This window comes from Glycine max, chromosome 13 (assembly GCF_000004515.6).
Source record: "Glycine max cultivar Williams 82 chromosome 13, Glycine_max_v4.0, whole genome shotgun sequence".
Classification (NCBI taxonomy): domain Eukaryota; kingdom Viridiplantae; phylum Streptophyta; class Magnoliopsida; order Fabales; family Fabaceae; genus Glycine; species Glycine max.
In genome coordinates, this window is record NC_038249.2 from 4,684,554 (window position 1) to 4,756,642 (window position 72,089).

Below are 72,089 nucleotides of genomic sequence, written 5' to 3' on the forward strand. Positions count from 1 at the left end.
ATTCAAAATTGAATTTGACCTAGTGGAGCTAAAATTTCACTAATTATGATTAGTGAATTTTAGTTATGGTTCAGTCCACTAATCCAAGATCAAGTCCAAGATTCTCCATTAAGTGTGCTTAGGTGTCATGAAGCATGTAAAGCATGAAGGACATGCACAAAGTGTGACTATATGATGAGGCAATGGGGTGCAGCAAGCAAATGCTCACCTCCCCCTTAAGATGGTCCAAAATTTAATTGGATTGGGCTTCTCCCAATTCAATTAAATTTATCTCCCAACATACACACATCAAATAGTGCACTTACTTTATGTGAAATTACAAAAATACCCCTAATACAAAAACTAGTCTAGGTGCCCTAAAATACAAGGGCTGAAAAATCCTACATTACTAGGATACCCTCCTATACTATGTGGACCTAAATACAAGTTCCAAAGATAATGAAACCTTAATCTAATATGTACAAAGATAAATGGGTTCATACTTAGCCCATGAGCCCAAAATCTACCCTAAGGCTCCTGAGAACCCTAGGGCCTTCTACTGCATCTCTGGTTCAATCTTCTTGGAGTCTTCTATCCAATGCCCTTGAGGGGTAGGATTGCATCATGGGGCCTTTCCGAATTGTATCCTTGATTCTCATCATAAGTGTCAGACCCTAATTTTGTTTCGGGACTATTGTTTGTTGATATTTTGATTCTTGCTAGTCGAATTATGATATTGGGCACCAGTTACAGTGCAAAGCAAGGAATCACTCAGTGTTTTGATAAAAACAAAAACAAAAAGATACCGAGGAAGGGGGTAACAGGGGCACTACCGAGGAAAGGGAAACGAAACCGAGGCGCTATCGAATTGCGACCGTGATCATTCACTACGTCGCTTTCTTGTTCTATGTTCTTCATGTGACAGTCGATTAGTTTTGTTTTTTAAGGATTGAATATGATCTATGTACCCTTAAAAGGCTACCCCTTTTGTTATTATGTGCATATTTGTCTTCTCCATCTATCATTGGTAATCTCGTTAATGTTGGTGATTTTGCCACTTCGTTAATGTGTTTGAAGGTCGAATCGAGACCCAAAAGTTGTCTTAATGGCTTCAATGACATGAAAACATTATTTTAACCAAAATAGTTGATACATATAACAATCTAAGTGCCAAAAGTTTTCCTAATGGAATGAAATCTTGATGTTTTTGTAATTTTTTCTTGTTTTTTCCCTTATTCTCGACCTCATTCCATATGTCTATCACACAAACCCTAACCCTAGTATATTAACTGAACCGTGGACATTAACCATAACCCTAAGCCTAGGTTAAAGACACTTTTGCTTTTTTTCAATGTGTCAAAGACACATTTTCTTTTTGTCAGTGCGTCAGAGACACTTTTTCTTTTTGCTAGTGCGTTTGAGACACTTTTGCTTTAAAACAGTGCATCAGAGACACTTTTCTTTTTGCCTATGTGTCAGAGACACTTTTGCTTTACACCAGGGAATCCAATGCTTCAAACCTTAACCCTAGGTCATAAACCCTTAACATTGACCCGGACCCTATACCTGCACCAAAAAACCTAACCCTAATATAATAACTAAACCCTATTGTTAAAAGGAGAGATGACTTCTTTTTTCTGATCTTTCTTTTTCAGAATTATTTTTAAGACAATTCAAAAGATGTTGATGATTTAAGGAGTCTAATCCATGCATTAAATTGATCACTACATAGACAAGAGCAAGAAAGACAAGAAATGAGGCAAGAGCTAACTCAAACTAAAGAACAACTTCAACAAGTAACAGATGTACTGCTAAACTTGGGTTATCATTGCTCTTCTTCTCATCCTCCTCCATCTCCTAAAACTGAAGACAATAAGGATGATGAAGACAATGATAATATCAGATTGAATGGTATATGATATCTTGCTTAATTATTGGAAAGAGGTGTGTTGCCTTAACATATGTTAGTTTTTATTATTTAGGTTCCAAATTAATAATAAATGGTTATTCATTTTTTGCTTTATTATGATGTAGGAGTCTTTACTGAAGAACAAAGTTTTGCTTTCAGGGCATGGTTGAAATTTTTTGATTTTTTCGATAACCTAGGTTGTATTAGAATTTTGAATTAAGTACTAATAAAAAAATTGTTATAATATTTTATTCTAAATCCGTTGCTATCCGACATTTAATTTGAAATACTTGGGTTGTCATACAAGCCATTTTCTGACTTGATGGTTAACTGCCTAATTGATGATGAGAAATTATACTTTTGGTATCTTGCTTGATTCTGGTTGCTTTTAAGGAATTGGTTGTCACTGCAATTCAGTCCCATTTTAACTTGATATTTAGGTATGTAGTGGTACTGGCATACTAGGTAAGAAAAGCTAGTTGGCATAGGAAAGAAAGTATATATTATTAATAAAACTTGTGTGTTAGCTGCCTAATTGAGAGTTGGTGTAGTTTTAATTTTAGAGTGGGACTTGGACATTTTCCTTTTTCTACTTGATCACTAGTGAGGAACATTTATAACTAAAGTATCTTTGCTTAAACTAAGAATAAGATAAACATGTAATGTGTGTTTTATGAAAGATGGTATATGAACCTTTTCTTTAGGTAACTGTTAGACAACAACTATGTTTGCTTGCTGAAAATTTTATTTTTAACTACTGTAATGGTGGTAATCAAATTAGGCATTTATATTTAACAAATGGGATTGTATGCTTAAACCGCATTTCACATTATTTGGTTGGAATTGGATTGTGCACTTGAGATTTTTCAGGGTAAGGCCTCCGGTTCCTTGTTTAATTAAGTGACTTTTTGTGTTTATTATACTTGTTGTGGCCATTTCATTCAGATTTGATCCCATCACACTCATAGTTATAAACCTATATAAGAGTCTATGCATGTATGACCTTAATTTAATCCTCAATTTCATGTTGTATGTATTGTATTGTATTATCAACATTAGTAATAGAATTTCTTCAAATTTTATAGCCTGCTTTGGTGGTGGTGGGGTGGGGATTAGATTCCAATTTTCTCTGCTATAAAGATATATATTTGCTAATAATATATACGGAAAATTAAGGTAAGGCTAAGTTATTCTATTTCTTTCTTTCTAGAAAGATAGATATAGAATAATAAATTAAAAATGTATGAATTGCATTGCTTCATAGTGTGATGAAAGGAGTTGCAATAACTTGTATTAAGTATTAACTAGTAGTAGTAGTTGCAGTTAAAACAATATTAGCAGTACAATAAAATAAAATAACTGGATCAGATGTACTACAAATGTTAAAATAATTTCTGCATTTTTAACTTGGCTTACTTATTTTATAATCAGAGATTTCTTGCTTAATCAGGATGTAACATAAATTGTTGTTGTAGGCATTTAATTCAAGGAAAATAGCGTGAAAAAATATTTATTATTCCTATAGTTTTTCATTAATTTTAGCCTATGAGATTATATCAAGTAATGCATATAGAATACTAAAAAAGAATTAATAACTCAAATTAAACTCTTGCATTAGAGATATTTTTCTACTTTTTAATATTTTAAATAATACTTATTTTTTTCAATTATAAATATCAATTTTTCATTTTGTTAATATTCTAAAAATAAAATTTTCAATATTTTAAAAATATATTCAATAAATTTAGATATATTTTAAATTAAAATATCATTTTAAATCATTAATTAAATATATATATATATATATATATATATATATATTAAAATCACAATAAATCACCTGCAGATTTTATTCTGCAAGAAAATTCGAAGAAAATTTCATGTGGATATAAAATTCGTATGAAATCCTGCGGATTTTCCTGCAACTTTTAAATCCGCAAGAAATTTTCTACAAAATAAATCCGCTACAAAGCATTAGCTACGAATATTTTTTCGCGGGAAAAATTCAGGAAATTTCTTGTGACTTTATAATTGGAATAAACCAATCATCTATGAAGGTTTTTGATAGAGCAGCAGCCACAAGACCAAAGAGAACCGCGAAGAGGCCCCTGAGTTGGGAAGAATACATTCACTAAGCTTCTTCAGCAGTAAGTAAAAGTAACAGAGGGACAATTTAGGAAACTTACCTTTGAGTGCTGCTTGCCTTCCTCATCGTGCGCGTCCTCATCATGCGTGCGGTTTGCACCATCGTTTTGCTTGTCCCCCTGCATGCTGGCGAGACCGTTAGGATTAGTGTTTATCCTTTCCATTTCAATACTATAAATATATATAATGAATCAAGAGGAAGGCAAAGAAAAATTCAGATATTCTAGCTTCTTGTATTTGTTTTCTAGAGGGTGATTCATGGCCTCTAACTCAGGAATATTCCCTTGCTTACCACTTAGTGCTTTCATTGATCCCTCCCATGGCCGACAACACTCGTGCTCATATCCTTTCCTTTCCTGTTTGGAGGAAGCCGTGACCCTTTTGACCCAAAACCACAACACCCTCACCACCACCCAAACCTCCCTGCACTCCCGGCTAGACGAGGTCATTTCCCACCTTCAAGCACTCGAAGCCTCTTCCCCTTCCCACTCACCCAGACCTTCCCCTCCTTGTATGAACTTAGACATTCCCAGTTTTGATGGCACCAATGCACTGACTTGGAAAATTCCACAGCTAATAAGAAAAATAAAATTCGAGTAGTGATTTTATATGTATGTAACTTTTATAAAATACTATTAATAATAATTGTAATTACTATCACTGTCATGAAAATTCTCAAATTATTTTTTTTTTTAGATTTAACTATGTTGCAAGGTAGTGATAGAATAAATTAAGAGTGAGTGAGATGTTGGAATGGCATGTTTATTAAACTTTAATGGAAAAAATTGTAAAATAATAATTAACAAATTATTAGAGTTTAAAATTGTAAAATAATAATTAACAAATTATTAGAGAAGGATATAAATATAAAATTTATCTTTGGCCTCAAAAACAAATTATTAACGATGATGTTTTTTTTAAAAGGAATGAAAAATCAGTTACGTCGTGGATGTATGCATTGATTTTCATATTATTATGTTAAGAGAAAAAAGTTATACATTGAAACTGTAAAAGGTTTTATATAATCATTCTATTATTACATATTATATATGGTAAGTTTGCTTTTAAAATAAATTCAAATAATTATTTAAGATTGAATTATAGTGTAAAATTATTTTATATTATTAATAGATAAGGATTAAACTCATTAATTAATCAAAAGTTTCTCTAAGATTTAGTGATATTGTACCTGAGACATACTTTGACTTTGTTTCTTTCACAAAGATACTTGAAGGAGTTGACAAATGTTTTCTTTTGGTACCGTAAGAAGTTTCTTAGTTTCATTTATATTTTTTTTTGTTAGAAGCTTGATTTATAATTATTAGTATGTGACTTTCTTATTTATATTCATACTAGACTCAACACCCGTTGGTATGTAATTGGATTTTAGATTATTTTTGTAGAAACTTTTGATAAATAATTTCAATGTATTTTTTCTTTAATTTTAAAAGTTTTATCCGGTCAATTTTTTTAAAAAACAGTATCTCTTTAATTTATCCGTACATAATAAATAAAATATTTAATATTAATATATTTAAATTTAAATTTATTGTATAAAATTTTTATATGAATGATTTTTATATTTATATTTGTATCAAAATATTTTTCATTTTTAATTTTAAAATATAAAAAAAATTATATTTCTAAAAATTGTATATTTTATTTATATGGTGCTATAATATATATATATATATATATATATATATATATATATATATATATATATATATATATATATATATATAGCACTAGTATCCATATTTGGATAAATTTATTTGGGTGTTTTTTTATATGATCATTATTTTTTCAATGTCAAAAGACTCTTAAATATTTATATTTTATTTTAATATATACAACTTTTATTTGAATGATATGATGTTTAAATTTTTTTTTCATATAAAAAATTCCTTCGTATTTTTTATTTTAAAAGTATAAAATAAATTTAAACTAAGTCTAGATCATATTTATGGTCATCTACATGTAATCATACTAGGACAATTATATTGAGATGATTAATTTTTTTCTTCTAATCATTAGTTTTTTATGTTAAGAGTTTTTAGATATTTATATGAATGATGTTTGTTTTTATATCAAGATATCCTTTTTTAAAAATTTGAAAGTATGAAAATTATATTTTTAAATTATTATATATTTTATTTATATTAAGCTAACTCATATATATAGGCTGCACAAGTATCCATACTAGGGTATGTGCATTTGACAAATTTGTTTTGTTTTATAATCTTTGGTTTTGTATGTCAAGGACTCTTAGAGATTTATATTTATATATAAAGTATACAACTTTTATACAAATGATGTTTTAAATTTGTTTTTATATCAAAATATTTTTCATTTTTTTTTACTTTGAAAGTATAAAAATTATATTTTATAAATTATTATATATGTCAAGACACTCTTAGATATTTGTATTTAAATTTAATGTATAAAAATTTTATATGAATGATGATTAAATTTCATTTCATACAAAACATTCTTTTTTTATTTAACAGTATAACAATAATATTTTTAAACTATTGCATATTCTATTTATATTGCGATAATTCATATTTATACATGTGAATTGCACAAATACCCATACTAAGATTAGTCGATTTTGGTAATCATTCTTTTTTATAATCGTAGATTTCTAGAAGTTAATAAAGTATTTCATAATATCCATATATGAAAAAAAAACGTATCCTACATAATTTGTTAGCTAAATTAAATTCCATAGCCTAAAAAGTAATATTTTTTATTTGTAAAAGTGGTAGTTGTAAGACTAATTATAAGACAAATATATTTAAATACATTTGTTTTATTGATCTAAAATTTCAAATATGCTCATAAAAAATATGACAACTTTATAGTAACATATATCATATTTGCTTCATGAGTTTTTGCTTACAAGCATATAAATCTTGACATTCAATCATTGCCATGAAAAAAAAATAATTAAAGAAGTAATTTTTTTTCAAAACTCTTATGAGTTAAAATTCATAAAAAAGTGAATTTTGATATAAATGTTAATCATTTTTAAAAAATATATAATTAATATTTATTTTAGAAATATTAAAAATTTAATATTACTACATTTATTCCTATATATAAAAGCAAATGGTAATATTTTTTCCCAATTACAGAAAAACATATGATCATTAACAAATGTATTGGTTCTAATTTCTTTTAATACCCTTAATTTATAGTAAAGTTTATTAATGAGATATTTCCTTTGGACTCATATATAAGGAAAAAGTAGTCTTGTATGTTAGACTTAAATATAAACAAATCTAATTAATTTTGTCATATTTAATGCTATCATTCCTAAAATGTCATTTATTTAATTCTAATTCTATTTTCAATGACTCTTTTTTTATTCATGATAGTAAGTTCCAATGAAGAGTATCTTAGAAATAACCTTATTTTTTTACTTGAAATTAGCAAAATTAATTGATGTCAACTAACTTTCTTAATTGTATAAAATTAGTTATTTTTCTTATATACATGAGTCCCGGGGGAGTATCATCATTTCTCATTAAAGTGAATGGCTTTATAAAGTTAGTAACAATATAACTACTCATTGGTTGAAAAAAATTATTAGTATCATTATATCTAACCATTATTTAACTACTTTTATTGGTCTTGATAAATTAAGTATTTGTTTCTTATATATAGAAATGAGAATAGTATTGTTAATTATTAATATAAATAATATTTAATTTAATCATTATAATAATATTATTTGTCACATTGTTGGTAGATCACATCGGATACTAAAACAATTCCCAATAAAGATATTCACATACTTCATTTACCACATGTTATTATATTAGAGAGATTTCTTATAATTCATTTTGTTACAATTTTTGGCTATTGTCTATGCCAATTTTTATATTTAGGAAAATCATACTTGGTAGCATGATTTAAATATAACAGTTCAGTTTTATTATGTATTAATCCTAATGTGGTTTTGCATAATTTATACATGTTTACTAAATTATTTATTTCTATTAAAGTGTCATTTGGTTTCTCCATAGATCCTTGTCTGTCTCTCCCTCTCTCATTGATTACAACCACTGTATTTTCTTTCTTCCTACTTGCTTTGGTTCCTCTCCTCCATCTAAAGCCATTACCCTTCTTGTCACCATGTCCAGTTGTAGCATGTTTTCTCTGCAGCATTTCAAAGTTCAAATCTTTCCCACACACTCATTCATCTCCAACCTCCACACCCACTTGGGTCACTTCTATATCTATCTGCCAACCCTTTTGGCTGAAAACAGGTAAAAAAATAATGGGAAGCAGATGGAGAAAATTGAAGCTAGCTCTTGGTTTGGATTCTTGTGTTCACATTCCTAGAGCCTGTGATGATTCCTCCACCGCCACAACAAGGTTTCCCGGCGACGTCTCACCCACCGTTGTTTCGCCAGCCGGCGACACCTCTGGCTACCGTCCTTTTACTCCCACACCATCGTCTTTCGGCCTCTGGTTACCCAAATCCCCTAAGGTTAGCATTATTATTACCCTTTGAACCTTTGCTTATAAAATTTCCATTTTTTATCTTTTATTTTATTTTGGTTAATTTCTAAAGTTTCCCTTTTGCTTCACCTTCACCATTGAATCTCCATGGTAGATTCTGGTTTCCACTATTTGTATAATGTGAAATGATGGAGTTAGCTAGGGTTTGTTGATTTTGAAGTCATAGATGGACGGGTAGATACGAGGCTCCCATGTGGGATAATAGTAGTAGAAGAGAGGGGCAAACTTGCAAAGGAAAACAAGGTGAGATTAAATTTATTAATTTTCTGGTACATTGCCAAGATTTTTTGTTCAATCCTCTCTCTATATATTTTATTTTATTTTAAAAGATCTGAGATTCATTAGTATTAACTTGAATTAAACTTTTTGTGGTGTCCCATATCTCTTCAATGGGGTATCACCATCAACACTTTCGTTTTTGCAATTTACTTGGGTGAGTACAAAAAAGTGGCATATTTTGTATGTTTAATTAATTAATAATAGTAATGTATAGTATAGTTCTTTTTTGTTTTGATAATCACAAATAGGTTTTTATATATTTTTGTTTTGTTTTGGGACAACTTTTTTCCATACAAAAGAATATTAAAATGCATTTAGGGAATGGATAGTTAAATAAAACAGATAATATGATTCTACTATTTTCATTCACATTGTGAATGTACGTATAATAAAAAAATAGAAACATTTTTTTTCCACACAATGTTAACATCATGTGATTTTTAGTTGATCTTCACAAATACAATTTCTTGTATATTTGCAGGAGGTTATGATAAAGAAGAAAAATCAGCTAGAGTATATGATTTGATAGCATTGAAATACTAGGGAACGACGACAACAAATTTTCTTGTAAATTCTATGTTCTCTCTTTCATGCTTTATCATCAGTGAATCAAGTATTGCATAGCATAATTCCAATATATTGGCATTAATTAGAAATAACAAGCAACAATATGCCAAGAGAAGCCTACATCTAAGTAGTCTATTTGCAAATCACATTTATTGTATACATTATGATTATGATTAGTTTTGATGAATTTAATTCTTTAAAATTCATGTGCTTGTATTTCAATAGTTCGTTAAATTTTTAATAATTACTAGTACTTATTAACTCTGTAGTTTGCCACCTTAAACTCACACACCCATTTTTAGCCCATTGCATGTTTATTTCATCCATGTGCTAAATAAAAGTTTTCTCATTCATGGGTTGTGTTTGTTCATAAAAGAAACAAGTAATTTATTATTTGTCTTATAAATATACAAATTAAAATATGTATGTGATTACTTAATATCTGGTGCTTTTAACATTATGGATACTTTGTGCTTCATCAATAATCAATGAATTATATCCACTATGAAAAAGAATTAGAAGAAATGAAGAGCATGAACGGTTGCAGTTGAAGTACCTTAGCTTTCTGTTACTCATAACAATAGCAGTGTTGCTTCATACAAAACCTCCAAATCCTACATTTCCCACAAAAAGCCTAGGATTGAAGTCCTAAATGATGATGATGATGAGTATTTTACTCCACCTGGTCTTGGCTAAGTATGTGGCTAAGTACGATGCTTAATCCTGAGTTTACTACCTATGACTTCTACATGGCTTATAAGATTTATTAGTGGAATAATTTGTAAATCAAAAGTTCTTACATTCGAAAGGATGTTGCTTCGTGCTACAAGAGGCAATATGCTTTTCAATCATGCACCTGCTGATGAACAAATCATGGATCCTATTTCAACTAAGATGGTTTTCTTCCTTCTTATCAATTTAAAGAATATCGATAATTTGGTTGTACCTTTGTTAATTTGTATTTAATTTGTTATTACTTTGATGTGAAGATTCACAATGAAGTATTTAACTTTATACGAGAGATTGTATTTGGATTGGTGTAATGAAACTACACATATATGTATTTGATTCGAATATATTTTTTGCCACTTTAATTTTTTCTATTATGGTTTTGATCCCTATACTTTTAAAGTTTGGATTTTAGGGTCATAGCTTTATTTATTTTAAACAGTTATATATTACTAGATTTTAATTATGCGGGTTTAAAACTTGGTATAATCTAGTCTTAGACCTATATGTAAAAAAATAAAAAAATTTAAAAATACATTGATTTGCAAAAATTGACTTAGAAAGAGTACTTTCTAAGACAGTTTATGAGAAAACGTCTTAAAATCATCAATTTCTTAATATTTTTAAAACCAAAAAAACACATTCTAAGACAGTTTCTGAGAGAACCGATATAGAATTTGAGATTCTAAGATGGTTTAAAAACAGTCATAGAAAGTATTGACTTTCCATGACGACAAATTCAAAGACGATTAAAAAACATTGTGAAAAGCCACAAATAACTATCTTTGAAAGCATTTTTGCAATAGTGGTACAATAAAAAATTGAAGTATTATTTGTCCCACTTTTTGACAATTGTCTATATGTCTATTTTCACACTTGGGCAAATCACATTAGGTGAATAATATGGGCTAAATACTATACTCAATATATTAATTATGTTGTGATTTTGCATATTTTAAACATATTCTTAATAAATATTGTTCAATAGTTCATTTTCATTAAATAAAGACAATCACATTTAAAATAAAATTGTTACATTAACTGAATAAAATATTCAACTTCAAGTAAAATTTGTCACACTCTTTGACAATTATTTATATCTATTTTCACACTTAGAAGCAATCACATGGAATAAATAATAACATAGGTCAAATACACAATTCAATTTTAGTATGTATGCATATGCACAAATTAAATACAACATTTACCGTATTTTCTTAATAAACAATTTTATAGTGATTTTACACATTTTAAATATTATTTTTTAAATATTGTTCAATTGTCACTACTAAAAAATAGGGTTTCAACATTGGTTATTAAGGACTTTCAACATCGGTTATTAATCGATGTTGAAAATATTATCGTTAACATTGGTTTTTCAAAAATGATGTTAATATAAAATTACAACATCAGTTATTTAAATAATCGATGATGTTATATAATAAGAATTATAAAAAAAAGTTATATATCTTTATATCAACATCGGTTTTAACCAAAATTGATGTTAATATATGAAGACAACATCGATTTTTAGTAAAAATCGATATTGTATGTCTATATTAACATCAGTTTTGGTAAAAATTGATGTTGCTGGTAATAAAACAACATCGGTTTTTAAAACAGACATCGGTTTAAAAACTGATGTTGTTTTCTTATAACAGACATCGGTTTTTGATAAGAACCGATGTTGTTTTATTACCATCAACATCGATTTTTACCAAAACCGATGTTGTGAATGAAACTTAACATCGTTTTTTTTTTAAAACTGATGTTAAAATAACATAAAACATCAGTTTTTTTTTTAAAAACCGATGTTGTTTTTTAGGATTTTTTTAATATGGTGTCTGTTTTTTTAATAACCCCAAAATTAACTTACAAATTTTAAAAGTAGATCACACAACATAATTTTCATTTTTGTTTTGAAACAGTTTTTACCAGAAATTCCATCAAAAATTTATTAATTACTATGAATCAAAAGAATATTTAAGGTTAAGGAGACATGCATTGTAAAAAATGTAAAGTAACTAAACTACAATTACAAAATTTCCTAAACATCCTAGGTTTCATTTTTAACTTTAAAATAATACTTTGCCCCCTAGATGTGAACCGTCTTCAATCTCTCTAGTTCCAATGGTCTAGTATCATTGAAATACTGCATGATATAATAAAAACATAAGTTAATAATATAATATTAATCATAACAAAATGAAATTTGTTTGAATTAAACAATTAGCGTTTCCTAATTATTCTTGAAACTTCCTAAGATTGTAGTTGACATCCAGTGCATGAAGTAATACCCACACTCAGTGCTTCCTTTTTGTCTATTACACTAAATACATTATGAAATTTAGATATTCAACAGTAAGTACAAATTAGTTTACACAGTACTAAAATATAACTAGAAGCGTTGTTTGGATGACTCTTTAACAACAATCCACCTAGCAGCAGCCTTGGATTTACTTTGTGGAGTATCGTCAAGTCCTTTCAAAGCACTATTGAATACAAACATGGATGCTTATTGTACAATAAAAATATTGATGTTCCCGACTAATGCTAATGCAAATGTATTGAAAAACAACACTGGCCTGTTAATTTATTCATTTGAGGTAGTTGTCTGGCCTATTATGCAACGAACAAAACCAGATGACAATATTTTCCTTAGGCAAAATGGCGTTCATTTGCCAATGTGCATTGCAGTGGAGACCAATATAGGTTATTATAGTATTATACATTATTTAAATTCATTTGTTCAGTTTAACTTATCCATTCAAGTAGGCTACTAGGTACACATCCCTCTTTGATTTCTACATCTAATTCTTAATATAACTTTTTGATTCAAATTTTGATTGTCCAGATCTCTGTATGGACTGTGGCTCGAGGAATCCATACACGTTGGTATTCCCCGCTCGCATACTTGTCTTAGTCATATGCCTATTGTCGTTAACATAATGTAAATTATGTATGAATAAAAAACAATAAGATAGGTAATAAACAATAATGTAAACTGACTTACAGAATCCACAATTGTATAACAGAGATGTTGAGACATTGACCACTGTGTGCTATTTCAGACAGATATTCATGTTTTATGTACAAGGGGAAGTTGTCATTAAACACCCCAAACACGGTAGCATCCCACATAACCTGCAACGACTTCAGAAAAATTTGTGGGATGGTCAATGTCATCAGGTATAGGAGATCATCGACATCATGATCCAGCCTATTTGCAGGTTTTGCCAATCCCACAACTCCCTGTTTATCCCACACAATTAATTAACATAATTTAATTACAGTGAACACTTTAATTGAAAAAAAGCATTTAATGACATTGAAATACATGTTCTGATAAACGCTTGACAAGATGTGTCGGTCAAGCAAGGAAGGTGCTAAGTGTTTTCCCCCACTAACTTAACCTCTTCAGTGGGTACAGGAATGAGAGCATTTGTATCTCTAACCTCCTCAACACCAACCTTGACTTGATCATGGAGCAAAGGAATGTCGTGAACGATTGTGTACCCCTCATAAAGTATTCTTAGGGCAACCAGGCGGGGAGGATTTTCTTTGACGTACAACCTGCATTTGTCTGAGTCACCCCTGTCTGGATCATTCCCTGAGGGATCAACACAATTCTCCTTTGTGCTGACACGAGCAACTGAAGGACCAACCATAGGCTCAGGAGGCAATGTAAGTCCTTGTGATTGCATTTGCGATTGAAACTATGACTGTATTTGGCTAAAGGATAACATTATTTGTCGAGTCACTTTTTCTGTGATTGACTCCTCCAGCTGGACCCTGATTTTTTGCGTCAACTGTTCCAGGTCTTCGGGAACCATGGAGGAAGATGTGCAGGAAATCCTTGGAGCTGGTCCAAAGTATTGCTTGATTATGACACCGAATTTAGCAGCACACACACGACCAGGGTGTTCTAGTCGCCCAGTGGCAGCAGTCAATATATCCTGACGTCCATGGGTGACAAAGGAACCTTGTGAGGCTTGCTTCTCCAAAAAATCCTGTAAGGAGCATATTTATTGGTTTTCTCAATCACAATAAACATAAATAATTGCAATTAAGAACTGAAAGTGACTTACAATCTTGTCAGCAATTTCCTTAGCTGCCTTAGATGTCATTTGTCCAGTTTTCTTGGTGCGGACCATCTTTCACTTCATGTGTCGTCTGATGGGAGATGGAGGATTAATCACAGTGTCAGTGCTTCTGGATAGAGCAGTTTCCTCCACTTTTTTTTGTTTCTTCTCATTTATCAACTTGTTTTCTAGATATTCATAACCCACACGAGACAACATGTGAGGGACAATGTTTTGTTTCTGGATGGCCTGTGTCTTTTTTCGCACATCCTATAAAAATTAAACGTTATTGAAAGTTATCATGACAATGTATAATAGTAAGTGAATATAAAGTTTAAAACAATGAAAATCACAAACTTATATTACCTCCCACGAAGGGTCTCTGCGGGTCTGACAAAGTTGGGCCCACTTCTCCTTGCTAATGTCGTACTTTTCGCATACAATGTCATCGACACTTTCCTTGTCAGTTGCAAGTGCTCATTTCGACGTCAAATTAGACTTAAATTGTCTCCACCGCTCCCCTACAGTCTGAAGTATTTTCTTTTTTGTCCTCAGATCAGATGCTTCAGGGATATCAGATTCAGCCTGATAAATGCAAAATTACATTTTATTATTACTAAATTACAATTTGATTGTCAATCAACAAAATGCAAGATTTAACTAAAATACCTAAGTATCCTCCCATATCAAATTCTTTTGAGCAGCAGAGACTTATTTCTAATTCTCATATGTCACATCCACCTTATCACAAGCGACGATCCCCAAATATGTTCTTAACTTCTTTCTGTGGCGACTCTGATGCTACACCAGTAGGAGGAGGAGGAGAGCTGGGTGGTGTAGCCATTTGCATGTAAAGAAAAAAAAAACATTAGTTAATTAACATTATCACAAAACTGAATAACTTCTGTAAATGAATGGACTGAAATGAAATACATAATAAGAAAATTGCATTAGACGATGTTAATTAATTCTCCTTCATCATAATCATTATGATTAGCATGAACGTTGTTAGCTTCTTCTTCTCCGACGATGTTAGGCGATATTTGTGTGGAAAAAGGACTAACATAAGTATCAATGTATGAATCATCATCTTCAACATTAACACTAATTGTTTTCCGGTGTAGAACCACGACCACCTTTCATCACAAGGATCTTGAACATAAAATACTTGTTTAGCTTGTTCTGCCATGATGAAAGGGTCATTCTGGTAAGCGAGTTTCTTTAGATCTACCAACATAAATCCTACATCATCGGTCCGCACATCGGTATTGTTATCAACCCATTTACATTTGAAAACACAGACAGTAAATTTGACATAAGCTCCTAAATTTCTTCAATGAAACCAAAGTAAGGGATGGAAGCAACATGGGGATTGTCATCATGTACACTAGCGAAGTGTTGAGATTTAGCCCTTAGGGTGACCCCACTGTTTTGTATTGTAGTTTTCTCATCTTGTGCTTTTGTATACAAGGAATACTTGTTTATATCATATCCTTGCCAAGTTATAACATTTCTTTTAGGCCCATCTGCTAGCTTTCTTAATGTTTCAGAAGCATTATCATCAGCGAAGATTGTATCTTTAAACCAATCTATGAAAGTCTTGTTATGCTCTTTCAAGACCCTGTTCTTCGACATTTTTGGATTACTTTCCTTCCTTAAACCTTCATGGTGAAGTATGTATGGAAAAACTTCATTACTGCTATTCAACATATACAAATGAGCTTGTTGCAAATCTTCTACACTTAGAGTGATAACATGTAGTCCTCTTGAACCCTTACCTCCCACTCTTTCGTCATGTCGAGACTTGGGAAGCACAACAAGTTTAGCTTTTTCAATGTACTCTGAACAAAATTCAATGGCTTCTTTTGCAATGTACCTTTCAACAATAGATGCTTCCGAATGATGTAGATTCTTGGTATATCCTTTTAAGATCTTCGTATATCGCTCAACCGAGTACATCCACCACAAATAAATAGGACCACAACATTAGATTTCTCTGACCAGATGAACAGTTAAGTGAACCATGATGTCAAAGAAAGCAGGAGGAAGATATATCTCCAACTGACACAATATAATAGCATCCTTGTTTTCCATCTCATCTAACTTCACAGGATCAAGGACTTTGCTATATATGACATTAAAGAAAAAGCACAACCAAGTTATGGCAAGCCTGACTTTATTAGGCAAAATGTCTCGTATGGCCACAGCTAACAATTGTTGCATCAAGACATGACAATCATGAGACTTTAACCCTACTAACTTAAGATCCTTCAACTACACAAGGCTCTTAATATTTGAAGAGTATCCTTGTGGGACTTTGATCCGGCACAGACACAGACAAAAACTGATCTTCTTCTTTTTTGACAAAGTATTACAAGCTGGAGGCAAATATTTTTTTTTTACCATCAGACCTTGGATGTAATTGTGCTCGTATACCCATCTCAGCTAGATCTTGACGAGTATTCAAACCATATTTCATCTTGCCTTGAATGTTAAGAAGCGTCCCAATGACACAATCACATACATTTTTCTCCACATGCATAACATCAATACAATGTCTAACATCTAGATCAGACCAATGCAGAAGATCAAACAAAATTGACCTCTTCTTCCATATGCAAGTCTTACTTTTTTCCTTCTTTTGGGTCTTTCCAAATATAGTATTTAGGTGTTCAACCCGCTGGAAGACCTGGTCACTAGTTAATGGTATCGATGCAGTTTCATGCTCTTGACTTCCATTAAATGCTTTTTTAATTGCCTGTAAGGGTGATGAGGTTTTAGAAAATGTCGATGCCTAGTGTAGACTGTTTTTCTACCATGTTTTAGTTGTATGTAACTTGTGTCTTCTTCACAAATTGGGCATGCACGATGGCCCTTAACACTGTAATTGCTCAAATTCCCAAATGCTGGAAAGTCATTAATGGTACAAAAAAGCATTGCACACAAATGAAAAGTCTCATTTCGAAACCCATCAAATACTAAAACCCCCTCGTTCCATAACTTTGTCAAGTCTTCAATCAACGGACTGAGATAAACATCGATGTCATTTCCTAGTTGTCTTGGGCTCGATATCATCATAAACAACATCATGTATTTTTGCTTCATGCATAACCAAGGAGGCAAACTGTAAATTACTAAAAATCCTGGCCATGAATTGTGTTGAGTGCTTAAACTGCCATATGGATTCATTCCATCAGTGGCTAGTCCAAGCCTAAGATTTCTTGCCTCTTTGCCAAAATCTGGATACAAATGATCAATCTCCTTCCACTAGGAGGAATCAGCCGGATGACGGAGCATTCCATCGCAGTTTCTCCCATTTGCATGCCATGTAAGGTCTTTTGCGTTGTCTCCATTAGCAAACAGACGCTTAAACCTTAGAATGATGGAAAGATACCATAACACCTTCACTGGGGGGCCCTTCTTTGATTTTTCGTCACTACTACACTCGTCATCATCCTTCACTTTGTAGTGTGATACACCACACCTAGGGCATTTAGGCATTTCTTGAAATTCACGTATGTACAGTATGCAATCATTCGGGCAAGCATGAATCTTCTGATACTCCATACCCATCGGACACAGTATCTTATTGGCTTGATAGTGACTTTTAGGTAATGTGTTTTTCTCTGGAAGCATACCGTGCACTACTTGAAGCAACGAACTAAAAATTTTGTCACTCCACCCATATTTGGCCTTCATATTAACCAGACTTAACACCACCGACAATAACGTCAAGGAATTATTGCACCCCGGATACAAAGGCTTCTTTGAATCAGTTTGCAATGTATCATACATAGGGGCATGTGCTTGCTGAAAAGACTCTTGTCCAAGGTCACGAATCATATCCTCCAAGCGATCTCCCATTTCTACATCAAACGGTTCAGATTGGGACCCACTCTGCATGTTTGTCAATTCACCATGCCATATCCATGTTGTATAATTCTTCTTAATCTCATCACACAATAGATGCTCTCGTATGTCATTGAGTTTTTGCTATCTCCCATTCAAACAATTTATGCACGGACAAAAAAAATTCCCATTTTCATCCGGTCGACTTCTTTCTAAAGCAAATTGCAAGAACTATTTCATGCCTTCCTCATACGCAGGGCTCATGCAACTTTCATTCATCCAACTTCGACCCATCTAAATAATAACTCTGTGATACTCTGAAAGTTATTCGATGCATGAAAATCTCGCTTTTTCATTTAAGGAGTGGCCCTATCCCATTCAGGAAGACATTTTTTTTATGATAGATTCATATGTCAAGGTTAATCTTATTTTTTAAAATTTGAGGAAATTTTGGCAGCATTTCGCATTGATGTCTAAGTACACGACATGAAAGCGGTGACATTAATTCCCTGACAATCAAGTATGCACTCAGAGAACAACTAGAAATCATTGTTTTGAAATTTCATCAAATTCAAAAAAATAATCTTAACCTTAACACATGAATCTACCATAAAAATATGACTCTTCCCAAATTGTCCAAACAGATAATTCAAGATTCAATACAACAATTAATACAAATTGTCTGCAAGAATCATTATATTCAATCTCAAACAGGAATCTAAGGTTCACTCATGATGAACAAAAGTTGTATGTAAAGCAAAGTACATTAATGACAGACAACAACGTACAAAAACATTCATAACAAAAATAAGCATAAAAAGTTTATCAAAAACTTTTGTACCTGTGATGATGATCAGTATAGTGTCCAACAACGAATGTCGTGATCATGATGCAAACAACTAGACAAATAGTGCCTACAAATTAAATATTTCAATGCTAAGTGATATATAACACAAACTTTGATATATCAAGTAAAATTCGATCATATGAGCTGCTTGTATTGCTGTCAGGACTTTTACCAAATCCACAACTTGAAACTTCAATTCTGTTAGTTTGGTATGTATGTTACATTATTTTGGTTTTCTATAAACTGCAACTCATCTACAATTTCATTTTGTACCAATCTATTTTGAAGATTTTATAAATTATTGTGACTGAACTAATTTTTTGTCATTTTTCTACAGCCTCAACACCATTACAACTCTCTATACGATGCCCTATGGAATTGGTGTTGTAGCAAGGTTGCATCATAGACATACTCATTCTTCATAGTTTAAATATTACACTATGCTGCCTTGAGCATGCATCTAGACTAATTATCTTTTCTCCTTTTTTATTATAGCACAAGGGTTTCAAATGAGTTAGGAGCCAGGAATTCACATGTTGCACGTGTTGTCGTGTTAGCAGCAATGTCTCTTGCAGTAATTGAGACAAGTATAGTAAATGATATTGGGTGGTGCAGGTTTTGCTAGGGATTTTTTGGTGCCAAACTGGTTGGGATGAAAACAACCACTAGTTTCTGCCACATCCTTTTTTTGCTTAAAAAATGTACTTTCAGGGTGAACTATGTGTTTTACCTGGTAGAAATTTGTAGAATTTCTCAAATCAAACTTAATCATGTAGACACATAATATGGCATGTTCTATTTTAACTTGTCACAACCTACCTCACGACGGGACGACGATGGCATGTTTTCCCTTTTTTATATTTTTTGGGGTCGACAAGGGGGCTACCCTTGCTCCTACGTATCCTCAGGTGCGATGAGAAATTTAGACCTATGTAGTTCTTTAAGTTTGAATGTTTGTGTGTTAAATTGATTTTTATGTTTTTGAAAGATTTATTTTAATTGCGAACAAAAAGTCGTTTAAGGTGTTGGACCTTGAAATGATGTTTTAAATTTTGAAAAGTGGAGAGAATCGTTAAGGCATTGGATCTTGAAATGATCTTTTAAATATGAAAAGTGGAGAGAAGTTAGTTATGAGCTGGTTTTATCTTGGTTTTGTTTATTAACTTTCAATCTCTTCAAAGACAACTTTACAACACTAGTGATTGGTTAAGATTGAACTTTACAAAGAAAAACGAGATTGCTGATGATAGATGGAGAAGATGGATGTGCACATAATAACAAGGGGGACCCCTAAGGGTACATAGATCACATTCAATCCTCAAAAATAAAACTAACCGATGGTTACACGAAGAACACAGAACAAGAAAACGACGTAGGGAATGATCGCAGTCGTGATTCGGTAGCGCCTTAGCTTCGTTTCCTCTTCTTTCTTCTTCTTCATTCTTAGTTTTCTCAATTCCCTCCACTTCTGAACGATGGAACTCTTTAAAACACCCCTAGGATGCCTATTTATAGGCAAAATACCACTTTGGGACAGTTGCAGCTCACCCAGGTGAGCTGAAACTTAACCCTGAAGCAGTGAGCTCGCCCAGGCAAGCTGGAGCTCGCCTAGGCAAAAGACCATTTTTCCCTCTTCTCTTGGTATCTTTTGTCTTCCTGATCGAAACACTAAATGATTCCTTGCTTTGCAATGTAACTGGCATTCAAGACCGTAAGATGACTAGCAAGGATCAAAGGATCAATGAACGATAGTCCCTAAACGAAATTAGGGTATGACATAACTTAATAGAGAATTGTGATCATCATGAAATATGGATTTACACAGTTGGATCATCCGTTACTGTGTTCAAATATTTGATGATCACTGAAGAATGGCGAAAAGTTTACCAAATTTTCTAAGCAATTGACTTAATCATGAAATAATTTGATTGCAGTTGTTCATATGCTAATATAGCTCAATAGGCATCTAGTATAAGAAGTGAAATAAGTTTTTATCGTTATACATCACAGGTAGGTACTTCATTGTCACTCTTTTCCATAAGCCACTCTAGATTCATTTGTTTGGTACTTATACATCTCTAGTTGTTTCTCTCCAAAGATTGAATGTCTAATGTAATTTATAATTTCTCATGCTTCAGAGCAATTTATAATTGTTGTTTTGAGATGGACCTGTTGGATGGATCAACTGCAATGTTACAAAAGATACTATAGGGAACCATTCTTATAGTTGGAATTGTGTGACCTTGAGTAGCAATACATCAGAAAGACACAAAGGGCTTTAGCTCCACTTGTATTTCCTATATCTTAAGTTATCTGCTAGCAATAGATCAAATTAATTTGTTTTGAATAAGAAAATTGATTATCAATGATTGTTCCCTTCTCTTTCTACCAATTCATATATCTAAGAAAATTCAGAAAAACAGAATTGCTTTTACATGTTCCACGACTTTGAATAATGGTGGTTCCCAGCGAGATCCAATGTTTCTCTAACTGTAGCAAGAAAATCACACAAATAATAAATTCTACAACATGCTTAAATTCGATTATGAAAAATCAGATGCAGCATTGGCTTTTTTCTTTCTGTAGTTGCCATACCTATGCCTATTCTGAAATCTGTATTATTAATCTCTTACCAGTTAATTACAAAGCATGTTAATTATGATTCCACCGTCATTCAAATACTATTGGACCTAAATAAATGAATCAACGATAATGCCTACAAACTCATGGACTAAATGTATGAAGATCAAACTCATAAGAAAAGTCATGTGTTGGATTTGCACGCGCTCATGTTAAGGCTCCACTTGTACTTGAATTTCACATCAAAGTCATGTGCCTTCTCTTTCCAAATTCAACTGAAACACTAAGTTTTTTGGTTAAATCTGTTAACTATTACACTTTTACAAAAAAAAAAATGAATTGAATTGCTTATTCGCTTCTCAATTGATTACAGTAGGAACCTTGCTTATATAGCAGGTTAATAGTAACTGCTTGTTGGTTATAAGAAAACAAACTTAACCAACCTTATAACTACCAGTTTACAGCTTTTTAAAAATTTGAATTATTCCTAACATTCCTCCTTAATTCAAAGTTGCATTTACACAAACAACTCCAATGGAATCTCTTAAACATCTAAATCTTTCTAGCTTCAAAGCCTTAGTGAGTATGTCTGCAAGCCGAACTTCAGTTCTGCAATGCTCATTCAAAGCCTTAGTGAGTATGTCTGCAAGCCGAACTTCAGTTCTGCAATGCTCAATCTTCAGCTTTTCATTATTGACTTGCTCTCTTAGGAAGTGAAACTTTGTTTCTATGTGTTTACTTCTTCCATGGGAAGCTGGATGCTTTGCTAAATCAATGGCGGATTTATTGTCTACCAACAGCTTCACCTTTCCTGATTTTTCCAGCTGCAACTCCTTAATCAGGGCATCCAACCACACAGCTTGGCATGCAGCTTCTGAGGCTGCAATATACTCTGCTTCACAGGATGACAGTGCTACCACTGGTTCCTTGGTGGAGGACCAAGAGATTGGTGCTCCTCCATAAAAGAAAATGTATCCTGCAGTGCTTTTCCTATCATTTTTATCCCCACACCAATCAGAATCAGAGAATCCAGTCAATTCTGGTCCTATGTCAGCTCCACCTTTAGGAAATAGAATTCCAAAATTGGTTGTCCCTTGAACATACCTCATAATCCTCTTAGCAGCTAGCAAGTGAGACTGCCTTGGTTCTTGCATAAATCTGCTGATTAGCCCAACACTGAAGTTTAAATCAGGCCTTGTATTGCATAAGTACCTCAAGCACCCAACTATTTTCCTGTAGTGAGTGGGGTCAACTGGTTCTTCATCAGTTTCCTTCTCTAACACAAGGCCAACCTCTGCTGGTGTTCCTGCTGGATTGCTCTGGTGCATATTAAATATCTTCAGCAGGTCTTGTGCATATTTTGACTAATGCATCATTGTACCATATTGAGTCATTCTAAACTCCATTCCAAGGAAATAGGAGAGAAGTCCAAGATCACTCATCTCAAATTCATTCATCATTTGATTTTTGAATGCAGTAATCTCTTCCTCAATGCTTCCAGTAATCAAAAGGTCATCAACATATAGACATACAATCAATGTCTCTAATTTGCTGTCCTGCAGACATCTCACATGCAATCCATGTTCTGAGGTGCATTTCTTGAAGCCAATCTGTGACAGGAAGCTATTGATTCTCCTATTCCAAGCTCTTGGAGCCTGTTTGAGGCCATACAATGCTTTCTTCAGCTTGTACACTTTGTTTTCTGAACCCTTCACTACAAACCTTTGTGGCTGAAGCACATAAACTTCTTCATCTAATGGACCATTTAGGAAAGCAGATTTAACATCTAGTTGGTGCAGGGACCAGTTAGCATTAGTTGCAATGGCTACAACAAATCTGACAGTTTCAATCCTAGCCACTGGTGCATAGACTTCACCATAATCAATTCCAGCCTTTTGCAGAAAACCTTTTGCTACAAGTCTGGCCTTATGTTTCACCACTTCCCCCTTTGGGTTAACCTTCACTTTATAAACCCATTTTAGTGCTATAGGCTTCTTGTTTGAAGGAGGATCCACTAATTCCCATGTATGATTTTTTTTCTATAGAGTCAATCTCCTTCTTCATAGCCCTCACCCACATTTTATTAGTCACTGCTTTATCAAATTCGATAGGTTGAGCTTCTGCTATGAGTGCAAAATGGACCAATTCTCCTTCTAAGTTGACTTCTGAATCCTGAAACAGCTCATAGTCCTTCAAAGTTATTGGTAGCTGACTTGTCCTTGATGATTTCCTTACACTAGGAACTTGGTTAGTAGTTGGTGCAGCTGGAGGTGTTTCTTCTTCTAACAATATCCTGGACTGACTTTCACTAGAAATTGAATTCCAATTCCAGCTTCTACTTTCATCACAAATAACATCCCTGTTGATGGATACTTGACCACTTTCTGGATTATACAGGTTGTAGCCTCCAGTTGAGTGATAACCAATTAGGATATGTGGCATGCCCTTATCATCAAGCTTTCTTCTAAGTTGATCAGGAACATGCTTGTAGCATATTGACCCAAAGATCCTCAGGTGTGTAACACTCGGTTTGGCTCCAGTCCATGCTTCCTCTGGTGAAGTATCTATCAATCTCTTAGTGGGAGATCTATTTAATATGTATGCAGCAGTTGATACAGCTTCTCCCCACAAGAAACATGGTAGGTTTTTGCTCTTAAGCATGCATCTCACCATGTTCAGCAGTGTTCTGTTCCTCCTCTCAGTTGTGCCATTGTGTTGAGGTGTGTAAGGTGGTGTAACCTCATGAATTAGCCCCTCACTTTCACAAAATTCTTTGAACTCTTTTGACACATACTCACCCCCACCATCAGTTCTTAGTACCTTAATCATTTTTCCACTTTGCTTTTCAACAAAGCATTTGAATTTCTTAAAGACATCTAGGACTTCATGCTTCCTTTTAATCAGATAAATCCAAACTTTCCTAGTTAAGTCATCAATGAAAGAGATGAAATACCTGCTGCCTCCAGGAGTTTCTGTTTGTATAGGACCACACACATCAGGATGGATGACCCCCTAGCTTCTCAGTTGCTTTGGTAGGAACAAACTTGCTGAAGTTTCCTCTAGTTTGCTTGCATTCAATGCACTCTCTGCACACCTCATTAGGGACTACAATATGGGGTAATCCTTCAACCATCTTGTGGCTAGTAAGTAGGTGCAGATCCTTGAAGTTGAGATGACCAAACCTGAGGTGCCACAACCATTCCTCCTTATTTTCAGAGGTTGCAAAGCACTGATGCTTCAGAATATTCATCCCAATCCTAAATGTCCAGTTCTGGGACAGATTTGCTTGGATAACCAGCTTTTGATTTCTATCAAATACCTTGAGGCAATTGTCTTTCATTGTCATAACAAATCCCTTTTGCAGTAGTTGCCCAAGACTCAACAGATTTGTTTTTAGGCCAGGCACATATAGAACCTCCTCAATGACTATTTCTTTTCCATTTGTGTCTCTGAAAGCCACTTTGCCAATGCCTTCTACAATGAGACTACTATCATCTGCAAACCGGACTTTGCTCTTTGATGAGTCATCCGAACTGATGAACCATTCCTTCTTCCCTGTCATGTGAGTGGAACATCCAGAATCCAAGTACCAAGAGGTGTCAATGGAGGATTCCTTACTTGTGGTTGCCATGAGCATTACAGCTTCAGAATCTGATCCTTCATCCTGTGCCAGATTTGCCTGATTCTTTGGCTTATTTTTAGCACCTTCTCCTTGCCAACAGTCTCGTGCATAGTGACCAAGTTTTTGACAATTGTGGCATCTCACTTTCCTCTTATCAAACTTCCATTCCTTGCTGCCATTTGAGCTATCATTTTTCTTCTGTGATTGATCACTTTTCTTTCCTTTAAAGAATTCACTGCCTGCATTATATCCTTGATCTTGGTGTTTCTAATTACTGCATGGCTTATTTCCCTTCCATGGTCCTTTCCCTTTTCCTTTGTAGTTGGATCTTGCTTGAAGTGCCTGTTCTTGATTGGATCTTCTCTCATTGATCCTCGTTTCATGTGCCTCTAGGGAGTGCTGCAATTCTTCAATCTCCATGTCATCTAAGTTCCTTAACTCTTCAATTGCAATAACCACATGATCAAATCGTGGTGGCAATGTTCTCAAGATCTTGTCTACCACTAGTTCATCAAGGATCTTGTCATTACACGACCTCATGGCATTAACCAGTTCTTGAATCCTATCAAAGTAATCTGAAATTGATTCTTTCTCTTCCATGCATAGTAATTCATATTGCCTTCTCAAAGTCTGTAGCTTCACTTTCTTGTTCTTTTCTCCATCACCATATGTTTTCATCAAAATCTCCCATGCTTCCTTAGAGGTAGAGGCCTTCGAGATCTTGTTGAAAATCTTTGAGTTCACACAATGGTAGATGAGAAATCGAGCTTTGCAGTCAAGTTTTTGCTTCTGTTTGAAATCCAATTGCTGTTCTTCAGTGGCTTTCCTTCCAGGATCTTCAAACCCAAATGTCACCACTTCAAATACATCTTGGAAGCCAAAGATTGTCAGCATCTTGACCTTCCAATTATCAAACAGTTTTCCATCGAAAACCGGTAAAGATCCTTGAATGATACTATTTGAGCCAGCCATGTTGCACCTTGATCCTCCTTCACTTTCCTATACACAACTGCTATCTCAGAGGTTCCTCTACACGCGTTCTTGACTACCAAGAACCCTACTCAGCCACCACAATCACAGATATGATAGTGAAAACAATGAAGAATCACTCACAAATCACAGTTCTCACAAAAAGAATCTCAAGAAGAAGGGTTTCCCTCAGTTTTTTTGGTGTCAATAGAAGCTTGCTCTCCCTCTTTCTAATCTTCACAGGTCAGGTTCGTATAAGCTCTAGATACCATGTTAACTATTACACTTTTACAGAAAAAATGAATTGAATTGCTTATTCACTTCTCAATTGATTACAGTAGGAACCTTGCTTATATAGCAGGTTAATAGTAACTGCTTGTTGGTTATAAGAAAACAAACTTAACCAACCTTATAACTACCAGTTTACAGCTTTTTAAAACTTTGAATTATTCCTAACAAAATCATGCCAGCCATTAGTGAATGTCGCTTCCCCTGAAAGGGATTAGTAAGTACAAAAACACCAACCTTATCTTCAATAGTAATGTGACTAAACTAAAGCTAACACGTTATCCTCTCAAACAGAAGACCTTCTTTAACTTTGTTGATCATCAAGCAGTTCAAATGAAAGGCATGAAATAATGATTTTCACTTAAGCCTTGAAGATGAACCCAACAAAGATAAACCAGAACTTCAACATCACTCCCTCTCTTTGGTCCACTCCTACTTCCAAGACCTTGATTTGTTCTACTACTTAAAAATGGGTTCAACATGTGACTTACAAGCTTGTCAAATAATGTCTCATTGCTTATAAAAAATGATTGGCACTCAAACACTTCCACAGTCTTACATTTTATCTTTTAAGCATAAAAGTGTCAAAGATAAGATCCTTAGCATGTATAACTTATCTTTGTGGACCTTTGGGATAAGTCCTCAAGATGTCCAGCTATAATGGGTCCTAGTAAAATTGGCAAGATGAAATTTGAGTCACAAAGAGGCTTATAGCTACACTAATGAGATGGAGGCCACTTGGGACATGTTATTTCAAATGTTGGGGTTTTGTTCTATTTTTGGTCAGAAATGTGAGGAAAGAAAGTTCCAGGCTGGTGGGGAGGCCTACTTTGACTTACTATCTGTTGTGTCTTTTAAAGAACAGCGATGGAAAAAGTTAGGTGATATGTGTAGCTTAGGATGTGACTAACTGAGACTACACAGGACCAGTGTGGCAACATTCCCTTTAGGGAAACACTTATGAATTTGTGTTCAAATTATGTGAGTGGAAGATATATTACTTTGCTTATTGCAACTAAAAATATGAGGTCCATTTGAAATTGGAACAACTAGAAGATAACAAATCAGAATTGAATAATTCAGCATGAATAAATAGGAGACCTATCTATAACTTGTGTTGTATTGGTTAGGGCTCGAGACAAAGCAAAAATAACTTTTAAACTCCACCCTAAAGGTGAACAATTCCTTTAATTTTGTATTAATTATTTTGTTGTGAATTTATGTCCAAAATTCATTTCTTTCTTGTAAATCCATTTGTGATTACACGACGATGCGTGTTTTTCCCTCTTCATCACTATTACAAATTTTTAATTTGTGACTATAACACACTGAGTTTTGATGGCATAATTCAAGCAAGTGTTTAGCATCATCTAATTTATATTTGGCATGAAGTATACATAGCCCTATTGGGGGCGTCTACGATTTTGTGATAGGAGAATTCAAGCTTTGGAAGTATGAGTCTCACATCACTGAACCCATTTCCATCCCTATCTGTACCCATCAGTAATGGATGACTCAAACTTCGCACCACTCACTACCATCTTATCAAGTTCTTACTACAAAGTTGTGATGTACTATGTGCGCTTTTATATCCTAAATAAATAGCATCTACTTTTGACATTCCAGCAGCTTTTGATGAGCAAGATGCCTGCCTAGCAGCTTAAAACTTCTCCATAGATCTTTTAAGATCCTCAGACTTTGTGTTGATTAACCAGTTCAAAATTCAACTACAGCAACTCTGTATTTTGGTTGACACCTATATTGGCCTAAACACTTGTATTGGAGATTATAACAATCAATGTTAAGATTATAGTATAGGTTAAAATTTTCTAATTAATTGTTGAATTTTGTCAATTTCAGCCAGAGTGAATGTTGAAGAGTGGGTGGTGTGCATTACAGTGTTACTGTGTTTGGTGAGATCATGGTCATACCATGCCTATGTTATGTATGTCCTGGGTTTGGTGTGAGATAGTGACTCCTCAAAGCTCAAAACACACAACAATAAAAGAAAAACCAGAACATTATTACATTTGCCATGATACTATACACATTACAACAGACACCTAGCTAGCTAGCCATTAAGCATGCAAAGGATACTATGAATCTGAATTTGAATTACCTTACTCAAAATGAGACCCTGTGAGCTCTCTAAACGGACTGCAAAGTGAGAACCCCAAACGGACATTATGAGATCCCCAAATAGACCTTTCAGTAAGCACGGGTTCCACAAACCAAATCCTTGCAGCAGAAACAAACAAAAATTCTCGCAGTGAGCACGAGTTCCCCAAACTCACCCATGGTATTCAATACAACATGTTAAAGAGAAGAAAGAGTCGCGAAACGTACCTAGGTAAGGTGGCGAGGTGTCACGATCTCGATAAAGTTGCAGAGACAAACAAATAGAGTCACGAAGAAGAAGCTTAGATGGAGAAGAAAAAAGCGTGAGTAAAATAGGGCTCGCATTCTAATATTTTAAAATATAAGTCCAATATCGATTTTCAATACAAAATCAATGTTAACCAAATGATGTTAACGTTAACATCAGTTTTTTTGTAAGAAACCGATGTTAACTTATCATACGTTAAAAAATCGATGTTAATGAACCGACGTTAACATCGGTTTTTCAAGAACCGATGTTAACGAATTAATGTTAACATCGATTTTCCCAGAACCGATGTTAATGTCAATTCATTAACATCAGGTTTTAGAAAATTGATGTTAACGAATACACATTATTTACAATTATGTCACCGCGTTTATTTTAACATCGATTTTTGTCAAAAACCAATGTTAATCTGACAATGTTAAATCTACTTTTTGTAGTGGTATGTCCAGTTCTAACTATTTAATAAAAATAAATAATTTAACATAAAATTGTTGTATCAGTTAGCTAGATACACACAAAAAATCTAATAAAAAGTGTCATATTCTTTTGAAGATATCTCTATTCATTTTTACGGTAAAATAAGAAATAAAATCCAACGGAAGACACTCCATTTCGTGTGATTCAAAAAACTAGTTTTTTTAAAAGAAAAAGAGTCTTCTAAAAATTTCACTCGTGAGAATTAGCGAATAAGCCCGCATCTTGCTAGTGATTTTCAAACAATTCTGATTTGGATATTATTGAAAGAGTCTAGCTATTAAGCAAAGCTACATAATGACATTACATTAAATACATAAAATTGGGAATATTTAATGCAAAAATTGAGCTAAAGCGTTCTTCACCAGGTACTTTGCAATTATACCATTAGTTTTCTCCGTTGGATGGAATGAGTCCCAAAATACATATCTGGAAGCATCTATGCAACTGAAAGAACTTGCCCTGCTGCATGCGTATCCCATCTCAAACATTCCAGTAGCACAACATGCCATTGAGGTAACCTGAAACCCTGAACATACAAATATTTTAAATTTGATGTATAATATACTATTATTTTTACATATATATAATCCACTTCTTGTGTGATAATTATTTTTTCATGATATTTTTCAAAACGAAATGAATAAACAAACTTAAAATAAATTAAGTTTAAATATGTTTTTTTATAGGTGGGTAGGATAGGTAGCATAAATATGTCTGGTAAAATAAACCAAGTTTAGATAGATAGTCAAATTTGTTCTTATAAACATTTAATGTAGCTATATATATAAAATTTGAACTCTAACTCTAGATAAGCTGCTACAACCTCGTGATAGATTATCCATACACGTGGTGATTTTTGTGTATCTGTAATATATCATTTCAATGGTTTTGGTACTTGTAATTTTATTTTTTTAATATGTCCTTTTAAAATTATTTTATTATTTTGGTCCTTTATATTTTGTTTTAATCTTTGTAACATTTTTTTTCCATTTTGAAGTAGTCTATTTTTAAAAATTTCAGAGACTAAAAGCAAATTATACATATGACATAGAAAAAAATGAAAAAAATATAAAACTATAACAAAATAACAAGTATAAAAACAAAAAATAAAATGAAATTATAAGGATCATTTAAAAAAAATACAATTTTTATAAGAATCAAAATTAAGGACCAATATATTATACGTATAAACACATATTTAAGCCAATCAATTATCTTAGATAATGTAAAAACCAGATTTTTGTAGTGATAATTACATAAAAGATGGAAAGCACAAATACGAAAAAAAAAAAAACAAAATGTAAAACGTATGGATCAATAATAGGAAAGTAAGACAGACTTCAATGCATGAAAGCTAGCTAGCAGACTCACCATACTGAGCGGGCCTTTTAATAATTTGCAACAAAATATCATACGGATTTGAAAATACCAATCTGATCCCAGGAAGGTCCTTCTTCAGTTTGGTTGTCAACTTACTGAGATTATCATTGAACTCCAATGCAATGTTATTGTAATTGGACACACATTCATTACCACCAACAAAATTTGTGGTTCTCTCCAGTGGCAAGCACCCCATGGGAGGTAAACCCCCTAAGGATATTTTCCTAGCACCAAGACCATAAAGTTTGTAGATGAAATTCTCAGCTATCCCAGCCAAAAAATTTTGATACTCTCTTGGTGTATATTGAGATGCCCTGCCAGGGATTGCAAAATAATTCTCTAGGAAGTCATTTGTTCCCAAACTTATTATGTGCAATGCTTTGGCAACGGTCTCGTTTGCCCTACTTTCTCCAAGATACACACTCAGTTTCTTTTGGTACCCTTTATAGTACTCCAACTGCTTCCATAATGGTATCACAGACTGGAACCCAAAATTCAAATTAATTAATAATACGTCATGTTAGTTTTTGAAGGCTTGCATTTGACTGATCCATATTACAAAAGGAAAAGAATAATGTGCAAACTATACAGCGAAACGTTAAAATAACTTCAACTATATTGTCAATAACAACTAGTTTTTTTATCCGAAAGGATATGCAAAGACTGAGTGTCTTTATTTGAATCTTATATTTTTATTTAACTATATAAAAAAGAACATATACATCTCTTTCAAAGATAATTTTTACTTAATTTTTTTTATCTATTTGATATTACAAATTTATTTTTATTTAATGAAATTGAATAACTGAACAATATTTGTTAAAAAAAATATTTGAAATATACAAAATCACAATAGAATTAATACAACTGTAATATTTAAATCTGTCAAAAAAGTGTAATATTTAACCACATATTTGATAATTAATAGTGTAAATATTCAATTTTATCCCTTAAAGTGTAATGTAAGAGATATATGAGTCTCTCAAAATATGAAAAATTATTATTTTGTCTCTAATAAAAATTGTTACATATTAATCCTACCTTGCTTTGGATATTCATGCTATGCAAACCGGACATGTGAGGACTCCGAGGGAAGGTATTAATAATTTGTAGTTTTTAAAAATTATAATATTTTTTACAGTACCTTCTTCGATCACCCTCATCATCCTCAACATCCGGTGGTGCACAGGATGAGATACACCGTAGCAGACCATCGATCATCGTTGGAGGTGATTAACGGCGATGACGTTTCATTCTTTGTTTCCCTATTCTCTTTCTTCCCTTCCCCTTCTCTTGGATCCCTCCTGCCAACATAAAAAGATATTTCCGACGACCTTTTCTCTTTCTTTCTACAAATACCACAGTCCTACCATTCACCAATGGCCAAATCCAAATCCAAACAACCCATCTTTCACGCTTGAACTCTGATGCACCGTTGCCATCTTCCGCATCAGGTCCCATGTCTCCTAAATCGAATGCTCCACCCTCAAAAACCTCCATTGCAACCACCAGAGAACAGAACCAAAGAATTGGGAAATGGGAAGCGGAGGGACGAACATTGGTGGCAGGTCTTTCCTTGCCTCGAAAAATGTACGAGTGAGAGAGGTAATTTTTAAAAAGTTTAGAGATTTTGATGGTTAAATTTAAATTTTTTTGGACTACAAATCAAATTTTTAAAAGTTTAAAAATCTTGATGGGTTAAATTTTTTTTAAGGATTAAAATATGAATTTTGTAAAAGTTTTAATTAATTCAAAAAAAATTCATCATCTGAAATGTTTCTATTTTTTATTATGTTAAAATGTGAAATTAGTTCATCGACATTTTAATGTTAAATTAGTGTTATTGAATGGTTATCTTATTTGATAATCTTTTCTAATAACATATGGGTTTTCACTTGTTTCATCACCAAAAACTTAGATTAAACAATCCAAAGTAACAATGAGACTAATATGTCACCATTTTTAAACATTCATGGAAAAAAAATAATTTTTTATCTTTTAGGGATTTGTGTCAATGATTAAGGACAAAATTGGATATGTACCCTAATTAATATTTGTTGAAGAACTTGGTTAGACATTTTTAATGGAGTCTTTTTTTTCAATCATATTATTTTATTCACTAGGCTCAAATTCAAGATCTTACTAAAAAGATGAAGCTTAGTTTCACTTGAATTTAAGATTTATTGGTCCAAAATTGATTACTTATAAAATTTTAATAATTAATTTTCCCCTTTAAAAAATGTTCTAACCTTTAAGTTATTTTTAATTAAACATAATATAATTATTAATGCATTAAGTGGGTGATAAAATATAATTTAAAACAATTAATAAAGACAATTACTTTTTTGTTGTACACATTTCTTATTCATGAATCATCCTTTAATATATATAACTATTTTTATTTCCTTCATAAACTTCTAAGATATAACCGTTATCCTTTCTCCTAAACAAATGACGACCACTATTTTCTTTAACTCATTTTTTCTTTTTTCTATTTTTTTTAATATAGAGACACGGAGTGCCTCTTTTTCAACTAATAAATATAAAAAATATTTTAAAATCGATTATATATCGATAACCACTTGTATAACCAGTTATGAATATATACTTAGTTATATAACCAATCATATAATCTACAATATATAAAATTGGTTATGGTTATAAACTTATAATAATCATGTGTAATATGATTATTTAATAATTGTGATTAGGGTTACTGTTTTAGTTTTTAATTATAACATCTTTTTAAGAAATTTGTTTGTTTGATTTTATAAGATTTTTTTCTAATTTCTAAATTCATTAATTATTTTTTCCTGCACACACTCTTACTTAAATATTTTCTTTCCAAACATGAATGAGAAACAACTAAGTTAATAGAGAAACAAGAAAAGAATAATTTTGAAATAATATTACAAATAATTGATAAATTTAATGAAATTAACTAAATTGATTTTTTGTAAAAAAAATTAAATTAACTATTTTTCTTAAAGAACATTAATAAGTTAAAAGAATTTTATAATTAAAGATAAAAGAAATAATTGAATAATCAAACCATCAGCAGTCCACCCAAATTTCAATAAACATGTCCTTAAAAAATATCTATTAACAAAGTCCTTAAATTAACTACGGTAATCAAACACATATATTTTTATGAAATATGAATTTATTTCTTAGCCACTAGACTAATCTTTCTTGGATTAGACAAATCAACTACCAACTATCATAAAATAAAACAAAATATCACTTTTCATTCATATATTATTATTTCTCGTAAATATTTCTTTTATTTCTTTTAGTGTGTACACGGGACAAAACTTTACATTAACATATTCTTTTTAAGCTACATTAAAATGTTTTTAATCTGTAAACCCATATATACACGTTTGCGTTTATGCATAAATGTATACATTATATAACGATGATAACAACTTTACCAAAAAAAGCATATTATTTCTGGGAATGAATCCTCTCCTTTGCTTTTCACTCCATTACCAAGTTTTTGAGAGAATAAATGTCATTCTCTATAAAGTGTGTGTCATTTTTATTTAAAGTCAATTTAAAAACAATTTATGATACATATCTATTAAACTCTAAAAATAAAAACACTAGTTTGAAAAATAATTGGAGTTCAGTAGATAGAATTCAAATTAAGAAGGCAATAAAGTACTCACAAGCACATCTGAAGTAGCATTGTCATAGCCAGTAGCAGCAGAAGCAAAGGAGACCCCAGTGGCGAAGTGTGAAATATTGTGATTAGGATCCAAGTACGGGGGCACGTATGGTTTGATTCCAAAGGCTTGGGATAAGAAATCTGTTGCTATTCGGCCATTGCTGAATCTCCCAGTTGGCTTCCCACCCACAAAGTCACGCCCATATGGCTGGAAATTGCTCCGAGCAACCGTTGCTATGTAATTGTTGTTCCCAGCATCAACCGACGAGTCCCCGAACGCGATCATTGCCGGAACCTTAGCACCAACCATGGAGAGCCACGGAAGGAAGAACATGCAAAAAATTATACTACTATGCATTTCCATAGTGACTAGTGAGTGAGAATTGAATTACTCCAATTAATTTGTGCACACAACATGCGATATAAATATTAGTTAATTTGGAGTATTAATTAATGGAACTATGAATTTTAGGTGAGTGAGTTGTTGGGATTCATAAAGCCTTGAACTTATAAACGGGATGGGCATTTGTACACTTTTTGGGTTTCAATTGAAGTTTGAACAGAGATGGCATGTGATAATGACCGGGGACGTTTCTTTTAGCATATGATACATGCTCGCGGAGTGGCAAGTGTGCTCTTTGGCTTTTCTAACTTCTAATGTGTAAGCATGCTGCACGAAAGGCCAGACGACTAGATAAATATAGCCCAAACATGGTAAAAGAGGACCACCACGCCACCAGAAAAAGCCTACAATTTAAAACAAATTAATTAATGTATGTACGTGTGAGTGTTTCAAGCATAGGACAAATACTATTATTCATTAGAGGGTTAATTAAGTATTCAGTTACTCAATTTTATTAGATTTTAATTTACAGTCTCTCAAAATATTTTTGACAATTTTTAGTCTTTTATTAATCATCAATTTTTAGTTTCTCTATTTTTAATCTTTTACTTATTTTTATTGCTTTAAACTAATCATTGTTTGGACAAATGAATAAACAATAAATAAAAAACAACAATGTAACAGTTAAATTAGGTGTTAGTTATATAATATTTAGACTCTTACTATTTGCATGTTTTGATTTTTTTTTTTGAAAACAAAATGTGATGTTAAAAGTTTCAAAATTTTATGAAGTAAAAATAAATAGTATAAAAAAATTAAAACCTGCACTTGGAAGAAAATGGAAGAAATATATTGATAATTTGATTCTACATGGTTGTACTAAATAGTAGAGCAAATAGAAATTGTAATGATACAAATTAGAGCTAACACTACTGCAAAATTGTTCTTCTACGACACTAATTTTATGACAGTTCTGTAGAAAACGATGTCGTAAGTAAAACAGTGATATTTTTGTAAATAACTGAAATTTTTTAAAGACGATTTTATCCAAAACATCCCTGAAAATGAATTACGACATCGGGTTCTTCAGGAACTGATGTAGAATGTGAGAATATAAACAAAAGGAAAGCAAGAATATATATACAATCAGTGACTCTTTCTCACTCATCCTTAATTATTTTCATCTCTCTCACCCACACGAGTCCAAAACCTAGCCAAAGACCTAGCAACCGAGGAGTTGATTATGAAGCTGCCATCTCCAAATGCCATCTCAAACGAGTACTTCACATTTTGCTCATAGCTCTCGGAGTTGCTCCCGATGTACAACCACTTGCTATGATCGTATTTTGCTAAAGTCCTCCCTATGTTGTTGACGAAGAACACAGTGTCGTCATCACCGAACATGAACCACCACAGGTCCTCCTCTATCTCATTGTTGCGAAGCATGACCTGCTTCACAGCGTGCACCACATAGATCTAGGATTCTCCTTGTCTTTCCACTCTTGCAATGTCACCTTTGTCGCCATGTACCTTATTGTGAAGCAGAGCACGAGTCACAGTGCTGCTAGAGACAAGAACAACATCATCTTGGCCCACTCGTAGAATGAGTTTAGGGTGGACAAAAACAACACCGAGAGGTCATCATCACAGTCAAGGGCACAAAAGGGGTTGTCGAGGGGCCCAACAAAAAGGGTTGGCGAAAGGGGTCACTACTAAAAAAAATGCCTTTTACATCGGTCGAAAACAGCTTTCTACGACGGTGGAGGCCCGTCTTTGAATATGACGTCGTTGTAGACCTTAAAACTATCTACGATGATCGTCAAAACACCGTCTTAGAAAGAGTTGATTTCTAAGTCGGTGCTTACATCAGCATGGATGTAGAAATACATGCTTTCTACGTCGGTGGTGGTGTAAGCACCGACTTAGAAATCAACACTTTCTACGACGGGGCTTACATCAACACCGTTCTTGAAAGTTGGATTTCAAAGACGTTGCTGACGTAATCACGGACATAGAAAGAAAGCTTTCTAAGTCGGTGCTTATGCCATCACCGACGTAGAAAGAAAATTAATTATTTTTATATAGATGAATTTTTATTTCATAATAATGATTATGAATAAAGATAATTATCATTAACTATTTAAAATGTTGCCTATTATATTAAAAATTAGCAATAAACATAATTATATAATATTAAATTAACTAAAACCTATGTATAAGCTAAAAATTGATAAATTATTATTGTCAACTAATTATCATAAGTACATATAATTTTTGTACTATGGTTTTAGTTAATTTAATATTATATAATTAAGCAACATAATGATAAATAATGATTATCAATAAAAATAATTATCAATAAGTATTTCAAATGTAAGTTAATTACATTAATACATAACAATAATTAAACATAATTATATAATATTAAATAAACTAAAACCTATGTATAACCTGAAAATATAAAAATGATTATTGTCAAGTAATTATGATAAGTACATATAATTTGTGTACAATATATTATGGTTTTAGTTAATTTAATTTTATATACTTAAGCAACATAATAATAAATAATGATTATCAATAAAAATAATTATTTCAAATGTAACTTAATTATATTAATAATTAACAATAAACATAATTATATTATATTAAATTAACTAAAACCTATGAATAAAGACAAATAAATTATGATAAGTATTACCAATCTTATTTTAATGAAACTAAACATATTGATCAAAAAAATTTATTCATTTAAAGTAATTATGTATAACAAATTAATAACATTATATATAAATTCATATTTGGTGTTTTTTTTAAAATAAGTTACATTAATATTGATGATAAAAACAAATAACAATTTTTAGATAAGCACAACATGGTTCAAATAAAAACAATGCAGTAAGCATAATATAATTAATTAAATAAAAACGAAAAATGGTAGCTTCCAGTTATAAGTTGGGAGATAAGATTTTTAGGTAATTTACTTCAAGGGTAAATTAAAGCAGGAGGTCATATGCAATATCAAAATTTTAATTTAGATCAGCTCTTATTTCTATCAAGTGAAGGACAAATAACAACAAAGAAAAATAAGAAATTGCAGAAGTCATGCATTTAATTTTGTATTATTCAGATGAACAATTCATATGCAGAAGGTCAAATAACAACTTTGAAATTAACATTTTTGTTTAACTCAAACCACAATCACCATTTTCGATCTCTGCACAAGTGACAAACAGAAAATACCTCCAATAGTGATGTTGGTATAGACACTTATATCTCACAGTACAAGTGTCAAAACTCGTAACATTATAGAAATTATAAGCAGGACGACACAAACTACGAAGGTTCAGAAACCAGGAACAAAATGTACCTGGCCAACTGCACGGACCATGCTGTTGTGAATTCGAAGATGTCTTTCAACTTCTGCTCCTGAAAAGAGTTGATAGATTCCACATGAGCACACATACAATAACATAATGACCTATACAAGCACAAGCTACATAACTAACCACTTGCTTTGTGAACTAACAATAGTTTTGTGGGGTTCACCCTTATGAAATCATAGCGGCTAGGTTTGTTGATTTTGTCGTTCCTGTTTGACGGTCGACAAGTGCATCGGATCGCGGAAATAGTATAAAACGGTAAGTGAATACTGAGTATCGAACTCTCGGGGAACTTGTTTTACTTGGTAAAGCTGTGGTTCAATAAATAGGTGCCTTTGGATGAAAGTTTGGTGCGTGGTATGGACAAGTATGCAACTAAACTATTCAAAAGTAAATCACGTGAGTAGTGGTGTGTGAAGGCAGATAAAGAACGCTTTGGTCTTCCTACTGGATGACTGATGTTATTAAGGATGTTCTCTATCTAACAATGTTCATGTGTTCTATGTTGTCTCCTGGACTACTAAAACCCGATGTCTCGCGCATGTTTAGCCTAATCCTAATCAAGCGTCATCCTCAGATTCCTCTTGTTGGACTAAACTTAACCAGAACCGCATTAAGACATAACATAACAAAAACTAAGCTACCGTACCTCGATGTCTCGTGAAAATACGATAAGTTAGTCCCGTTCTATCAAGTTCTAAGGATCAAACCATTTCCCAGTGTTTAGTGACCCTAACTAAGCATGCAAGTGAATGATCAAGGCAAAGGCACACTAGAATTAAGTACTGATAGCATAATGAACACATAAAACATCATTAGATAGATATGAAAGTATTTACATCAAGTACCCCATAGGAAGAACCAACTGAGGATTTAGCTCTCCATAGCAGGGAAGCTTCCTTTACAACAATGAGAAGAGAAGATGAAAGATAGAAGAAATACAAGTAGTGGAGATGTCTCCTCCACCTCTAGAAACCTCACAATCTCATCCAAAGTTCCACAAGACGGCTTCCTCTTCAAGCTCAAGCTCAGTTCTCTCTTAGTTGCTCCACAACCAAAAACTCCCAAAAAAACTCAACAACCCTTCAGAAATCGTGATTTCAGCTTAAATAGGCAATCCTGTCGATGGACGCGCGCTTAGCGCACGTAAGTGACTTCTGGCTTAGCGCCAGTCACACTCGCTCATCTTGAAGGTGAAGATGGTGCGCTTAGTGAGTTGGCCTTCGCTCAACGCCTCTATACAACTCATCCTTCTTCCAGAATTGTCCATGCGCTTAGCCATCAGATGGGGCGCTTAACGGATGATGCGCTTAGCCAGAAGATAAGTGGCTTAGCGAGTTCATGAAATCTACACTTCACCAATCTTTCCTATTTTACCTGAAATTGAAGTGGAATGATCATTAAATACACATCACTAGGATACAAAGTATCTATTACCTAAATTAACAAAAAGTAATTACAATACTACCAAAAACAACTATACATGGGAGGAGTTGTTTACAACATTTTTTTACACAAAAGTTAGTTGTATTGACCGACTAACAAACTCCCCCAAGTTTACAGTTTTTCTTGTCCTCAAGCAAATAAAGAACAGCTCACAGGTCCCCAAGTGAAACAACATGCAGTGATTATGTTCAAAGGTGTGCGGTTCACAAAATATTAATTACATGATAAAAAATGAATCATAATGTCTTTTTCAATTGCTTTTCACAAGGCATGCAGTTTTTCAGAGAAGAGAACATGTTAGTTAGGAACACAACTAAATGAAGCTAGGCAGGAGATAGATTTCATGGAAAGATACTTAACCAAATTCTCACGACCACTGTATCACTCACACACAAGTGTTTAAGCTATTTAGCAATAACAACTAACAAGAGGTCCAATCTTTGTACTTCATTTCATGCCATAAAGTCATAAATACGCAAACTGAATCAGAAGGACTTTTATTAGCTTGTAATGAGGCCAGGCTACAAAAATATTGGTTTTTCTAGGATGCAAAAGCTTGAGTTCTAAGAGAGCACAAAACCTAGACTAACCCAGTTTGTCTTTTCAATCCACTTAGCCCATTCATCAGCCTTTCACTTGACTTTGTTTTAACAGCACACACTTATTTGAATTTCTCTTTTTCTTCTCTTTTTTTTTTCTTTTTTTAACACATAACATTTTATTAATTTTCTATGTGTGTTGTAGTTTCTTACCTTTAAATTTATCCATCCAACAACTCCCCCAAATTTGGGGCAAAATTGTCTTAAACCAATGTGCTCTCCTAAAACCTAAGCAAGGTAAATGGAGATAATAATTTCAAAGCTTAGGGTTCAATTTGACAATTACAATTCAGCTCAAAGATGGGCGCAGATGATATCATCATTAATAAACAGGTAAGCTTTTGGTCAAGTGGCTTGTATATACAACAATAATGGCCTTCATCATATCCACATTTATGCATTTCATTTTAAAATTCAGAGATTGATACAAAAATCATAGCTCTATGCTAGTCGTTCTCTCAACAATTAAGTTCACACTCTCATCGGGTTATGGTTCAAGCTTTTCTTTTTCAATCAATCTATCCACTGACTAACATTTCTAATCGTGATCCTACTTTCTTGTTCTTTCTCATCTACATACATGCTCATTCAAAACTCATGACTTCAACACATGCTTCACCCTTTCATGCAATCAATTCACAACACCAATTTCACAACAAAAATAATCTTGTTTGCACTGCATACTCAGATAATCAAGTCAAACTGTTCAGTATGCTTCAAGACATGCATACTACTATCCATAATCAAAAGTATGTAATCATAAATATAAACCCATATCACAAAAAACAAGTGTACTAAAAGCATTGTAATTATAATATTTTTTTTAAAAAAAACAAGAATAGGAATTTAAAACTCCTGTGACTAATCATCCTGCTGGGTCTCCTGATCCTGAGTGCCCTCCTCATCTGTCAAATGTAGCATAGGAGTGGCTGGAAGAGTGGTAGTCAGTCCCAGGACTGGTGTGGCAGGGTCCTTTGGAATCTCAAGTACTGGAGTAGACGGGTCTGCTGGCTGCTGAAGAGAAGATTGATCCACCACTGGAGAGGGTGGATCTAGTGAAATCTATGGTGATCTCTCTAGAGTAGCAACCTCCTGCCTTACCTGTGACCTGCTTGCCTAAAAAATGAATGGCTTAGGGATGGTGGCCTCTGAAGATGCATCTTGTACCTGCTGAGGTATCTGAGCACTGGGACCTCCACCTTCCCTCACAAAAGAAGGCAGAGTTCCTGGCCAAGATACCTTCTCTAAAAACTACTCCACTGTCAGAATGGATCCTGGAGGAGCTACTACCTGCAAGCAATGCATTAATAAAATTTGTCCTTGATGAAGACTCTGAAGCATTGACTCAAAGCACTGAGAGTCCTGAGTAGATGAGCCTGGAGGAGCTGGTGTAGGAGTAGCAGAAGTGGAAGGAGCTGGTAGAGTAGAAGAAGAAGGAACATCAGCTAGTCTCACCCTTGCCTTCCTCGCGCCCTCTGAAGTTAATTGTTAGATCATCCACATTCCAACATTTTTTCTTAATGTAGGCCAAGTTAATGGTCGGGCTCAGGCTCTCATAAGTCAGACTGTTAGAGGTAACTCCTCTAGCTCTGCATAGGGCAGTGATCAAGGCTGGAAATCCGAGCCTAGAGGAGCTACTCTGAGCAATAGAAGAGATCTGACCTGAGATAAGGGCTCCGATGTTTATGTCCATGTTAGTCACCAAGCCATAGACCAACCTAGCTCTATCCATATTCAGATCTGAGGTGTGGGATGTGGGAGCCAGGTTGGAGTAAGAAAAGACACTCCATGTTTGGGCCAGTGTCGTCAGATCATTTATGAGAAGCTTCCATGGCTGGCCCTTAGCATTCAAAACAAACCCCTTGCGGGGAATACAGAGCCTAGCTTCAATCTCCTGAGGATTAGTCCTCAACCTGCAAAATCTAGAGTAGGTGGGTAAAAATTCCCCCTCCTCCAATACCATTGGCGTCTGAAGGAACTCATTCAGGCTGTCTGCATCTATTTTGATCAGGTGTCCTCATACTCTAGCTTGCTTGGGTGATTGCTCCTCTGTGGTGTATAAATTAGCATAAAACTCCTTTACCACAGCTACATCTATGCTTCCATCTTGGAGATTGGCGAGGCGTTTGTGTAGATTATGCCTCTCCAATTCCACTTTAAACTCGTCAAACTCAGTATGATAAATCTGCACATTTCTCTCCAGAAGGATATTCCGGCCGAGAATGTTATCGGTGTATCTATTCCAAGCGTCCAAAGAATGGAATCGCCTGGTATCATACTGAGCTTGAGGTCTAGAAGCAGTGCTTTTCTTCTTCCTGGATGCCATCTACAATAAAAAGAACCCATCAGTTTATTAGACCAGAAGTTATCAAAATTGAAACAGAAAGTAAAAACTGAAATTGGCAAAGTGCGCTTAGCGAGATGAAGCTAGCTTAGCGTGCATTAGGAAAAACAACACACTGGCTTAGCACAACAGGGTTGCGCTTAGCCAGTCATGATAGAAAATTTTTCTCTGCATAATTGGCTTAGCGAGATAGGCACTCGCTTAGCCTAGAGCACTTTTATTTTAAACAATGGCTTAGAGCACAGCGCTGGCTTAGCCTTATGCACGCCGCAACGAATAGCGCTTAGCCCACAGGGGCGGCGCTTAGCGTGAGCAACAATTCCAAAATTTGACTAAGTTAAGTGGGCTTAGCGACTAGGCTCGCTTAGCCCAACCACTACCGCAACGAATAGCGCTTAGCCGGGACAAGCGCGACTTAGTGCAAGGCAGTCAACAAAAAATCTGTCTAAGGTACCTGGGCTTAGCAAGATAGCACTCGCTTAGCCACAGGTTTGTCATTAATGATGTGTACAGTGGCTTAGCGCACCCAGATGTCGCTTAGCCGCGATGTTCATAATGAAGATGAACATTCAACAACCTGGTTAAACTCGCTTAGTGCATCCATGTTGGCTAAGCGAGTTCATCTGGAAATGTATATGTTCAAGGCATAATTGATGAACTTGCTTAGCACACCAGCCGCGCTTAGCGAGTTCGTCGCATTTTCCAAAAAAAATGAAGACGAGGAAGTTTTTCAACATCCTCTTTTAGGCCTCTAATAGTCCCTTATCAGACTTGCAACATAATCAAAATTATCTACCCTTAACAACTCCTAAAAAAGTCCTAACTTTTATCTATTCTACTTACAATCTAAACCTAAAAATCAAATTGCTAACTTAATGTCTTCTATCCTAAGGTATTAACAAAAGAAGAAGCATAAATGAAGATGGAAGCTTACATGGATCGAAGATGCTTCGTGAAGATTCGGTGAAGGATGCAAGATGATCGCACAAATGCAATGCAAAAGTTTCAGAAGAGAGAGGTTGCAAGAAAAGCTTTTCATATTTTTGGGGTAAGTGTGAGTGTAACTACTGTTGCACTTCACTTAACCATTTTTTGAGTAACTCGCTTAGTGAGATAATCCGCTAAGTGAGAGAGGCGTTTGGTTTTCTGCCTCCTCTCTTGGCAGGCTGACATGGGCCCATTTAAAATTCAATTTTTTTTAACTGAGCTTAGCGCAAAGCAGCGCGCTAAGCGAATTGTGCAGATAAGAAAACCTACAACTCTCGCTAAGCTGCACTCATGGTTGGCTTAGCGAATATACTGCATCCTACATATAGGGGGCATGCGCTTAGCAAGCGGTTGCTAGCTTAGCGCCATCCAGGCCGCAAGGAATTTCGCTTAGCGCAACTGGGTTGCACTTAGCTCAATTAAACCAGTAATTTGACCCCAAGGAATATGGCTTAGCGCAGGCACACTGCGCTTAGCCAACAGACATGATGCGCTTAGCGAGTGTACTCTCGCTTAGCCCAATTCAGATCGAATTGAATTGGGCTAAGCTCGCCCATGGCCAGCTTAGTGAGCCAATCACCTTGAGATGCAGGGGTTTGAGCGCTTAGTTCAGGCTAACCTTGCTTAGCGAAAGAAGGAGATGCACTCAGCACATGATATGCGCTTAGCGAGTAGACTGTTTTCATGAAAATGTTTTTAAGTTATTTTCAATCCACTTTCTCAAAATCATTTAAATCCAACCCCAAATATTTATGACTCATACTAATCTGATATCCCCCTTTTTCAATGATTATAAAGCAAATTCCAACTTATGCAATGGATGAAAAACAAAATGAAAGGAATCAGAACTGGGTTGCCTCCCAGGAAGCGCTCTTTTAATGTCATTAGCTTGATGCATATACCTCAATGGGTGATATCAAATTTGGCCCTCACCTTCAGGACCTCCTGTTCAACCTCCCTTACATGTAAGCAAACATTTTGTTTTGGCACAGTCTTGTCTTCTACAAATAAATCAAAATCAATTCTCTGATCTTCAAAGCCCATTTCCAGTTTCTTTCTTCCCATGTCAACTACACAACTTGCAGTTAACATAAATGACCTTCCCAAGATTAAGGGAATGTCATTATCTTCACAGATATCCATTACAACAAAGTCTGCTGGGAAGATAAAATGTTTTACTCTGACCAAAGTCTGCTGGGAAGATAAAATGTTTTACTCTGACCAAAACATCTTCAATTACTCTATATGGTCTGGTAATGGAGCGGTCAACCAACTATAGAGTCATTCTAGTGGGCATGATTTCCAACTCTCCCAGTCTTCTGCACATGGAAAGTGGCATTAGATTGATACTGGCTCCCAAGTCAATGAGAGCTTTTCCCACTGTGACTTCACCTATTGAGCAAGGAATGGTCACACTCCCAGGGTCGTTGTGCTTTGGTGGAAGAATTTTCTAAATCATAGCACTGCAATTACCCTCCATAACTATATTTTCCTGGTGAATGTACTTGTGCTTCCTTGCCAACATGTCTTTTAAAAACTTTGAGTAGAGTGGCATTTGTGGCAAAGCTTCTCCAAATGGCATAGTTATTTCCAATTTCTTGAAAATATCTAAGAATCTCGCCGGTGGCATTCCTTATCTTTCTTGGAAGGTACCCAAGGGTATGACACTTCCTTTTTCCCTTATCTGAAGTTGTTTCTTTACTTTTTTTCTCTTACATTTTCACTCTTACTCTTTTCTTCTTTATTTTTTTCAACTTTTCTTTTTCTTCTTTTTCTTTTTGTTTTCCTCCCTCTATTTCTTTTTCATTGTCTTTTATTTCTTCCCTTCCAACAATTATTGGTTTTTCTCTCCACTAAATCCTCTCATCTTTTACCCCATTCTTCTTTTTATCAGTAGTGTCGTTCAAAACAACTTGCTCATTCAAAGCAACAACATCCTCATCCTCAGCCGACATAAGCTTCTTGCTTCTTGTCATAACAGCTTTGCACTCTTCTTTGGGATTCTTCTTGGTATTTGCTCCAAAGTTGTTGGATGACTTCTCAGCTAACTACTTGGCCACTTGACCCACCTGGATTTCAAGGTTTTTCAGGGCTGATTCAGTACTCTTATGGTTGGACATGGCCACTTGCATAAACTGGGCTATTGTCTCCTCCAGTTTGGTGGTCCTCTGAAAAATATTTGGCCCTTGTTGAGGTGGCCTGTTGGAAGGTCCACCCTGGTCCTTATTGAGTTGATTGCCAAGGTGTGATCTTCATTGCCCTTGCTGATTATAGGGACCTTGATGGAACCCCGAAAATCCTCCTTGGTGTATCCTTGTCTCTGTTGATTTCCCATGTAATGAACTTCCTGAGTGTGCTCTTCAATGGGAATGCAATGACATGATTCATGAGCCTCACCCTAAATGGTACAACCTGTAACCTGCAAAATAGAAGAATGTGAAGGTTGACCGGTAGACAGTTTAGTTGGCAACTTACCAAGTGTTTTATGTTAAGATCTCAAGTTGCTTAGAAAACAACTTATTTTGTGCCAACAAAGCATCTTGTGATGATAATTCCAGCAAGCTTTTCTTGGTGGGTTGATGCACTCTATCCCGCAGAATGGCATGATCACTAGCAGACATATTCTCAATCAATTCAGTTGCCTCTTTAGGGGTTTTCAACTTTATCTTCCCTCTTGCTGAAGCATGTAACAACTGCTTGGTTTGTGGTCTCAGCTCATCTATAAACATGTTCAATTGAATTGGCTCAAAAAATCCATGTGTGGGAGTCTTTCTTAACAAACCCCGAAACCTCTCCAATGCTTCACTCAAGGACTCATCAAGGAACTAGTGAAATGATGAAATAACAACTTTCCCTTCTGCAGTCTTTGACTCAGGGAAGTATTTCTTCAGAAATTTCTCAACAACTTCCTCCCACGTCTTCAAATTGTTACCTTTAAATGAATGGAGCCACTTCTTGGCTTCTCCTGCCAAAGAAAATGAAAATAAACTAAGCCTGATGGCTTCATCTGGCACTCCTGTAATCTTTACAGTGTTACAAATCTCTATGTATGTTGTTAAGTGTGCATAGGGGTCCTCATTTGGTAATCCATGAAATAGGTTCCCTTGTATCAGATGAATCAAAGAATGAGGGTAGTTTATATTATGCACTTGGACTTCTGGCCTTGCAATACTTGTAAAGAATTGCGGCACTGAACTACTAGAATAATCCTCAAGGGTAACCCTATGTTGATGTTCATCAGCCATGACAGAGGCTTCTGGTAAATATGTAGTGGATTCCCTTGATGACGGTGAATAAGACGATGTGGAGTTAGAGGATTGAGCTTCTTCTTCTAGAATAGAAGCTACTGTCCTGTCTTGCAACAATTTCCTTCTCCTTTCGACTCTATTCCTTCTTAACGTGGCTTCAATTTCTAAGTCTAGAGGAACTAAATTACCTGTAGGAGATCTATGCATACAAAACACTGGCAGGAACAACGGTTATCCAATTCAAGAAGAAAGAAACTATAAACAAAACAAATATTCACAAGTAATAAAAGAATAACAAATAGACACTTAAAGAACTGAACTAAACTTCCCAAATAGAAAGAAGTTCCCCGGCAATGGTGCCATAAACCTGTTCGACGGTCGGCAAGTGCACCAGATCGCGCAAGTAGTATAAAACAGTAAGTGAATACCGAGTATCAAACTCTCAGGGAACTTGTTTTACTTGGTAAAGTTGTGGTCCAATAAATAAGTGCCTTTGAATGAAAGTTTTGTGCGTGGTATGGACAAGTATGCAACTAAACTATTAAAAAGTAAATCACGTGAGTAGTGGTGTATGAAGACAGATAAAGAACGTGTTGGTCTTCCTACTGGATGACTGATGTTATTAAGGATGTTCTCTAACAATGTTCATGTGTTCTATGTTGTCTCCTGGACTACTAAACCCCGATGTCTCGCGTATGTTTAGCCCAATCCTAATCAAGCGTCATCCTCATATCCCACTTGTTGGACTAAACTTAACAAAACCACATTAAGACATAACATAACAATAACTAAGCTACTGTACCTCGATGTCTCGTGAAAATACGATAAGCTAGTCCCGTTGTATCATGTTCTAAGGATCAAACAATTTCCCAATGTTGAGTGACCCTAACTAAGCATGCAAGTGAATGATCAAGGCAAAGGCACACTAGAATTAAGTACTGATAGCACAATGAACACTTAAAACATCATTAGATAGATATGAAAGTATTTACATCAAATACCCCATAGGAAGAACCAACTGAGGATTTAGCTCTCCATAGCTGGGAAGCTTCCTTTACTACAATGAGAAGAGAAGATGAAAGATAGAAGAAATACAAGTAATGGGGATGTCTCCTCTAGAAACCTCACAATCTCTCAAAATCTCATCCAAAGTTCCGCAAGACGGCTTCCTCTTCAAGCTTAGTTCTCTCTCAGTTGCTCTACAACTAAAAACTCCCAAAAAAACTCAACAACCCTTCAGAAATCGTGATTTTAGCTTAAATAGGCAATCCAGTCGGTGGACGCGCGGTTAGCGCACGTAAGTGACTTCTGGCTTAGCGCCAGTCACACTTGCTCAGCCTGAAGGTGAAGACGGTGCGCTTAGAGTTGGCCTTCGCTCAGCGCCTCTATACAACTCATCCTTCTTCTAGAATTGTCCATGCGCTTAGCCATTAGATGGGGCGCTTAACAGATGATGTGCTTAGCCAGAAGATAAGTGGCTTAGCGAGTTCATGAAATTTGCACTTCACCAATCTTGCCTATTTTACCTGAAATTGAAGTAGAATGATCATTAAATACATAGCACTGGGATACAAAATATCTGTTACCTAAATTAACAAAAAGTAATTACAATACTACCAAAAACAATTATACATGGGAGGAGTTGTATACAATTTACAACATTTTTTTACACAAAAGTTAGTTGTATTGACCGACTAACAGTTCCCACTAAAGAAATTAATCCAATGGTCCCTTTACAGGAGCATAGCAAAGCATAGCATGCCGTCTATCATTAGTTGCAACAACATGAAGTGGAACTTAAGTTACATGATCAACACTCACAACCTGCAGAAAATCAACACTTATCTCCATAGTTTCATAGGTATAAAGATCTAGAGACAGCTCCACATGCCCTTATTCCCCAGTTGGTTTCTTGATCATAGCCCTATTATATATATATATATATATATATATATATATATATATTCAGGGATGCAAGCACCTGGGATTAACACAAATCATTGGCATCCCGAAGTATTCCAAGTTCAAACACTTGCATTGTATTAACATCCCCATTTTAATCTGAAATATCAGAAAAATTAGGAGAGTCTTGCAGGTGTTTCAGGCCCAAAATGGGTGGTGTTATTCTGCACTTCTGGATCACCGTATATAGTGTCTTACTTTTAGATTAATTTGAGAGACAAAGAGACAAAGATGTTTGGCTTGTAGTAAAACCTAAGCAATCCAAGGTTAGAGGCTCAAAGACAGTGGGAAAACAAACTAGTCTTACGAGTCAGGTATGAAATAAAGGTCAAGAAGCAAAATCACTTGCTTGTGAAGAACCTGACAAAATGTCTATTGTTTGCAGCGTTTCATCCTTGTTTTTAGGAAATGCAAGCTAAGCAGGTTTAACTTAGTACCTAGGCTTTGTCTCCCTTCTTATATATATATATATTCCACTATTCAGCAATCAATCATCATGCCTAATTACCTCTTGTTGTGAACATTCACATCATGATCATCATCATCGTCACATATTCAACATTTGAGGTTTTCAAACACAGGAAAAAATCAAACCAAGAATCTGTTTTTTTCTGCTAGCTCTACTAATAGTCAATTGGGAATCTGCAGTAGTAGTAGCAAGGAGGCCCTTCCCTTCAACTGATGGAATGTCCCATCCAGGTTACTTGTGAACTGCATGGCACTAATTTTGGTACATTAACTTCTTAACATTTTACTTTTCCTTGCAATTATGTGTTCATCATATATTTTCATACCTCCTCAACTTCAAGTTTTCTGTCAGTCCATTTCCTTACTTAAATATATTTTCAAAACATGGACTATTAAACAACCGGTCTTAAATAATTGGTGTAGTTTTTAATGTATTTAGAAGTGATTGGAACATATTTGTTAACTGCATTAATCATTTAAAATGAGATTGTTTTAACCCTATTTTGTTACTTCCCCCTTTTCAACTCTTTCACAATTTTCTAATTAATTCTTCAATTTTGTCCCATGTTGTCTATGCTCTTGACCAGTGTGTTCACCTTAGTCATACTGTACAGTCATAAAACGTAAAATGTCTATCTTCCTTCTAATGGAGTTTGCTGTAGCTAGCAACATACTGATATGACAAATTATTAGTTATGTTAGATCAACATGTATTCAAGTTTTTAAATTAAGTTGAGACTATGATTATTGTAAATATGTAATAATTTCTCTGTGGTGAAAGTTACTACACCTGGCATGTTTAATTTCTGCCCTTTGTCAAAAGGGTTTAATGGAAGAAGCATACTCATATAAACTGAGCAAAATATGGTCAACTCCACCAAGTTGTGAGCACAAGTGTTATGGCTGCACTCCATCAGAAGCTATTCAAGTGCAGAGCACTAGATGCAGGCGTAGTCATTTGAGGTTGTAGTACACAAATTATGAGCCCGACATTTGGCATGCACGTGGCATATGTTTGCTAATGAATTATTTAGGAGGATACAGAGCTGGTATAGTTTCATGTTCATTCCAAGTTGGGCACAAATGTACAAGCACATGCAATTAAAATGTTAACAATCAAACTCGTAACCCTTATGATTTTAAGTTATTTTTCTTCAATTACTTTACGCATACATTCAAACATGACTTTGTGAGGGCAACTCAACAATTCCACAAAACATTATAACATTCCAAGTTAAGTAAACCCTTAATACTAATTAACTTCTTCAACACCAAACAACAAAACAAAAAGATCGATAAGCTTACCCTCAAGAACAGTACGTTGTAGGGCACGTCAACACTCAAAAGGGCACGATGACCCTAGGTTGCGGTGGTGCGAACAACACATGATGCGGAGGTAGCGGAGGCGCTGACAATGTATGCTTCCTTTTGCGGAGCTCACGGTGGTGCAAGGGAGATTGAGGGCAATAGGAGACATCGGCTAATAGCACAATTTTCAAACAGTGATTTCGAGGTACGCGTGTTCAATTAACGCACAAAAGGGAGGATATATGAAAGCATGTTAACGACGGTGTAGTTGTAAACCCGTCTTTGATACTCAATATTTCTACGATGGTGTTTACAAATACACCGTCTTTAATAAGCTCCGGCCTAACCTACAAAGACAGTGTTAGCACAAAACGTCGTTGTAGACATCATGTGTCGTGCACATGCCCAGTAAAAATGTCATATATTTACGTAAATGCCACTGATCACTCTACTACGACAGGTTTGGTACGCGTGTTCAATTAACGCGCAAAAGGGAGGATATATGAAAGCATGTTAACGACGGTGTAGTTGTAAACCCGTCTTTGATACTCAATATTTCTACGATGGTGTTTACAAATACACCGTCTTTAATAAGCTCCGGCCTAACCTACAAAGACAGTGTTAGCACAAAACGTCGTTGTAGACGTCATGTGTCATGCACATGCCCAGTAAAAATGTCATATATTTACGTAAATGCCACCGATCACTCTACTACGACAGGTTTGCTTACTTTTTTTATGCGTCCACACATTAGAATTAATGATTATTTCATTTTCAGTAGATTACTACTTACTGTTCTTTGGGCTACAGGATAGTTTGTGGAAATGATTTCAAAATAAGTTTTTATCTTTATAATTACCTTGAAAAGTATTCAGCTTTCTATTATTCATGTTTAAATTCCAAGCCTAGACAAGTCACACTTTACCATGTTGCTTTGTGATGTCTGTGGATGGGGCAGCAAGTAGGGTCATGAAAGGTGTTCAACATGAAGCCTATGATTATCTCCTTAAGCCTATAAGGATGAAAGAACTGGCAGCATATCTTAAGAAATACGGGTACATGAGGTCAAAGAATTTGAAGATGTTACCTCAACAAAGAAAAGAAAACATGTAGGTGAGAATCATGATGGCAAAGAATATTTGGATCCATCAACCACCAAGAAAGGTAGAGAAGTCTGGTATGTAAACCTTCATTAGAAGTTTCTTAAAGTGGTCTGTAAATCCATCGTCCACCAGTACTTTTCTCTTATAGGCTACCTTTTTCTATTTTTTATTTCTTATTTTTTTTATAACATTTAAGTCCAATACTTGAAAGTGGAGTGTAACTCATTTCACAATTTTTATAAAGCTTTTGCAGCTTCATAAAGCTTTTGGACTAATTAAATTAATACTTTCAAAATTAAAGATAAATATTTCATATATCATCATTTTTATATTTTTATTATTTTAAAAATGACCATAATATTTTTATGTAAATTAAACTAGTTTTCTAGGTTTTTAACCATAATATATGTATTTTTCAAAACTTCCATTTCAAAGAAAATAATATTTATTATTTTAAGTTCAAAACTCAAAGAGGAAAAAATGCATGCAAACAAATTCAAATAATAAGTATTGGCTAAAATATTTTTATTATGAAATTAAATTTTTTAAGGATAAATAATTTCATTTTTTGTAATATTTGATATTTTGATTTTTATTTGATCCTTAAAAGTAACATTGTAACAATAAAATAATATTTTTCAAAGTTTATGAAAAAATAATATAGAAAATGAAAATAAAATATCATATGAATTATTATTAATATAGATTTTAATAATAAAATGAATTTTTAAATTTTAAAAAAGAAAAAATATAGAACAAAAGCAAACATAAAAAGTATTATACAAAATTATCATTAAAATATCTTTCCAAATAAATCAATGAATTTCTTTTTAAAATTTATAATCTTAATATCTAAATTTCTTATACTTTAAACTTTTCTTTTACGCAAATAATTTTTCAATATAAAAATGCATCTATATTTAGTTTTAAAATTTGTAAAGAAAACGTAAATAATAATGAAAACCAAACCTAACAAAAACTATTACGTAGATATTATTTATTTTTTAAAAATAATTTTTATATAATTTAGAAATAAAACATTTAAACATCTTTAAATATGAATGGTTATAAAAACAAAAAATGATTTAATTCATCATAAAATATTATTTTATCAAATTTGAGTTGTAAAAATACTACTCCATTTTTTGAGTTTTTTACCCCAATAATACAAAAAATAAAAAATTACCCAAATAATACAGCTCCCAAATTATTTACCTAAATAATACAAATCACTATTTAGTCTATGAAATATGTTCCCCCCAAATCGATTTCATATCGTCCCTGTGGTTTTTTTAATTGATTATTTTTTTGTTTTAATTGTTTTTTTTGTAATTATTTTTTTTCCTTTTATTAGTTATTCCTTTGTATTTTTTTCTTTCTAAATAATAATAATTTTTTGTTAATAAAATTTGTATTTAACCCACAAATTTACTTGAACTAAAAAAGGATTTAAGTTAACATGAACTAAAATAGAATTGCAAACAATACAACATGGAACATAAGATTAAAACTAACTTTGTTGGCTTGAGCTTCCAACATGATGACGTCATTTATTTTTTGAATGATTTGGGTTGTAACACATGGAACATCTTTTTGGTTGACTTGGTGTTCTCATATCCATTTCAGTGTGTATATGAGAGGATACTAAACAACCTTTAGAATTTCTTAACATTTTTAGGTCAAGGTAGATTGTTGTTTCATGACACTATCGCCAATATGCTTCGTTGCACAATTCACCAAACAATCCTCTATAAATATTTAAGACATTTTCCAATGTGTACGCAAGATTTATGTAGGTCCTATACTCATGGTGAATGTGTTTACAATCAAAAATGACATGCGAACAAGGCATGCGTACCTTTTGGAAATTACCACAATCACACCATCTTTGATTTAGCCTAATTGTGAAATTTTTAGTTGGTTGCACCTCTCTTGGGTTAATTGTCTTCTACACTAAGAATCGAGTATCGCATTGATTGAATTCAATAACATGGTGAGAGTTGGCCTTTCTTTGTGCGTCTTCCATAGCCTTGTTTAGTATTTATTTATAAACATGGCCAGATCTAATCATTTTTGCAACTTCTCTCCCTCTTTGGTTGAATATGTTATTACACCTTTGATAAGTTGATTTGACTAACGCACTGACTCAGAAAGATTGGTGGTCATGTGTTCCCATTGTTGGCCTCCATCCTATGCAAGAGTCCATTTTTCTAGCAAAATCTAGTTAAGCCAATTAATGGCCCATTCACTATTTTCTTCCTCCCTCATATTGTGGTAGTAGTTGAAAGTAGGCTCTGTCCTTGTGTATGTTGAGTAGTTAAAAACGTACAATTTCAATATTATGAATAATGCAAAATTAAGTTATATTTACTGTGAAGAGAAAGAAGTTTGACACTCACCCATATTAATAATCAATTTTTTATGTCATTATTTTTATACTTCCTCAAAATTTTGTGCATTGTGTCAAATGCACAACACATGCATAGAGTTTTCTGGCATCCACCCACTATCATGTCTTGAGTAGACATTTTTTATTGACTCATGCCTATCTGAAATCAAACAAAGACCATTTTGTGGTGTAACATGCATTTTCAAATTGTTGAGGAAGAAGAGCCAAGCATCCGCTATTTCACCCTCAACAATGACAAAGGCTATTTGAAAGATTTTGTTGTTCCCATCTTGTGCAATTGCCATAAGGAGAGTCCCTTTGTACTTTCTGTACAACCAAGTTCCACTGACTTGAGCAATGGGCTTGTAATATTGAAACCCATTGATACATGGTCTGAAAATCCAAAAAAAAAAATGATGGAATTTCATGACACACTCTACTATTTGACCTTGTTCGGTGAACATTGGCAGTATTTCCTTCTCTACGACCATACTAGAAAGATATGTCCGCATAACTTGCAACAATCTTGGTAAATCATGGTATGATTTTTCTCAATTGCCTTAGATGTTTTCAATGGCCTTTTTTCTTTGCCAACCATGATTTCTTGTACTTCGTAGTGTATCAATTAGTGCTTTTGACATGTGTTATCAAGGATGGCATTGAAGTTGATGGATCATTGTCGATCAATGTGTGGATATTTTACTAATGAGCATATAAGATAACTTTCCATAATCTTGTGATATGACAAGATTTGAACATGTATGGGGTTCATGGAGCTCTCTGATTTTCTATTTCTTACTTGCAAGGATGTAAGCTACTTTCACTTCCAAGCACATCCATCGGCATCACATTTGACCATTAACTTTGTCAGATTTAACAATTTGGTATTGTAATTAGATCCTTTGTTCACATAATACCATTGCAAAGCATGTTGAACTTCTTCTTTGGGTTCAAAATGCATCGCTTCAAAGAAGATCTCCACCAAATGTTGGATTTCTTCGCGATCTAACATATTAATGTATTCAAAATCTTGAAAATTATATTCAAGGTCAACATTATGCATGTGTGTTGGCATGTAGTGTGCTAGTATGGTTGTTGATGAAGGTATAGGATCAACCTCTTCATCAAATTCTTCATGGGGTTGGTTCATAAAATTTTTCCTTCGTCCTCAGTAAAGGGCGGCGAGTTGTTCGTTAGGTAAGCCAAACTCTGCAAATTCAAGCTCATTTGGTTGAATTGATGGGATAGGCTTTGCTTCAGGAGTACTCCAGTATGCATGAGATTAATCCTCAGCAAGACCAAATGATTGTGAGGCTAACAAATAGGTAGAAAATGGTGTGGAAAAAAGTTGTGTAAAATAGTATATCCTTGGTTGTCATTCATGTACTTGTGGTTGGGCTAAATCTAATGTTGGTTGGTAGAAATCGACATGAGTATATGACGGGGTTGCATCTGATACATGTGAAAAATTGGATTGAGGATATGAATAATAATGTGATTCATGAGGTATAACGCTAAGGAATCGGGGTGGGAAACATATTTAACTCAATGTTTGCATACAATTCAATGGATGAAAGAACCTCATGTTGGCGAATAACAACAATCATACCTTTAATGTCATTGTCATCAACAACTTTCACTATCGTAAACTTAAGCATTCTGCGTCCAACTAGTTAGGTGATGAGAATCCCAAAGCTTCCCAAATACAAGGACCCATGACCAGGAGTAGGACCAAACAGTCAGAGGATACCCTCCAACAAATGGTAGCAACCATACTTGGCAAGGCCCAATTGGAGAAGGACGAAGGCCCAAAGGCACTCCCAAGAATCTTGATTGTTGAAGGTCAAAACTAATTTGAAGGCCCATATCGAATATTTTTCTATTTTTTTTAATTTTAATTAAATAAATTGGTGCCTTTTCAGTTGCACCTCAGCTACACTAATGTATTGAACTCGTTTTGAAGAAAAGGAACTTTTGGCATTTTGAGAAAATACAAGTGTATTTTGTGAAAGCTTCTCTCTGAGTTCCTCGTTGAACCAATCTCAGACTTATCAAGTTTGAACCCTTATGGCGTCTACCCTTAACTTATCTTCCATCTCTGGAAGTGGCGTCATCCAAATTCTATGACCTGTACCAAGCGATCCACTCCTATAAGGATCACGTCATTAGGTGTATCAAAAAGAGATATCATTGACTCAATCATGTGGTTGAAGTCTGGTCTTTTGGTGGATTCTCCTTTTCAAGGCTTTAAGTGTGATCCCTCGCTTTGACGTAAAGAACACTAGGTTGGAGCATTCAAATGTATCCCCTTCATTTGATTTGATTATTTGACCATTGTAGTGCACTAACTAATGGACAAATGAGGAAAACATGTCATGTATTATATTTGTAGAGTTAGAAATAATTAATTGAGAAAGAAAGTGTTGTGTAGATGTCTAAATGAAGGTGAATATGCCTTGTATATATAGGAAAAATATTAGATGTGATGTGAGTCGCTCATTTTTAAGATACAATTTGCATCATTCATTTAGATTTTTAATCAAAGCATCAAATTTCCTAACACATTGACGTAAAACAAAGGATTTCCAAACACATTGACATAAAGCATCGGATTCCCTAACACCCTGACGCAAAGCAAAGGATTTCCTGACACATTGACATAAAGCATCGAATTCCCTAACACCATGACACCAAGCATTGGATTCCCTGATGCACTGACGTAAAGTATTTGATTCCTTAACATACTGACGAAAAACATTGGATTCCTTGATGCACTGACACAAAGCAAAGGATTCTCCAACGCCCTGACATAAAGCATTGGATTCCTTGATGCAAAGCAAAGGATTTCTTGATGCACTGACGCAAAACATTTTTTACATATCACAACTATTTTTATTATAAAACTAAAATGTTAGAGACAACGAAAATCACAAACTTGAGACACCTCACTAAAACACATAGTAATACAACAACAAAAAACACACATGAAAACTAAAAATCATGAAATAATAAACATAACAATCAAAAAATTTGGGAGGCTTTTTCTTCAAAGCTCAATTCAAGGTTCATTGCTTCGTCAAGGTATTCTTCCAAACCCTCCAAATTCCAAGAGCTTGCAAAATTGGTAGTGGTTGTGCATATATCTGTATAGGTGTACACTCACTGGTAACATATAACTCAATGCATATGAGGTTGTGGAGCTTCTCAAATAAGTAAAATATAGTTATTATGTCCTCATCATCTTGCCGCTTGCATGCCCTATACTAAAAACAATCACCAACAAATGATATAAGGTATTGATAATGGATGTGTTTTACCACTTTACCATATGGTAGACTAATCTTGTTTTCAATAACTTGCTTCAAGGCATCAAGTGACATGTTGTTAAGTTGAACTATCATTGGTTCACTACTAGCCAATGTTGGCCCATGTTGAGTTTTTGTGATGGTGCCATTGTAGTATACAATTGCAGTGACTGATGATGAAGTCATGGTTTGGGGAACAATAAGGTTGAGATTAAGTATTTGTGATTGATGTGATGTTTCAAACTGCCTCTGTGCAAACTATATTTATAATGATTAATGACTTGTTACATGCAATTTACAAAGATACAATCAAGATCCTACCAAAAAAATCAATGCCTATGGTAACACCAATTGGAATACACTAATAAAGAACCATTGAGATCAAGCTGACAAAATTAATTGTGTATTTTGCTTTTATTTTTACCAGAATGTGCAAATAGTTAGGGAGTAGTAGTAGCAATTCAGGGAACTTTTCCTTACTTACACCTTGAAGACAAGGTGGATCTTACATATAGAGCTTTTTAATAGGAAATTGCTACAAAAGTGGACAAGATTTTTTGCATAAGGACTTTTCTAATAGGTGTGGTTAGGCTTGATGATGGTTAAAACAGAAATAGTGATCATCAACAATTAAACAAGGGACAAACTTGAGGTTGAATGGAGGTTGCGAAGGCAGTGCATGGTGCTGACATTCCAAAATATGAAGATGAAGATGCTATAATTGTATACACTTGTGAGAGAAAATGTGTGCAATGAAGGCACAAAGGAGAATCCAAGGCAAAGAAACAAAAAAGAGATTGCTATAAGGAATAAAAACATGGGAGTAATATGAAGCTTCAGATTTTTGTAACTCAATAGTGTAATGGTGGGACACATCACAAATGATAGTACCACTTTGTTACCATATTACAATTAGAGTTTTAAGTACAATAAGAAAAGAAAAGAGACGAAAATACTAAGAAATTGATATTGACTTGACATGATGTGATTTGCTAAAATGTGTGGATATGATATATAAAATCAAAAGCATCAACCCTTTTTAAGGAAAAAAATCATAAAATATTAGAAAACATTAAAACTAAGAAAATAGAAGATAATAAGGAAATAAAGAAACTAATCCTAAATACAATTTAAAATGCTCTATGATATGACAAAGATACTATTGGATATTTTCATATACTTTACCAATTATTAGTCTATGTAAGCAAAGAATCATGTGTATTTGATAATTTATTTATTATAGCTCCTTATACTAACATTTACATTGTGACTAGTGATGTGTTTTGGTAAAAAAATATCATATATTTGCTTTGTTGTTGGGAAAACATAATCTATGAATATGACATTTTGTCTTGTTAACTTTTTTTTATAGGTTATTGATTTTCCATCATATTCTTTGCCACCTATCTCATAATGTAAAATTTTTAATGGTGGTTTGTCAACTAATCATGGATGAATTTTACTTTCTTTTGTCTTCAGCTGAATCCTCCCCCTTTTGAAGCACTTAAAATAATGCATGCTTGTTGTAGATCCTAGAATTGTTGTTGTCATGAACAAGGTACTGTTAGTATATAACCGTTATGTGGCTCATAAACAGAATTAAAGTAGCTAGTATAAAGTTTTTTATTTTATATTATTGGCTTTTGATGGAGGAACCAAAAATATGTTATGCATTTGTTGTGTTAAGGAGAATATGTTATTTTGATTCTATAATTACTATTAATTACTTATGCTACCTATTGTTACTGTTACTATGGTTTTTTTTTTTTTATTAGATGTTAACATAGATGTTATATTATGTTGCTTATGCATTTCATGTGAAGTATTGAATAGAAATATAGATGTTAACATATTGATTTTATAATATCTATATATATATATATATATATATATATATATATATATATATATATATATATATATAAGAATATCAAGATTGGAGATGTATGTTTGAGAATTTGGCCATGTATACAATAAAGTGGTGTTCTTTGCTTATTGAATTAATTAATTATGTGATTACATATATGGTCAAATGAAATAAAGTTAGACCAATTGTGGTAACCAATAATGAATTTGAAGTTGCAATCCATTATATTGCATAAAGTTTTATAGACATTTAAAATTTGATAGCCATAATATTCTTTAAGAAAAAAAATGTGGTTTTAGCTGAAAATTAGTTTCTTATTTTGGATTCACCACATTCTTTTTATGGGTATCAAGAACTGGTATTAAAAATCAAAGGAGTTTGTCTACTAAAAAAATATTTTTATTTGTCTACTGATCCTTATAATTTTAATTAACTATTGATCATCCATAACATCTTTGATTAATTAAAATTATATATTAAGTTATTTAAGATCACATGAGAAATTAGACATGATATTGTGATTGCTTATACTTTTATAATTTTTATCCCACAAGATTTTTTTATCATATTTGTATAATCAATTAAGATAAAATATTACATTATATTTCTTACTCTATCCACAGAAATTAAGAAAATGAACATAATTTGATAGTTTTATCATAAAGTTATAATATGAATCTAATTGAGTAAGACTTTGGTCCACATGCAAGTTTTATGTCTCTAGATTCAAAAATTAAGGACATGATTTACATTTGTAAACATGACATTTGTTTTATATATTATAAAAACTTATATGAATTACATGTTTAGGAGTATCCATAGCATCCTAGACAATATTATAAAGGAATTATTACTTGGCTCCATAAGGAAGTACTAGTTTATCACATTATGGACTAGATGTCATGATAGGATATTTCTATACCCATAAACATGATCTATTTTATTATGATGTTTATTTTTCATATATAAAGTTTGTAAATTTTATACACATTTTGTACCAAAAGGTTGGAATTTACAAGTTAAGATTTACCATAGCATTGATATTATATTATCATGAAAGGATTTATATTTTATTACCTTATACTCACATTCCAAAAGTTAGTGGGAAGAAAAATTCTTAATAACTGTAAGTGAAAGAATCACTTTAAGGAAATAATTTATTGAATGCTATGAAATTATTCACATGCATAATGTTTTTGGTCTTAAAGTTGTCAATTCCATTGAAGGCCAAAAAATAAGACAAATTCAGGCTAAGTATTCTTTTTAGAGAATAATAAAGGTGAAAGCCGAGGCAAGCATATTGACAAAAGGTTGACATTAAGGGAAAGTTAATCTCTATTGAGTATATATACACATAATCAATGGTCCAATAAAAGTTTGCTAGCTACAATATTTTAGGATCATATGGTTCATATGGGACTTAAGGGCTTGCATTAAAGTTTGTCTTTTTCATTCTATGATTTCTGCACATTAAGTTAGTCATGAAAGGATTAAGATTGAATCAATAAAGTTAGGACCCTATATGATGGAAGCTTGCTTGAGAAGCTTCTATGGAGGCTAGATCTTTGAGCTTCAATGAGGTCCTTCAATGGTGATTTTCAGCCATGTAGTTGCAATGAAAGATAAAGGAGAAGACGTTTGAGGAGGCGCCATCCACTAGAGAATAAGCAATGGAAAGAGAAGCTTCACCACCTAGAGAGTGCCTTGGATAAGAAGCTTAGAGAGGAAGTTTCAATGGAGAAAGAGAATGAGAGAGAGAGGCAGAGAGGGACGTGGAAATTGAAGGAGGATAGGGAAGGAAGTTGAACTTTAAAGTGTGTCTCACAAGTTTCTCATTCATCAAAGTTGTGACAAGTGTTACACATGTTTATATTTATAGCCTAGGTCACTAGCAAATGGAAAGCTTCATTGAGAAGCTAGAAAGGTAGATTCATTGAGAAGCTAGGAAGAAAGCTTCCTTGAGAAGCTAGAGGGGTGGGGGACACACACCCCTCCAATAGCTAAGCTCACCCCTTTGCCAAAATACTTGAAAATACAAGAAAGTCTCTATTACAAAGACTACTTAAAATGCCCTAAAATATAAGGCTAAAATCCTATACTACTAAGGTACCCTTAACTTGTAGGGCAGGGTGCCCTTAATTTGTAGGGTACCCTACAAACCTAAAAATGCCAAAATACAAGGCCCAAAAGAAGGAAAACCTATTCTATTATTTACAAAGATAAGTGGCTCATACTTAGTCCATGAGCCTAAAATTTACCCTAAGGCACATGAGAACCCTAAGGCTTTCTCCTGCATCTTTGGCTCAATCTTCTTGTAGTCTTCTATCCAATGCCCTTAAGGTAGGATTGCATCATCCCCTCCCCCTTGAAAAGGATTTGACCTCAAATCCAGAGGCTCTTGAAACTCTGGGCTTCTTTCCTCAACACCTATAAAAAGAATAAAAACATATATATTAGAGGTGTTGGGTATATTAGAGTAGGGTGAGGTCTGAAATCCCCTTTCATGGGCATCTTCCCATGAGAGAACATGGTTCCTTACCAACTCAAAGAGTGGTGCTACAAGTATAGAAAAATATGGGACAAACCTTTTGTAAAAGTTTGTTAAGTAATGGAAGCCCCAAATTCCCCTTATAATTGGTGGAGTGGGCCACTCAGGAATGACCTTTTACAAAAAGCATTTCAAGAGACCGAATCTTGGTTGTAAAAGTTTTCAAGAGATGGTCTACTTGGTTGAATCACTAGATACAAAGGAGTAACATCCTTTGGGGTTCAATGCAAGAAATGGAATTTGCTTCTTGGTGTAATCACTGGGCACAAAGGAGTAACGTCCTTTGGGGTTCATTGCAAGAGGTGAGATTGTCTCTTGGTGTAATCACTGAACACAAAGGAGGAAGGTCCTTTGGGTGCAAGAAGTGGAATTTGCTTCTTGGTGTAAACACTGAACACAAAGGAGGGAATTCCTTTGTGGTTCATTGCTTGTAAAGTGTTTTTACAAGGTTATTGAAAACGCTCAAGTGGAATTTGCTTGAGGACTGGACGTAGGCATAAGTTGTGGTCGAACCAGTATAAATCCGGTTTTGCATTCTCTCTTCCCTTAATCTCTTTTACTTTTTGTTGTGTTCATATTTCTTTAAAGTTACTTCTCCTTATTTATTATTCAAGTAACTTATAATTAAAGAAATAATTGAATCTAGGAAATATCTAGGTAAGGGAAATTTTCAATTAGGAATAGTTAACGAAATCTTAATTCAACCCCCCCCCCCCTTCTTAAAATTTCTGAGGCCACTTGTCCAACATTGGGTGTCGAAAGCACCACCATAATAATACAATCTTTTCCTTTATTTTTGGTTCAGTTCTATCAACTGGTATCAGAGCTTCGATCTTGGAGCACATAATCGTTAATGGTGACGAAGGCAAATGCTAGAATGAAGACGTGCATGGAAGCCATGGAGAAAGTGATAGAAGAGAATTGCAAAGCAGTGGAATCATGGTTAAATTCGATTGAAGGAATGATACAAAGGTTGGCAGCGGCATGGGAGAAAAAATCCCCTACTACAAACGTTCACACAACTGACACGAGCGGAGGAAATGAGGGCACTACAACGCATGACGAGAATCGGTGGAGGAATTTGGAAATGCAAATATTCGATGGTGAGGATCCTATGGGCTGGTTGACAAAAATCAAAAGATATTTTCAGTTGCGCGCCGTAAGGGAAGAGGACAAGATGAAGGCTGCAATGGTCACAATGGATGAGGAAGCTCTAGGTTGGTTCCAATGGTGGGAATCTTGGAATCCAAACGACTCTTGGGATGGATTTATGATTGTTGTCACCCAAAGGTTTCAAGCTTCTAGCTTAGGAAATCCTTTTCAAGTGTTGTTAGCACTGGAACAAGAATAGATAGTGCAAGGATTCGAGAAGTGCATTGGAATGGTAAAGGGGTTAGAGGAGCCATTTTTTGGTGGAAGTGTTCCTCAAGGGGTTAAAGGAAGAGATTGGTACTGAGGTAAGGCTTCATGAACCAAAGAACTTGATGGAAGCTATGGTTATGGCCTGAAGAGTAGAGGATAAGAACAGAGTTTTAGGGAAGTTACCTTTGAGTAATAGCCAGGGGTATAATATGCAAAAACCTAGTTATTCGGGTCATAAATTTGTAAGGGATTGGCAACCAACAAACAGTAAGGTAGTTGATCCTACTAATGCTACTAAAACAAGATCCAGTGGGTGACAAGGTAGAAGAACCTTCCATAATTTGTCACTCACGAAAGTAAATGAGAAAACGAGGAAAGGAGAATGTTTCACCTGTGAAGAAAAGTATAATCTTGCTCGTGTGTAAGAATAAACAGTTCAGATTGATGATTATGGAAGAAGAGGATGAAGGAGACCCTTGCTTATGAAATGCATGTTGTTTTCCTCAATTTGACCTTCACCTGCGGAAGTAAATGAGAAAACAAAGAAAGAAGAATGTTTCACCTGTGAACAAAAGTATAATCCTGCTCATGTGTATAAGAATAAACAGTTCAGATTGATGATTATGGAAAAAAAAGGATGAAGGAGACCCTTGCTTATGTCATGCAGGCTGTTTTCCTCAATTTGACCTTGAGGACAAGGTCCATCTAGAAGGGAGGGTATTGATAGATGGACAAAAAGTGTATGTTAGCTATCAGTTAGTTAGGATGGCTAGGATAACTAACTGTTAGATAGTTAGAACTAACTGTTAGTTAGTTAATAAACTATAAATAGTCAATTCAACAGAAGTTAGAATGGGGGAGTAGGAAGTGGAGGATGGAGAGACCTCAAAACTTATTTTGTATTTTGTCTTGGGTGTTGGAAGCACCGCCATAATAATACAATCTTCTCCTATGTTTATGGTCCAGTTCTATTAAAATGTATAACCAATTATTACAATTTCTTAAAATAATGTTTTCTAACAGTTGATGCTAATGTTGTATATGCTTAATCTTTTTCATTTTTACTCCTACTACAACTTCCTTGGAAATTCTATTTTTGGTTGGCTTCAGCGAAGATGTTATGTTTAACAATCTTGGGAAGGAAAATGCTTACTTGGTGTTGAAGCAAAATGATCCTGGCTTATTGTGGCTAGCTAAGACAAACCTTAAATCAAGCTCAAGCTTAACTTGCTAGCTCAAAAAACCATTTTGAAAGGCAAAACAAAATTATACGTCAAAGTATCATAAGATGTTCATTGCATGATATTTGGGATAGTAAAGTAAAATTTGACATTTTGTATTTTTAGTCACTGTCAAATAGATATAATTGAACACATGGAAATAGATTGTCAAATAGATATAATTGAACACATGGGGGAAGGAAAAAGTACACTTGAAGTGCAAATAGAAACATGGTATAGTATATAGCGACGATAATATTTGATCTATAGATTGTACAATGCAAGAATGTTAGGATAGAAGACCAAAAATGTATTTTATTGAAACTACATACTTTTCTTCAATAAAGGGAGTTCATGAAGTGTTGTTTTGTTTATGATTGACACGTGAGAAAGAATGTTAGGATAGAAGACCAATAATAAAAAGGGTGTGCCTCAAGATTGTCATCTCTAACAGAATATAACTGACTGGTCTTGTATCTCATAAGGAAGCATGTGGTTCCCGGGTGGTGAAGTAGCAAAAGTGTGAATAGTGACAATAATAATAAATAAGTGAAATTACAATTTGACACCCTAATTAACATATCAGGTTCAAATGATATTAAATTTATTAAATAAAAGAAATAATTTTAAACATTCAATTTATGATAATTAATATAGATGTGATAAATAACACGACACACATGTTGTCATCCCCTTTCACTTGAGACAGGTATCCACAAATTGGATAGCAACAACGAGTTGCATAATGTCATGTTGTTTGAGGAGTAGACGACATACACTAGACACATCGATAGTACATTGAAAACACAACGAGTTGCATGTCTTATTTGTAGTTTGATTTAAATTTGAAGTTGTAAAACACATGATAGAATGTTGTGCCAACAAAATTGGTGTTGTGTGTATATATATGTATGTAATGTATTTGAGCAATGTAAAAAGTGTATTTCCAATGATGTTTATGTATATGCAAAATTGAAACTTGTCAATAATTTGTTCTAAGGTTTAGACAATATTTTTGCTAACATGGAAGAAGATGTTGAAAGGGAGTGGGTGGAAGATGATCATTTTAATGTTGGAGATGAGGATGATATTGAAGATGACTTTTTCCTATAAGGGACTTGGATGATATTGAATATGGGTCTAATGATGTAGCAGATGAGGAGGATATTGAAGAGGGCTCATTTTTTTGGTGGAGATAATGCTGACTTTAAGAATGGTGCAACAGTTGGTACCGTAGATGACATTCTAGCTATGAATTTGCATAATGTTAATCCTTATGGAATAAGGAATTTTCAATTTTAAGTTTGGAGATGGCATACAAGTTCTATTATTGGTTTGAAAGATTCAATAGGTTTGGTGTTCGGAAAAACAAAATAATGAAAAATAGAAAAGGTGAAAAATTACAACAAACCTTTGTTTGTTATAGACAAGGGTTTTGGGGATGCCTTCGTGTTTGATGTAACATGTGGAAAGAATAAGTATGAATGTGTTAGACCTCTTATAAAGAATGTTTACAAGATAAGGGGGGGGGGATAATTGTTATGTGCTGTCAATAGCAGTTAGTTTTAATAGGACAACGGTTACTGTTATTAGGAGTAGTTTATTAGGAATGGTTAGCAGTTAGTTTTAATAGGACAATAATTACTATTATTAGGAGCAATTTATTAGGAATAGTTATTTTAATTAGGCAGTTATGGGTATGTGTAGAATAAGAAGGAAAAACAGAATCATATTCTGGTTATCCTGAATATGTGTGGTTTAGACCTTGGGAGGGAGAGAACCAAGCTCTCGAAATCTTGGCTTGTTTGAGTGAATATTCTGATTCTAATTGTTGTAATTCTGTCTCTATTTTGGAAAGAATAATTCCTGCAGAGTGTTTCTATAAATTTCAGTCATTATTATCCAATTTCTATCAATTGGTATCATAGCAGTTTTTGTTTCCTGGGATGATAGATGGTTTCAACGAGAGGAATGGATGCACGTGCGGAGCTTCTTGAGCGCGGATTTGAAGGCTTACTAGCCATGCGAGAAAACTGGGAGAAGAGCCGGGAAGAAGATAGACAAGAGCGACTAGAAATTCGTAGGCAATTGAATGAATTGGTGGAAACTGTACGCGGAATCACGACGCATTCTGACAAGGATGAATCGATTAATAGCGACAACCATACCGTGAACGACGACGACACCAGAAAAATTCGCAATCCTCGAAATCGTGAGGAGAGATGGCGAAAACTCGAAATTCCTGTTTTCAATGGGGAGGACGATTCGATTGGACAATTCACGTAGAACGATACTTCGAACTGAAAGAAATGAATGACCCTGAAAAACTACAAGCGATTATGGTGGCGATGGAGGGAAAGGCGTTAACTTGGTATCAATGGTGGGAATTCAGTGCAGACGACCCAACTTGGAGCGAATTCTGGTCCGCGGTGATACGCCGTTTTCAACCGTCCATGTTACAAAGTTCCTTTGAGCTGTAAGTCTCAAGCAAACAGGAAGTGTGGAAGATTACCGGGAACAGTTCGAGTTGTATGCTAGTCCTCTCAAATGCACTGAACCAGCGTATTTAAAAGAAATTTTTATGAATGGGCTCAAAGAAGTTATACGGGCAGAATGAAAGCTTCATCTAGTTGAGGGATTAACCGAATTGATGGACTATGCACAAAGGGTGGTTGAGAAAAATAACTTGCTGAATAAAGGGAATGGTGGAAGTGGAACAAGTTCGGGAACTAAGGCTGGATTCAGAACTTATAATAGCACGAGGACAGTGACATGGGAACCAAATGCTAAGGGTCAAACATAAGTGATTTCATCGGTGGGTAACACTACAGGGAACTTTAGAACCAATCCTTCCTTTAAAGGGAGGGGTTTTAGGAGTTTGACAGATGCTGAAGTGCTAGATAAAAGAGCCAAGGGGTTATGTTTTAGGTGTGATGAAAAATTTGGTCCTGGTCATATCTGTCCAAATAAACAGTTGCAAGTTTTATTGTTGGAGGAGGGTATGGATGAAGAGTCTGCAGAGCAAGAATCAGAAAGGGAGGAAGAGATAGAGATGAAGGCTTTACAATTGTCAATTTACAGCATTTCTGGATTAACAACGAAGAAATCCATCAAGTTGTGGGGAACCTTGGGGGACAAAAAAGTGGTGGTTTTGATCGATTGTGGAGCATCACATAACTTTATATCTTCTCCACTAGTCAAGGAATGTCAAATGACAGTGGAAGAAACCCCACCCTACTATGTGGAGGTTGGAGATGGAAGAAAAATTCCTTGTGAAGGAGTTTGTCCTAAATTGAAGTTAGTCATGCAAGGGTTGGAAATTCATGAAAATTTCTTTGTATTCGAACTTGGTGGAGTGGACATAGTTTTGGGAATGGAATGGTTGTCATTCCTTGGTGAAATCCGGGCTAATTTCAAGGAATTGATGATTAAAATTCCCCTTGGAAATAGCTACCATGTACTCAAAGGAGAACCAGAATTGGCACGAGCTTCAGCTTCATTCAAATCCATTATAAAAGTCATTAAGAATGAAGGACAAGGATTTTTCTTGAATACCGAAATTTGGCGAAAGAAGAAGTTCATGATACACCCCCAGCCAGATTGGGTAAGTGCGGTCTTGAATGAGTATGAAGATGTTTTTCAAGAACCTCAAGGATTACCTCCATCCAGGCGGCATGGTCATGCAATTGTTCTCAAAGAAGGAGCCAATATTCCAATCCTTAGACCTTACCGGTATCCACATTACCAAAAAAATGAAATTGAGAGGTTAGTAGATGATATGCTTCGCTCTGGTATTATTAGACCTAGTGTAAGTCCATATTCTAGTCCTATTATTTTGGTTAAAAAGAAAGACGGTGGCTGGCGATTTTGTGTTGATTATAGAGCTCTGAACAAAATAACTGTACCTGATAAGTTTCCAATTCCTATCATTGATGAGTTGCTTGATGAATAAGGGGGAGCCACCATTTTCTCTAAATTGGACTTAAGGTCAGGATACCATCAAATTAGAATGAAGGAATAAGATATTCCAAAGACGACTTTCAGAACCCATGAAGGTCATTATGAGTTTGTCGTAATGCCTTTCGGACTCACTAATGCACCTTCTACCTTTCAATCCCTCGTGAATGAAATGTTAAGGCCATATTTGAGAAAATTTGTTCTGGTTTTCTTTGATGACATTTTGGTTTACAGTAAGTCGGTGCAAGAGAATCAAGCTCATCTTCAGGCAATTCTTGCATTACTAAGGGAGCACAAGTTGTTCGCTAATTAGAAGAAGTGCACTTTTGGCCAAACACAGTTGGAGTATTTAGCGCATATCATTTCAGGGGAAGGAGTAGCAACAGATCCAAAGAAAATTGCAATTATGATGGAATGGCCCATTCCAAAAGACCTAAAGGCTTTAAGAGGCTTCTTAGGCCTCATAGGATATTATAGAAGATTTGTTCAGGATTATGGAAAAATTGCTACACCCTTGACACGACTATTGAAGAAGGATAATTTTCACTGGCATCACGATGCCCAAATTTCTTTTGAACACTTGAAGCGGAAAATGGTTGAGTTGCCAATACTTACTATTCCAGATTTTTCCAAAGACTTCATAATAGAGACTGATGCTTCAAATAAAGGATTGGGGGTTGTTCTATTACAAGAAGGGAGACCGGTGGCCTTTTATAGTCAAACCTTGTCAGAAAGGGCACAAGCTAAGTCTGTATATGAGAGAGAATTGATGGCTATTGTGATAGCAGTCCAGAAATGGAGACATTATTTAATGGGAAGACATTTCATCATTCTCACTGATAAAAAAAGTCTCAAATTTCTCTCGGATCAAAGAGTTTTAGGAGAGGAACAATTCAAATAGACTTCTAAACTGATGGGTCTGGATTTTTGCAATCTAGTACCGACCTGGACATGAAAATTGATTTGTTGATGCTCTTTCCAGGAGGATGACCTATGCAGCCCTATCTACAATGCAGTTTGATGAATTAGAAAAATAGGAGACCGAAGTCCAAAATGATCCGAAATTGCTAGGGCTAATACAGGACTTGATGCAAGATATAAATTCTCATCCAGGCTACACTTTCAAGGGTAGGAAGCTGTTTTTTAAAGGAAGGTTAGTGTTGCCTCGAGGATCCTAAAAAATTCATATGTTCTTGGAAGAATTCCACAATTCAGCCATAGGAGGGCATTCTGGGTTTTTTAGGACCTACAAAAGAATTTCAGCCATTATATATTGGGAGGGGATAAGGAAGGATATTCAACAATACGTTGCTACTTGTGAAGTTTGCCAAATAAACAAGTATCAAACTTTGTCTCCTGCTGGATTATTGCAACCACTACCCATACCTACTCAAGTTTGGGCTGACATTTCCATGGATTTCATAGAAGGTTTGCCTAAGGCTTAGGGTAAGAATGTGATATTGGCAGTGGTGGACCGTTTGACTAAATATGCTCACTTCATTCCTTTGAGTCACCCATTCACTGCAAAAGATGTAGCTCAAAGTTTCATTAAAGAAGTGGTTAAACTACATGGGTTTCCTTCAACCATTGTGTCTGATAGGGATAAGATCTTTTTGAGTAATTTCTGGTCTGAGTTGTTTAAAATGGCAGGTACAAAATTGAAGTTCAGTTTAGCCTATCATCCTTATACTGATGGCCAAACGGAGGTTGTCAATAGATGTTTGGAAACCAACTTGAGGTGTCTCACCGAGACTAAACCCAAGCAATGGACTACATGGTTAGGTTGGGCCGAATTTTGGTTCAACACCAATTACAATAGCTCCTTGAAATTGCCCACATTCAAGGCTCTTTATGGTAGAGATCCTCCTCATCTACTTAGAGGGACCACTATTCCCTCTGTCGTTGAAGAAGTGAATCAATTGACTCAAGAGAGAGACCAAATTCTACATGACTTGAAGGATAATCGGACAAAAGCTCAAGTGCAAATGAAAGCGTATGCTGATCGATCCAGGCGTGTTGTTACCCTTTCTGTGGATGACTTGGTCTATCTAAAACTTCAACCCTATAGGCTGAAATCTCTTGCTAAAAAGAGAAATGAGAAGTTGAGCCCAAGGTTTTATGGTCCGTACCAAATCAAAAAGCAAATCGGCCTGGTTGCTTTTGAATTGGATTTACCACCTGCAAGCAAAATACATCCGGTTTTTCATGCCTCTCTTCTGAAGAAAGCAGTGGCTGCCACAGCTAATCCTCAACCACTCCCTCCGATGTTATCTGAAGATTTGGAGCTTCAAGTTTTTCCAGCTGAAGTCAAAGTTGTCCGTAACAATCCTAATGGTACTGCTGAAGTTCTCATTCAATTGGAAGATCTTCAGAATTTTGAAGCCACTTGGGAATCCGTGGAAGTCATCAAGGAACAATTTCCCTCATTTCACCTTGAGGACAAGGTGACTCTTTTGGGGGGGAGTATTGTTAAACCTCTTATAAAGAATGTTTATAAGAGAAGAGGGGGGAAAATAATTGTTATGTGCTGTCAATAGCAATTAGTTTTAATAGGACAACAGTTACTATTATTAGGAGTAGTTTATTAGGAATAGTTAGCAATTAGTTTTAATAGGACATCAGTTACTATTATTAGAAGCAATTTATTAGGAACAGTTATTTTAATTAGGCGATTATGGGTATGTGTAGAATAAGAAGGAAAAACAGAATCATATTCTGGTTATCCTGAAGATGTGTGGTTTAGACCTTGGGAGGGAGAGAACCAAGCTCTCGAAATCTTGGCTTGTTTGAGTGAATATTCTGATTCTAATTGTTGTAATCCTGTCTCTGTTTTGGAAAGAATAATTCTTGCAGAGTGTTTCTATAAAATTCAGTCATTATTATCCAATTTCTATCAAAATGTCCCATAATTTTTTTTTGGATTAACCATCATAATCACACGTGTCTTTGGGATTGTTGTGATGACTAATGAAACTGAGAAAACAATGTATGGATACTTGAGCAATTTTTAGAAATTATGAAAGGAAAGTGTTCATTGAACCACGTTTAAAACAATTGATGGATAACAAAAACTTGAGCAAAAACTTGTTTCTATTATCCATAGGTGGATATATAGTGAAAACTTGTTTTCATTGTGTACTCCTAAAAAGACTAAACCATTTAACAATTTAAAAATCATTGCTTTATCAATTGATTGAATATGGTATCTTCATCCGTGTGGTACATAATCAAATAACAGTAGGTTCAGACACCTTTGCAATTTACTATATTCATCACACTAATTACGATTGTATAATTGAACTTGACAAATCCATGATTACGAATAATAGAACCAAAGTAACATACATTTACCAATGCACAACCCGACAAGAATCAATATGGATGCTAAATTGATTGTGGAATTTGAAAGATGAAAAGGAATATCATTGATTTTGCAGTTTGTGGCAAAAAGTTGTGCAACAACAAACTACATATCTAAACATGATATAAATGTTATAAATGTTAGCAGTATTAACATAAAACTACTTAACTATGATACTATACACAACAACAACCCAGACAACATGCAGCAAACCCCTCCAGATCCATACCATATCTCCCCCCGAAAGGACACGTAAGTTTACATTAATGCTTCTCTGACATATTCTTGATGCTCCCTATTTTCGACATGAGAATGCACAGTTACACATACACCAAAATAATAATTCATATTTAGACAGTTTTAACATCCCATTTCCAACCAAATGCCTATCCATACTAAGTAAACTTCATCTAGCTTAAAATATATGTTGAGGCAACAAAGCTCTCCTTTTTCAATTACACCAAACACCATGCTCTAAAGTTTTCCATATCATTCAAGTACCCCATGTCATAAAATCTAGAAAACAGAAGCATAAGTAACAAACCAACACAATAATTTAATGCTTCATTAACAACTGAATATACAATTTTATTCATTG

General features: G+C 34.2%; 1 protein-coding gene across 1 annotated transcript; it reads right to left on the minus strand.

Annotated features, from left to right (window-relative positions):
• Positions 1–29,377: 29,377 nt before the first annotated feature.
• On the minus strand, positions 29,378–34,711 carry LOC100820032 (GDSL esterase/lipase At2g04570). Its single transcript, XM_003542268.5, has 3 exons — positions 34,293–34,711; positions 30,613–31,102; positions 29,378–29,767 (listed from the first exon to the last, which is right to left on the minus strand). Exons 1-3 carry the CDS (start codon positions 34,653–34,655, stop codon positions 29,571–29,573), a joined length of 1,050 nt encoding a protein of 349 aa, XP_003542316.1. The 5' UTR covers positions 34,656–34,711; the 3' UTR covers positions 29,378–29,570.
• Between the last annotated feature and the right edge of the window lie 37,378 nt (positions 34,712–72,089).

Coding starts and splice junctions, on each gene's coding strand:
- LOC100820032 (XM_003542268.5), bottom strand. CDS start 34,655: ATGGAAATGCATAGTAGTATAATTTTTTGCATGTTCTTCCTTCCGTGG. Junction 31,103..34,292: donor ATGCTACTTCAGATGTGCTT/GTGAGTACTTTA, acceptor TTTGGGTTCCAG/TCTGTGATACCATTATGGAA. Junction 29,768..30,612: donor TAAAAGGCCCGCTCAGTATG/GTGAGTCTGCTA, acceptor TTGTATGTTCAG/GGTTTCAGGTTACCTCAATG.